Here is a 72,089-nt window from a genome sequence, read left to right on the forward strand (position 1 = left end):
TGCCTTAAATTGCATTCACACAGCTTCAATAAATACATTTTACCATCCTCCTCTGGACTAGTAGGGAATCACTGAAACTGGTGCAGTGGAAGTGTGTTTCACAAATGAGAATGGCACGGCTGTTCATAGGAGTTCTAACTGTCCAGGAAAGGCTCTTATGCTCATATCAGCATAGAGGGGAGGGCTGAATATTGAACATGAAAAGTTCCACAGCAGAATAGAAAGGAGAAAAGTGTGGGAATGGCAAGTTATCAAAAGGAATTGCTTTTAATGCCATACATGGCTCCTGCTTTTACCTGCTATTTTCTCTATGAAGGTTTGACTTTCCTTTATACTTTATTTAATACAACAAAATAAAAGTGGATATTTGTTTCCCTTTGTATGCGTGTGTGTCCTATAAACTGTGAAGTAAACAGAGTTGGCAGCTTTTTGCACCTAACCAAAAACAAAATTCCTGTAGTAAATATACAAGAGGAAAATAACAACTAACAGCTTCTCCTATTATATGATGATCCCTGCAGTGGCAGTCAAAACATTGGTGGTGAAAAGCACACTGTGTATCTAGTGGAGTGGCTAGGCAGAAACTCTCAAAAACACTATTACTTAGACAAAACTGTTCAGGTTTTCCTTGAGACTGCTGTCTATTGAAACAATTTCCTTTGTGTGGTTTGTGTGTTCGTTGGCTTTTCAGTTTTGTTTCACACAGTGGATAACTGCATTATCTTTACTGTCTCTTCATGCTGTCTCTGATAAGAAAGTCTAACCACTCCCACTCAGCAGTTAGATGAACTGCACTCTCTCTCTCTCTCTCTCTCTCTCTCTCTCTCTCTCTCTCTCTCTCTCTCTCTCTCTCTCTCTCTCTCTCTCTCTATCTCTCTCTCTCTCTCTCTCTCTCTCTCTCTCTCTCTCTCTCTCTCTCTCTAACAGAGAAAGTGACTCACCGCTGGCCCCTGTGGTTGGTATGAAAACTACCAGATTGGTAAAACACAAGCAGTAAATCAACTTGCACAGCTCAATTCAATTCACTGAACTTCCACTTTGTTTGTTTATAATAGTTCAAATGAGCAAATTACAACATTACACCAAGTTTACATAGTGGTTTACAGTATGTTGGTCTTATTAGAGAGGATTGATATGCTTGGGAAAGCGGTTGAAAAGGAGTTTTTTTTCTTTTAACTTACTTATCATTCAGTGGTTAGTGTTTAAATCACCTACATAAAATTGTATATTAAAAACACCTAACCGTGCTGTAAATTACTTTACTGTGGAGTTCTATCAGCAAGGAGTTGAAGCTGAATGATTAACTCCTGTCTGAACTTTAGTACTAATCTAATCTGATTGTACTTTGTATGTGTTTTCAGAGTAAATGTTTTTTTCAAGTTACTTCTAATCCCCAGTAACTAAAACACTCACTGGTACAATATACAGTATAGTGATACTTAAGAATTGTTTGGGCTGGAAGTCTTTCATTAAAATGCTGCAGAATGTATTCAGTTGACTTTCATTGGGGTTTATACAGTGGCTCATTAAGGATAGTGGGGAAAAAAATAATAAAAATGTGTCATGTCGAGATCACAAAATAAATGATCTCACGGTCTTGACGTTTTAAACCTCTATGTCCAGATCATGAGATACTTTATCTTGCCATCTTGACATGACACATTTTTTTCCCCCAGTAAGGGTTATAGGTTTATAAGCCTGACAGTGTTCTTCATTTGCTATATTGAGTAGTGTGAGGCTTCAATAGTAGTGTGTTGGGGAGATACTTTAAGTGCCATATCCACAATGTTTTTAATCATGAGTTGAGTTTTTTCAAAGGCTGTTTTAATAAATACACTAAATGTTCAATGAAACCAATTAATCTAGTAGAGTTTCATGAATATTTATTTATGTTAAAGCATGAGTAAGGCCCGGTGTTTCAAAATTTGCAGCCATTCAAAAGCATTTAGAAACATTGCTAAGGGTTTCACCAATATAGCAAATAATGAAGATGTTGAACCTGTAGTAAACACTGCATTTCTGTATGTCTGAATGCATTGTGCTGCCTGTTCAACTGCATTCTTTAACACCAAATTCTGGTTTCCTTTCATCCTCCACAAATGATTGATGTGCATGTGAGAGAAAGCCACCAATGACTGTGCTGCCTTTTGATATAACAGTGTCTTTCCATCTACATGCAAGCTTACAAGTCTCTTTTGTGTTAGTGAAGTGCATTGTGTTGGTAAATTGAATTACAAAGTTAAACATTTTCCCCAACATGAACCATGTGGCCACCTGCATTATGAGTTGTTTTATATTTATTTTAGCAAATGTATTTCATTTAATGGCTATGAAACCAAAAAGTTACATTTGTGATCAGCTATTTAGTAATGTATCATTTAAACAAGGGGTGTCCAATCCTGGTCTTGGAGGGCTGGTGTCTCTCCTGGGTTTTGTTCCAACTGAAACCTAAATTACTTAATTGGACCAATTAAGCTTCTAATAAGCACTTCATTGGTCAAATTAAGTAATTTAGGGTACAGTTGGAACAAAAACCAGGAGGGACACCAGCCCTCCAGGACTAGGATTGGAGACCCCTGATTTAAACATATTACGCAATCAAATATTGACTGTGTCTCATTTATTTGGTAAAATTAGCTAAATGTAAGTGTGGCAGGGCTGAGATTGTTATTTGTGTAACTTGAAAACAAGTTGGAATTTCGGTTTATCTTTTTATGTGTGTGTGGCAGGGTTGAGGCTCTTTATAAAGAAAATGTGTTTAATTTTACAAATATAGTTTGTGTTAGATATGGCAAGGCTAGAAGGTTACAATTCCCTCCCTGCCTAATTGAAATGTGGCCAGGTGTTGATTGACTAATTGATTATCAGTTAACCCTGGCCACATGCCTTTAAAAAGGGGCTGAAAAGCCAGTCCTTTCTTCTTCATCATCTGCCAGCTTGAAGCGCTTGACTGACTGACTGACTGACTGACAGGAAGAAAGAAAACCAAGGTGAGTCAACCAAATAAGCAGGAATGACCGTGTGTATACCGAGGGTCCACGGTTTAGTGCATGGGGTTAATTTAGGGGATTTTTAATCCCAGAAAGGCATAGTTTAGGTGTGTTAGGGAGAAGGTTCCTGTAGGGGTACCTCCCTTTTAGTGGGAGCCGCATTCAGCCGGTATTTAGCCAGCTTTTGTTTTGTTAGCTGCTTTATCCCACTGTGTTTTGTTTTGCATTTTGTGTATTAATGCACACCTGTGTGTATGTCCTCCCACACTAGGGCTACCATTGCTGGTACCCTAGTGACGGCCACCAACCACTGCACTGCCTGTAATTGTAAAATAAAACCTGGATGCCCGAGCGCCGTTTTGAATCTCAACCTCTGTGTCTCTCGTCTATCAGCGGATACCCACCACCCTAACAGAACACCACTGTTACCCATTACTGTTAGACATTTAGAATTTCTCTTGTTGAAGATGGTGTTTCGAACACAATGAAGTACAGTAAAACCCTGTTTTAAGCCTGCCTCGGTTTAAAAAAAAACACTTCAGGGCTCCCTAGTGGCACATCCAGTAAAAGCGCTCAGCGTGGAGTGCATGATGCGCCCTATAGCCTGGATGTCGCCGGTTCGAGTCCAGGCTCCACAGCCGACCGTGGATGGGAGCTCCCAGGGGGTGGCGCACAATTGTCCGAGCATCGCCTGGGGGTGGGGTTCAGGTCCGCCAGGGTGTCCTCGGCTCACCACGCACCAGCGACCCCTGTAGTCTGGCTGGGAGCCTGCGGGCTTGCCTGTGAGCTGCCCAAGAGCTGCGTTGTCCTCCGACGCTGTAGCTCTTGGGTGGCTGCATGGTTAGTCTGCAGTGTGAAAAAAAGCGGTCGGCTGGCGGCACACGCTTCGGAGGACAGCGTGTGTTTGTCTTCGCCCTCCCGAGTCAGTGCAGTGGTGGTAGCGGTGAGCTGAGCCTAAAAATAATTGGACATATCAAATTGGGAGAAAATAATAAAAAAATAATTGACAACGACTAAATTAAAAAACAAACAAACAAAAAAAACACTTCAAAATTAAGGCCACTTTAAAATGAAGGCAGCTTTTTTACAGTTTGCTCCTGTTAATAACACTAAAGTCAGATATTAAGGCCAACGGTAAAAAAAAAAAAAAACTTAGACATTTTGGGGGGGGGGTTATACTACCAAGAATCAACCTGTGCCATCTACAGAACGTCATGTCACGTATACATTAAAAAAAAAAAAAGAAAAAAAAAGAAAAAAAAGTTGTAGTTTAATCTAAATATATTCTATTAATTTGCTACAGTAATACCTACAAAGTCCACCCTTTGTTGATCCTGGTCTTAAAATCAAGGTTGCACTGCATAACAAAAGCACCATGTGAAAAAAAGACAAGCCATTTTTTATGGGTTGTCTCCTCATTTTGCAGGACTTGTAAACTTAATTTATAACCTCTTATTGTCACAGCTAATAGCAGAAGAGCATGCTTGTTTGGAATGAGTCACCTTTTTTGTATCATTCAGTCTTTAGCCTCTCTAAAGAAGAAACTGCCAATTGTGAACCCAATACATTTTAGCAATGATGAACAAACAGTAAGACTGCTGTATTGTGCCATATACAGCACTGTGACTGTAATTAAAAAAGAAAGGCCGTGGTCTTGCTATTTCTCTTTCTCTATATCAACGTGGGTCTCCTGACACTGAATGTTATTAATATATTTCAAGTCTCAGTATTCCAAGATAAAGGCATCGTAACTCACGAAAACTTTGTTCGTATACTGTGCACAGACCAGACGTTTTGACCGGCAGTCAAAATGTCCTTCTTGTTCAGTAGAATTGCGTAGAAAACTGTAAGATTTGAACAATACATTGTTGAAAAAGAGCTATGAGAAACATCAGCAAAGCACCAAAAGGGTTAATTGTGATTTGCAATTTAAAAAGCCATGAAGGTGAGATGATTGCAGTCAGGGTGATTTGATATGTGTGGGCGGCGCCACAAGTGTGTGGGACTGACAGCTTTGCAGTAATAAAAAAAAAAAAAAGATGATTATCAAACCAACCAGCTAACCTTTTACAAACACAGTGTTACTTACAAGAGATGACTCCTGCATGAAGCACATTGCAAAGGTGGTCTTTTTCAACAGTCATTCAAATATCTAATATGGTTCATTTTAATCTGCCAAGACAATTCTATCAAAACGATTTGGATATCAAAAATGGGAAATCCTCATTGTTTTCCAAGTCAGAACATATGGTGATCAATTTTATGACCAATTTAAAAATGGCATCAGCTTTAAAAAGCTACAATGCCTCTTAGCGATACCAGGAAATATACTTATGTGACTGATGCTGTGGAGATGCAGAGGGGCAGTGTGCTTTTACAATGTCACTGGTCTACTAAAAAGACGTCTGGGAGATCCTTTAACAAATTCCTCAAGAACAGCAGTTATGTTTTCTTGAAACATGGGAATTTGTTTATCCTCTATACCAGGGTTTCCCAGTCCTGGTCCTGGGGACCCACTGTGTCTGCTGGTTTACATTCCAGCTGAGCGCTCAGTTACTTAATTAAACCCTTAAATGAACTGATAATTTGCTTAATCATACCCTTTTACTTGTTTTCAGAGCTTAAACAGTTGCAGATTTCAAGTTAGCTAGAACGTTATAAGTAACTTGAACTAGGCAACTGTCTAAGTAAAAAGGTCTAATTTAAGCAAATTATTAGTTCAATTAGCAGACCAAAAGTCTAAGCTTCAAGGAACCGCTGAGTATAATTCCAGTTGCATTTTCCTTTCATGGAACTAAATTAATTAATTGTAACACATTCACATATAATTTAACTGTTAATTATTTAGTTTGCACACTTTGCGTGTGAAATAACTTTTAGTGAAACTTGATGACGTAACTATAAGTAATCTACCTCATTGTTATAAGAAGAATTTCATTAAAAGTAAACTTGCCATTTGCTTAATCTATGTACCATTGATAAGCTTAATGAGATATATTCTAAGATTGTCTGCATTATCTCAGATTTACTCTGTGCTTGTATGTGGGTGTGTGTTTGAGCGAGCGACTAGCTACGTCACAGCTTGCTCAAGCTGCAGCTTGTGTGTGAGGAGACAGGTGGTGTCATATTTCAATTGCTTGCTAGCCAGCATGAGTGCAGTGAGAATTTTTTAATTGTGTTTTGTGCTTAGAGACCAAGATTTACTTTCTGACTTTTCTGATTCCTGTTTATTTGTGTGCTTAATAAAATACTACTATTGATTGTGAACTTTCCTTGTGTCAATAAAATATTGTTAGTAAGAGAACTAATCAACCCATATAAACATTAAATTAAATTATTGAATTGTTCCTACAATTATAAACATGTCAATCTTCATATTTTAGTAATTTCACAAATATCAGACGGACAAAGTACAACGGCAAATCTTGTTGCGTCGGGCGATACAAATTGCACACCCCTGCTGTGTCTGTTGATAGCTTTCCTACAAGGTTTACAACCACTATATATATATATATATATATATATATATATATATATATATATATACACAATACAGTTTTCTACAGAAAGAAGAATTGCAGTAGCTACAGGACCTTTTGTGCTTATCACAATCACATGGTTTCTGGTAAGGGAGATACCTTGTTATTACAGGTTGTCACACAGAGGTTTCATTGTGCCTTTTTACTACTTTGTTTCAACAACATAAAATATTGCTACAGTGTGTAGCATTCCAGACTTCTCTGCTGTGGCAATCCAATCTCCAGACTTCCATTAATCAAACAAAAATACAGTGGGGAAAAGTTTCAGTGCAGTATTGTGTAATGGGCAGTGGAACAACAACCTGGTTAATAATTACGGATATAATCCTGCAACGGATAAATAAACTCTTACCATATTTTCTTATTTCAGATGACTTTTCATTATAACGTAGAAACCAAAGGCAAAAGTGATTCAGAAATCTATATACATTTGTTAAAGGCTTCTCTTTATATAACCCCCGCCCCCCATGGTAAAACATCTTACCCTTTGTATTTGGTAATATACCACCGACCTCATTATAAAACATGTAAATTTGCTGATTTTTGAATGCACTGCACTAGGCACACACAGTTTAAGAATATATTGCAGTTATACAGTAGTCTAGGAAAAGTGCTGCACCATTGGCCATTGATAACTCAAGACATCAGCTTCTGCATTAATAATTTAAATATGGTTGTCCATAGTAATTTAGATTGCACCGCATTTAAACTAGCAATCTTTTTTTTTTTTTTTTAGATCAGTTGACAGATAGAAAACCCAGGGTTTGAAATCCATATCCTTACATAATATTAGTATTAACAGAATTTAGCACAATTGAGAGTCAAGAGAGACCCAGGACTGAATAACAGGTTACTGAATAACAGGTTACTCAACCTTTTATTGGCATTAAAATCATGTTTGGTTTTTTTGCTTTTTTTCCAGGGGGTTATTGGATCTCAAAATGCACACAGGGAATAAGTACACACAAACCAGTGATTTCTCTTAAATAATTTTATTTTTTTGTGTACACTAAAAGTAATTTTACACACTAAAGTCGCAAAAGAACCTGGGCATGCGTATTAACCTTTTGACAGTGTATTGTTTTTCCATAGGAATTTTCCCATACATTTACAGTCCATAGTTTTACTGTACACAGTCTAAAACCACAGCGAACTATGATTACATCCATCTCTTCTTTACAATGTGCAAAATCCTCATTAAAATAAGTACAGTGGTAAAAGAAAACAGAAAAAAGCTGTAACATCTCAAATTTTAACCCAAGACTTTGAAGCTATTATTGGTCCCTCATTCTCTGTGATTGATTCAATTTGATTATCACTAGAAACTATTCACATTTGATTATTTTCTATATCAGTGGTTCAAACCATAAAATAAAAATGTATCCAATAAATGGATATATTGAATAATGTAGTTAGTAATTTTGGGAGACGGCAAGAAAGGCTGTCACTGCCTATAAATAATCTTTTAAACAAAACAAAAAAAGCACACAAAAAGATAAGACAGAACATGTTTTTGTAGTTAAAAAAACAAATTAACTTAAAACAAAAACCAACAAGGCAATTAACACAACAGGAAAACATTCACCTGGAAGTCGCAGGCAGCGAGTGAGGCTTTCAAGTTCTCGTTTGTTTTATTTTCATGCCTTCCATGAAGGACTCAACCAGTGTTATCTCACAAAGATGGAAATGTTTACACCCCCAGCACAGCAGAAAGAAACAAATGAATATAATTACCAGATCTTACAAAAAAAAAAAAAAAAACACACTTCACCCTGATTTACAGATTGATTCTTCTAATATAAACAGCACTTTTAGGACTTCAGGTATGTAAATAAATACACATTTTCTTATTGTATTTATACCTTTCCAGAGCTGCTAAACAACAATACCTCTGAACGTGTACGTTTCAAATTTAAAATTAATTAAAAAAAAAAAAAAAAAAAAAGATCGGTGCCGTTAGTCTGCATGTTCTTGTGAACATGTTAGAGGGGTCAATGTGGCAGGAAACATCAGCACCTTGGCTTGCATAAAGGACAGGTCAGGCAGGCTGGCGATCACCTTGGCAGCCTCTTCACTAAGGTTCTCGTCCTTTTTAGGTTTCCTGTGGGAGAAGAAACATGGAACAGCTTCATTTAAATTATGCTAAAAGGGGTGTGCAGTATTCCATTTCTCATGGATGAAACTGAACAACTCAGTTTAAAAAACATTTTGAAATATTATGAACTTCAGTAAATTGCAGTTTTTATCTGCTGTACATCCACTCTATTAAAACTGAAAATGGACAGGTTCCTAGTCTATACAATATACTAGAGTACAGTCCCTGATTCAACCAGTTATATACTACAGCTATGGCCAAAAGAATTTTAGGACTGAGACAAAAAAACAAACATAATTTCGATATTTTATTTAATATAATGTAATCAAAGAAACTACAAAATGATATCGCTAAAGTCTACCGGTAGTACAGTATTTCATGTTAGATTTCGAAATGTCACATTTTTCAATGTGTCCGCTTTTCGTTAAGTATATGGAACACTACAAAGCGGAATGTAATTCAATATGTTAATGTTGCATTATTCATCAGGTTTCATTCGACTTGAAGAAAAATGTGTTAATTCTATTAGCGGGGGATGCAAAACGTTTGGCCATAGCTGTACAATTAGATACTATACTAAAACGTATGGACCTTTGTTATGTATGTACACATAATCAAGGTTTCATTCTAATGCCAACAGTAATAGAGTCATCAGCTCCATCTACTGGTATTAAACTATAGCACTATTGAAGTCTTACATTTGTGTTTTACTAATATTAGTACCACACTTGAAAAATTACCCATTTGTCAAATTTAAAAATACTGTATTTTAGGATTGAGAAGTTCTGGTTACTTTTCACTGCATTTTGTTTATACAGTATACTTGACCACATTAACATTTATAAAATATACACCAATAATTTGTTAAGAAGCATGACTGCTTTGCTAGTTTTTATAACAAAGCCTTCCCCCTCATAAAAATATTGATCTAACTTTATACAAAGTTTCGGGAAAATGTGCTCACTTTTTAACAGGAACTTTGTCGGTAGTGCCGGACTTGACCCGCTTAACTTGAGATCCAGCTCCTTTTCAATAGGTTTCTGGATCTAACAAGTCTGTGGTTATGTTATAAAATTGTACTTATGTTATCATAATAACACTGTCAGTGGTAACAGATAAAGGACGAATGATATGGTGACTATATAGACACATACCCTTCAATTGAAATCAAAGCAACTGGTGAGTCTCAAAGGGTTACCTACCACAGATCTCTAGTCTACAGAATGATGCAATGATTGCACACTAGGCACACTGCTGCAGTACAGTTATCCCCTCCCAGACACCAATCTCTACCTTGCAGACGTGCTTGTCTTCTCCACTGTAGACATGAGTCTTGCAAATGCATCAGCCACACGGCTGGATGTGCTGGAGCTTTCCAGTTTAGAGGTTGTTAATGCATACAGCTCAGGGTCCACACCTTAACAATAGGATAGAGTCAGATGAAATATTACAAACCCAGAAAAAGTCAAGCAGCAGCTCTGCAAATTAACAAAACTGCTATGGTTTCTGTAAACATCTGAACAATGTTTAAGGGATTAGTTTGGGGATATTGAAGTAGTTTCAAATTACATTTACCTTGTTTTTGTTTTTACTGCTCCATTACCTTTTTTTTTTTTTTTTTTTGAACAATGATTTTTATTCATTTTCCAGTTTTTTTTCTCCGCTGCAACCCTTGAACTAACTCAGGCGAGACAAAGACGAGCACTCGCTTCCTCCGAAACGAGCGCCAACAGCATCAGAAAATTGAATGTGAAGCTTTAAGCAATCTTAGTGGATGAAGGCAAACCGATACAAGAATCAACATATTTGAATCAACCACTTTATAGCCCCTTTCACACTGGCACTCCTACCCGGATCCAGACCCAGGTTCTGGCTACCCGGGTCATAATCTCGTGCAGTGTGAAACCACGTACCTGGGTCGTACCCAGGTTAACCTGGGTCCCAGTGACCCACCTCAGGATGTGGGTCAACACGCTTTGACCTGGGTTGAGCGAGACAAAATGTACGACGACGGACAAAATAACAAACAGCCACGTCTGCGTAAAGGTTTCATTTCCGCAAGGAACGTTTTTTTTTTATTCCGTTTAGCCATATTTGTGTTACTTGAGACATACCATGAGCCAGATTGCAACAGGGATGAAGAAACGTTTGCTCTAATCAACATTTGGGCCGACTGTTCAATCCAGAGAATTTATATGTGACTTGCGTCTGTCACCCAGGTCAACCCTGCCTTATCAAAAGCAGTGTGAAATCGTGTAGCCTGACCCGCATGACATCGGGTCCTGACCCGGGTAGGTTCCGACCCGGGGACAGCATGCCAGTGTGAAAGGGGTTTATGTGGACTTTGGACATTGCAACCTGTTTCCTCAATGACATCACATTGCATGCAATTAAACCTGATTTCTGCTGATAGATCAGAAAGATACATGTGTAGTTAACCTCACTGTACAGTTAAGCTCAATGTTACAACAGTGTGTATTTCTAATAATAATTACAATGTAAGATGTACTTACATATTATAGTGAGGTTTTCCACCATGGATTTTGAGGTGAAATGGGCAAACTTTCAGACCACCGCAGAATATGACCCATTTGCTCCAGTGTATATATAACTTTTACAAAATGATCCATAAAATAAGGTGGTCACTAATTTGCAAGATGAAAACCAAGGCGATGTACAATAAAATTGCTGCTCTAAATTTGGAATAGAGTAATTTATATTATTTGAAGAGAGATCTGCTATTAAGAGTTTGTGTAGGCTTTCTAGTGGATTGTACCAAAATTACCCTTGCTAAAACAGAGAAATCAAAACCGATAACCCCAGTAAATAATGCATAGTATATATTCTTCACACCAATGTGAGGTATTCATTTGTTGGCAAGATTCAGTTCTGGAAAGCCCAAATAATTCCTCAACAGGTCAAAGAACATGCCAGCTTATTCCGTTTTAATATTTGCACAACTTAAACATGACAGATGTTTACAGAACAATATGCATGCAGTTCTAGGCGATTGCAAAAAAGGGGACATTAAAATACTAAACTGTTGATTAGTGTGGAGTTCCACATTTCAACCACTATAACTCATAAAAAAAGTATAAAATAGACCCCATTTATAGTGTTTTGATGTATTTTGTATACCAGCGTTACTAAAATACAAGTTGGAAAATACACTGAAGAAGTAAGTTCATTCTAAAATGCATCAGAATGCATCAGAATGCTTAATAAGGTGAACGAAAACATGTATGCTCTCATTCAGCCTTGCAGATGGATATAACAAGTAATATACAATAGGTCAATATCTTGATTGAGGTTTTTACTTGTGGAATTCAGGGACTACCTAGCTACCCCTACTCATCTCACACATAACATAATATGTAGTTATTTTTTGAGCTTTGAAATAATGAACAATCGCGGCAAGGTTTCTACAACTAAAAAAGCGATTTCTCAATTTAGAAAACAGGAAACTGGAAACTGAACCAAGGTGAAAGGTTGCATGTGTTTTTCTGGTAATCAAATTCGGTTTCTTGTGAAAAAAGTATTTTGTTATAGTTTCCAAACTGTGGCTAATGTGAATAAGGAATAGAGTTTTACAGGGGTTTAAGAAACATTTGGACATCCCACTATTTTGCCAGTTTTAGAAGATCTGTTTTTAAAACTGAATGATGAACTTAAAGAATCTGAAATGATGTCTATGTGGGAAAACAATTGCAGTCTAATCTAAACACCCAAGCAAAGTGTTGCAGAATAAATGAAGCACACAGCACAAGAACAGACAAGAAATGACTGAAGAAGGACATGGCGTATCTAAAAAAATAAACATCTTAACAAAAACCCTGTATAAGCTAAAGTCTCTTAAACTCCAGGGGTTTGTTTAAACCAAGTATTTACACCACTTTGAGTTTAGGTCTGCTGGGATGCAACACCAATTTACTGAGATTTGGGAACTCAGGACCTATACATTAAAATTAGCTGGTGGGCATTACATGTTGGTCAGTGCAGTGCCTCCTAGCAAAATGGCATGATGTATATATAGTATGCCCCTTAATAAGGGGTCAACATCACTTCCCCCACATCCCCTTAAAAGGTATCCCATCCAAGTACTAAACAGGCCAAGCCATGCTTCGCTTAAAAGAATCCAATATGACATTCTTATTTAAATTAATATTTAGGCCTGGGATCAAACAAAAAAATAGACTTAAGGGTCACAGTGTCAAACGCATGAAGTACATCTAAAAATGTAATTGCTTCTAAAAGCTGTTTTCAGAGTCTTTATCACAGTTTGTTTTTTTAGGTAAGCAGCCATGTGAACAGATCATGTGTTAGTAGTTTGTTAGCAGTTGAGAAAGTCTGTGGTTAAAACAAACACTCTGCTGACCTGGGATACTGGTGGTGCTGCTAGAACTAGTGTCATCCACGGGCCCAAAGAAATCAAGGTTCAGAAGAGTGGAACCTCCGCTAGCTTGAAATTCAGTGACCGTGTTGGTAGGCAGCCATACAGAAGATAAGCCACAGGAAAGAGGTTATGTGTAAAAAGTGTTAAGACACATACTTGAACATGCAGGTTATTAGTAGAGCATCAGCAATTAAAAAAATCTACTGTACATCGAGATCAAAGCTCAAGTTATTAGCGAGCTATGCTCCAGTAAATTACTAACAGGATAGCTCAACCTTTTTTAATGTACAAAGCTGTGATCTGACACTTATCATTAACTTGGTTTTAGAAGAAAGTAGATTTATTGCAATCAGGCATACAGTATTTCCATGAAAGGATTTAAGACAGTTTCTCTCATTAAAGGGAAACTTTAAAATATAAACATAAAAAGTACCTACACCGACATATTCTAATGCGATACAACATTATTCAAAGCTTTATACACTTTTGTGTGTGTCTATGCAACAATTTAATATTCATTAACTATGGATTCCCTTTAATCTCAAAAGTTAAAAAGCAGTATGTTAAAAGAGAAAACACAAAACATGTACTCAAGTAGTTATAAGACACAAGACAACAGCAAAAAGTGCATCCAGGCTTTCGCTCTTGACTTAGATCACCTTATTTTTACTAGGGTCCCCCCGTTTCAGTTTCAATGAGGAAACTGAAGACAATGATATCGACAATATGTTTTCGTATATACAGCTGAAAATGATGCCCTCTAGAACTTAAACAAGTATCTATATCCTGAAAAGTTCCAATTAACTAAATAACGTTAGTGAGATAAAGAACAGCTCTAAGTTAGTGCTCAAGCTTTTATTTCAGAACTTTGCTGTTGGATTAAATACTAAAAGTAAATAGGAAAAAAAGTCTTTCTGAAGTATTAGAAAAGGTATACTAGACAATAAAGAGAAATACAATAAACTAGTCTTATTGTTTACTGATATTAAACCACAGCTGCATGCATAGGTGTATATAAAAAAACACTTTTTACTCTAGGAATTCTAGTTCATCTTTGTAGTATTTATGTTAAATGGATTCAAACAGTGCCCTTTGTTAGTCATATGTAAAATGTATACTTTCTGCCAGTTTTAAACACTGACGTAACACCGGTACCACAAGTAAAAGTTTCCAGAGCTTTGCAAATAGTAATATAATAATACAGCAAAGATTTATAAGTAAATGCATCACTTGCAATTATTTTTATTTTAATACGTTTTTTTCAAAATAACTGCTGAGGCGAGAGTTTTGTCAGTCTATTCCACTGCTGTCAATCAGTTGTAATTCATAGTTCTGATCACAACTGTGAAATTAGAATTATTATTTATTTAGTCTGTAGTAAAGAGTTTGAATTTCAGTTCACAGCACGGTCCTAATGAGTTACCCCTAGGTCACACTTAACCAGAATAAACATATAATAATGTTTGTACTCGTTCAGTAAGTGCTAGTACAGAACAGGTTTGCCACTGTTTTGTTAAAATGTGACATCAGGCTTATAAGGTGTGAGAGGCATACTCGCCTAAGAAAAAAAGCCTGCATTTCCAAAGTAAAATAAAATGAAAAGACAGGAGAGAGAAGTCTGTTTCTTAACTCTAGCTGGTGCTAGAGGCTCTATGGAGAGACATACCATCTAGAGGGTTAGTAAGGCCACTGCTACTCCAGTCAAACTGGACAGGAGGGAGGTTTTCCTGAAAGGAAGATCGACAGTGTTACAATTTTTTTTTTTTTTAAAGCTGTGGGATCCTTTTATAACAGTTTTAATATACGAGTTACACAATGGATATGAGTTACACAGTGGAACTAGAATATTCTTTCAAACACTTCCATTTAAAAAAAAAACAAAATATGCACACATGTGGTTCTTTGTTAATCATAAATAAACAAAAATAACTAATATACAATATAGAGCATATAATGTTATCATACCCAAACCATAAACAAATAAACAAGTAGTAGATGTTTTTAGATTATCTACATATATTGAAGGTAGTGTTTCAGTTGAAAAAGTGATCAAGTGACTCATGACCTAAGCTGGATTTCAACCCAGAGACGAAATTATAGTGCATTAACCAGCCCCTGTTTTCTGTTAGATATCTGGTGTGTTCTTTACCTGGGTCTGATCTTGTGTACAAGTGCTCATTTCTGGGGACACAGGAGGGGCTTGTGCTATTGAAGCTATCTTCTCTGCAGCTGATACTGGTTTCACAGGCTCTTTGGTGGGCTCTAGCATACCCTGAAAACCAAGAATGAGACAACAAGTGAAAGTTGCAATACATATATATATATATATTTATATTTATTTATTTTTTTACACTGGACATGCTGTTTTGGACCTACCCTGGAAGGTACCAATTTAAGAAGGAAAATAACCACACTCCTTTGTACAAACCACAAAAAAAAACATTGATATTGGAAGAAAATGTTAGTAGATTATTATTTTAATTATAAATCTACAAATATAAAAACTGTGTACTTAAATAAATGGATATTTTCATTACAGTGGTGGGAATGTGTCTTTGACCTTTGAAGTGCACTTTGACCTTGGATCTGGCACTGCCATGAACTTAACCCCTTTACCTTTTGAAGGATTCCTGACCAAAACCTATAAAGTTCCTCTATATAGTTGTCACTATTTTAATAACTACACCCATTAAGAGGAACATTTTTTTTGCATGTTATACACCCATAAAGTAGGCATTTCCTTTGAGACCTGCAACATGCATTGCCATTCTAATTGTGTTTTAGGCTGAGGTTTTTGTAACTGTCGATAGTCAAGACTGTGCATGGTTTTTGCATTAAGCGCAGAACTTCTCTGCTCCCCTCAGGTCTGACTCACTGGATCTGCATGCGATTGAGCTCAGCTTCTCCCCCCTGCCCCACCCTGTGAGTGTTTACTGATGGGATTGGATATGTGCAGGAGTCTTCAAAGTAACAGAGCGAGTTAAGAGCATTGTGCTAGAATTACAAATGCTGTATCGAGTGAGCTACAAATACAATGCCTTCTGATGTCTGGCAATTATTTTCTAAAGTAAGACGGCAAGAAAGTAAAGTAAAGAAAGTAATGTTTGGGTGTGACAGAAAGAAAATGATTCTTGGTGGTAAATCTCCCTCCCGACCTGTGAGGGCGCTAAGTAATAGGAACAGAGAACCCTGGACTGTTTGACCTGACACTTCATTCCTAGGGTTAAAAGGAAGTCGGTCACTTAGAAAGGGGTCGGAGCTACAGTACATTAACTCATCGACCCGGAAGGGAAATTATGTGGCAGCCGCGGACTGGAGGAACGGCTGCAATCGTTTACCAAGGTGTCATATGTGACGGTATAAATAGGGGACGAAGCGAAGTAATCTGTTCCTTCGTTTTGGTTAGAGAACAACCTGGAAGGACCTGTGATTTGTGTAAACGTATCGTGAGTGTTTATTTGTTTGTCTCTAATTGTGTCTTGTTATTAGTAGATGGCTAACACATTCTGGAGCTGTCGCCAAGGGCCAGAACAAACCCGGAACAGCACTGCACTTGTATCACGAACAAACTGTATTTGCACCATGAGCACTAATTCACTTACTAACGGACTTGTGTATGTGTTTTGTGTTTCGTGTGGGTGTATAAAGAACGTGACTATTATTTCGGGACAAACCCGGGGATTACAATTTAAGTAATACATGCTGCTGTATTACTTAGCATCATTTATTGTTTACTGTTTGTTTTGCAGTCAGGCACTGGATATTCAAACTCATTAAACAACTTTGCACCTGGATTATAATTGTCTGCCTGTTCATTGATCACCTGCACACTGTTAACCACTTTGCCACATTGGGATACTCAGGTAACACAACTAATCTGCGTGACCATTTTATGAAATGGCATGCTACAAAACTTCAAATGAAATCTGCATTTATTCATCTGAACTACCCCGGAGTAAAAATGAAGAAAAACAACCAAGATCGTTCCAAAAGTTGTGTCTTTGGTCAGAAGTATTAAGCATCCCGGCAACGTCCGTCCCTAGCGAGCAGGTATTCAGTAATGCTGGGCAGATTGTAAGCAAGTACCAGCCATCGCTTAAATTAAAACAAAATGTTCCTTAACACAATTAAAATATAAGCCATGGACAGCACTCATATTACTAAACTGCTGTGGATAGTGATAGTTTTTTCCTCTTGATTGCTTGTTACTCTTACTTATTATTATTATTATTTATTTCTTAGCAGACGCCCTTATCCAGGGCGACTTACAATTGTTACAACATATCACATTATACATTATTTCACATTATACAGATATCACATTATTTTACATACAATTACCCATTTATACAGTTGGGTTTTTACTGGAGCAATCTAGGTAAAGTACCTTGCTCAAGGGTACAACAGCAGTGTCCCCCACTAGGGATTGAACCCACAACCCTCCGGTCAAGAGTCCAGAGCCCTAACTACTACTGCTTGTTATGGATTTTGCTTTGACTCCCAACTGATAAAAATCAACACGAATAAGGTTAAAAAAAAAAAAAAAAAGAATATATTTTTTAATTTTGTAATCAATTTAATATGCATAATAGTTTTGAAAGTGTTACTAGCAATGTTACACAGTAATCCACAGCTCCACATGTATTAGTTTACCCTGTCATAACGTCAATAAATCGATGCATCTGCTTAGTGCAAAATTAGGCATCGCCCAAGCCTTTATTGTGTTGCTTACCTCAATGCAGCATAATATACAAGTAACTAATAATAAGACCAAGCCATCCAAAGTAATTAGTGCCCCAATCAAGAGTTTCCCTCATGTCTGATCTGAAAGCGCTGTGGGCAAACATAATGGCATCACAATAGTGAAGAAGTGTATTAGGTTCTGGATGCAAGAAAAAAATAACTGGCAGGAATGTCCTCATCGAAATAATTACCTGAGCAATCATGAATATGATTATTCATAGAAATGTCTCATGGAAGTGCCGGTATTACTCCAAAAGCAGGCCAAACTTGTGAGTGTCCCCAACACATGAACACACTGTTAATATACATCACTATCTCTCGGAAACACATACTGATAATTGTTTGTTTAGCAGTCTATTCCCTGTATCAGCTAGCGGTAGCACCGAATCATCAGCTAGTTGAATAGTCGAACAGTACAGCCACAGTCGACCTCAGAAACTGGTAGTCCACTAATCACACATCATGTGAAGTAATTGAGAAGCAGTTTTAAAATATAGTGCATAAACAGAAAAGTGGTACGAAACAGTACATGACCAAAGAGAGTACATCACATTATGAAATACATGACTTATTTATTTCTTGTGGCAACTAGTTGACCTATATGACTATTTTTACCTCGACTATTTGACTCAAATTAGTAGTTCTACTATTTTTTACTGAAAACCAAAAGTAGGCCAATCAAGGCATTTAACTGGGTATCATGTATATAACACCCCCTGGCTGGAACTAAAGAGCATCCAGTTTACCAATAGATGCACTGATTAAGTGATTAATATACATTTACAATTGATATGCCTTTTAAAAACAGAAGACACAGATGTGAAAAGAAAATTGGATGACTCACCAGACTAGCTGCGTACATGGGTACTATAACAGGCTGCTTCTTCTGGCCTGTGAACAGCTGCAAAACAAAAAAAATATATAACCCTGAAAAAAAAACAAATCTTTCATCATACCATTTAAAACTGAAATTAAAAGAAAGTATACTGTGTTTTCCAAGTTAGCAAACAACAATTACAGACTGGCAGGCACCCTCCCTAACAAAAGCTTAAACGGCCACAATAAATAAAAAAATCTGCAAAATTACACATCTATAAAGCAATGCATATTACTAAACTTTAAGAGAATTTAAAAGTATGCTGTAGGAACACTTTTTTTGTTTTTGTTGGTGGGGGTAATAAAATGCACATGACTTACAATGTTCCTGATATCAATCCCCAGTGAGCAGAGCAGCTTTTTGTTGCTGTGGGAGCCACCCCACTGGTATCTGAGACCATAGGCATCATGGATATCTTGCAGCTCCGTCCACACTTCTAGCAGCTCCCTGCACAGCCCATCACGGAACACAGAACACATCATCAAAACAGAAAGGCATACGATCAAGCAAGCAAAACCACAACCCTCAGTGACTGAGCTACACTAAGCAGCACCATCAGGCTTTAGAATATCCAATCACTGCTGCCGCGGGGATTCAAAATTACTACAGTGGTTTACGCCAGGAGATTAATAGCTGGTCCCTGAGCCAGACTGACACAGTTCTATATGCCTCTAAGTGTGAGGAGCCTGGCTCTTTCTGTGGGTTTTCATTTCTTAAGGGCTCACTACACCACAAGTGACCCACACCTCATTAACATTTTCAGGGCTCCCGAGTGGCGCATCCAGTAAAGGCGCTCCGCGCGGAGTGCAGGATGTGCCCTATAGCCTGGAGATCGCAAGTTCAAATCCAGGCTATGTCACAGCCGACCGTGACCGGGAGTTCCTAAGGGGCGGCGCACAATTGGCCGAGCGCTGCCCGGGTAGGGAGGGCTTAGGTTGGCAGGGGAATCCACGGCTCACCGCGCATCAGCGACCCATGTGGCCCATAGGGCGCCTGTGGTTCTGCAGTGGAGCCGCCAGATCTGTGTTGTCCTCCGGCACTATAGGTCTGGTGGCATCGCTGTGGATCCGCAATGCGAAAAATGACGGCTTGGCAGGAGCACGTTTCGGAGGACGTGTGCTCCAGCCGCAGTTTCCCGAGTCGGCGGGGGGGTTGCAAGCGGTGAGCCGAGGATACAGATAATAATTGGGCATGCTAAATTGGGGAGAAAACAGGGGTAAAAAAATTGGCGACGACTAAATTTAAAAGAAAAAAAAAGAAAAAAACAAACAAAAAAACCCAACATTTTCAGATGATTTCAGCTGCCAAAGCAAAAAGGCTTTATTGTAGATCTGATTAGATCTATACATAGGGGAAAGTAACCATAAACAGTAGTTGCTTGAAAAGAGGTTCACCATCAGGAAAGGGTCAAATGTACTGAGAAGAGTTTAACAAGTTTATGTAATAAGAAGAAACACTTACGTACATGCAAGATAAAGGAATATCTTGTAGTCCAGTATTACAAATAATAAATCTTATTTATAATGTTTTGCTTATCTTTACAAGTGTACCTTTGCACACTGCAATTCCTTGATTCTAACCGCCAGACAGACCCGTGCAAATTGGTCCCAACAGAGCGTAATAGAGAGAGATCTTGCAGACAGGGATCTTAATTGAAAGCAGGTCACAGCAGTACTCTTTACTTCAGACTGCATGTTACCTCAATATTGAAACTTCAATTACATAAAAGCACATCATTATGAATATTTATTTAGAATCAAAGTGGGTGAGGGTATCCTTACCCATGCTGTGCCAAGGCTTGCGCTTTTTTCAACCGATGCTCTCCTGGCTCCAGAAATACCTTTAGGGACGAGATCTCTTCATCTGCACTGGGGACAGGAGCTGAAGGAAAGCAGGTCTGGAACACCAACTCCAGGCGACTCGCCAGAAACGCCTAAACAAAACAGACAAGGCCTTACTGTTTCTTTACTTCCTCCTAAGCTGTATTTGTTGAATATGCTTTTGAATCACGTGAGATAGCTGACTGCATGCCCTTGCATTGAACTCAGACCTCTGAGCAGCTTACAATGCAGGCTATTGATTTTAACAGATGTCAAATGCTGCAGGAAAATACATTGAAAAATCAAATGGTAAAACAAAAAAAGAAACTCTGCAAAAATCTTTAGAATGAAGTATTGATCAATACTGCAATACATATTATATATATATATATATATATATAAAAATATAAATCAGTGTTTCCATAACCAAAGTAAAACATTCACTTCTAGGAAGGTCAAAATATATATTTTTCTTTTTTTTGGACTCACTAGAAAAGTTCTGTGGAGCACTGTCCCTTCAAGGAGAACTGAAGGTAAAATATTAGGGCTTGCCAAGTTTAGAGGTCAAATCAGCAAGCAGTAAACAAAAGAACTAGAAACATTGAATGGAAAGGGGATACACAAATTAGGTGAAACAAACCTCTAGTTTCTAATAAAATATTGACAGATATGTATTTTGCTAAAACAATTTGAACCATGGAGGAATGAAAAAGCTGTCTGCACTTAAAGAAAACTTGCAAAACAGAGAAAAACAATGGACAGTGCTGGGCAGACAGTTTAAACGAATCTGCTGTTTAAATGCACTTTTAGAAACATCTCCAATCTAATTAGCCCATTAATTACCACATTACATAAGCTGTATTTATGTAATTTGATACATTACATTTAGACTAACTTTTGCAGTTACAGGGCTTCGCAGGATCGTGGAAATCGCGCATTTTCCAAGTGCCGGAGCCGTTAAATGAAAACAGAGCAGAATGCACAAACAATAGCAGGGAAGGGAAAGGCAAAAAAAGATACACTTCAGCCAAACTGGCTGAAGATTTACCCATGGCTGGAGTTTAATAACGGTGAAATGAGCTGTTCACAGTCTGCAGTCTCTATGCAACTTTAAAATTTACTAGCCGCTGTTACAAAACATCAGCAATGCAGAGTGATCTGTCTCCTGAAAACAGCTTATTTTATTGCACAAAATGACTTGTTCAGTTTTTGAAGCAGATGGAGTGCCCAGCCTTTCAACATTAAAGGTCAGAGCAAGGGAGCAGCTATGGCACATATATGAATGACAAAGGTTTGGCAGAAATGCATGAAGCCATTGCAAGCACTTTGGTGGAGGATCTTGATAATTCAGTGAGGCCCAGCCCTGTGATTGGTTTGATTTTAGACGAGTCAACAAACATCAGCAATAGTAAGAGGCTTATCACTTATGTCTGGTACATAGAGAACAATAAACCTTGTACAAAATTGTACAGTAATGTGGAAGTTATGGATGGAAAGGCAGAAACCATTTTTCAAGAAGTTAACAAGTTTCTTAGTGAGAAAGGCATAGATGGGAGAAAACTTGTAGCAGTGTGTACTGATGGAGCTGCAGTTATGACAGGATGCCTCCAGGGAGTAGTGCAATGTACAGCACACAGGCTTTCAACTGAGTGCCAGTGATGCAGCAAAGTCAGTAGTACAGGTTATATATTTAAAAAAATATTTTATATATATATATATATATATATATATATATATATATATATATATATATATATATATATATATATATATATATATATATATATATATATATATATATTTCAGCAAGAGAATTTTCTTTTTTTTTTAGTAGTTCGGCTGTAAGGACCAATAAGCTGAATGAGCTGCAAAGACAATTGGAGGAACCCACATTAAAGTTTACCCAGCCACATGCAGTGCGATGGCTGTCAGTTCACAGCGCTGTTTCAGTAGTGTGCAGAACACTGAAATCACTGAGAGATGTACTGGAACACATTGCTGCCTCCCACACTCAGGATTCAGACAAAGCCAAATGTCTGCTAAATTCATTCAGCAAGGCAGTTTAATTGTGTGGCCCTTTGTCATTTAATGATGGATGTATTGATGCACATTGTTCTTCTCTCCAAGCATTTTCAAAGGGATTTTTCCACTGTACAGTACTAATACTAAAGAAGCACAGTTAATCCTGGTGCCTCAGAGCAGGAATTCTTTAACTCCCTTGAAGCTAATAAGTTTAAAGGGCACAAGCTGTTTGATTGCCACACTCAAAAGCCAGCTTTTGATAATGTGAAGAGCAGATATGCGAGCTGCTTAATTAATGAAATTGAGCGACGTTTCCCTGCTGATACCATGAATCTTCTCACCTTGTGTTTTAGAGCCAAGGAGAGCACTGGCTGCAAAACAGTCAACTGAGTTTAGCCAGTATAGTCAGGAAGAGCTCGATAGTCTACTGAAACACTTCACCACTACTGTATGTGCAGAGGTAGCTGGAACACTGCTGAAACAGATTATGGTCTCAAATGACATTTACTCATTAATGTCTTTTCAACAGTTTGCAGAGACTGTGCTGAATGAACATAAGAGTCTTCCAAGAGATTGAGAAGCTCAAATAGCAACAGTCATTGAAAAGTTCAAATAGCAACGGTCATCTCTGTTTTAAGTGTCTCCTGTGAGCGTGGATTCAGTACTCAGAATAGAGTGAAATCTAAATTTCGAAATTTGCTGAACAATCATAACTTGACAAGCCTGATGATCATTTCAGAACTAGGCCCTTGCAGAGAGAACTTTGATTTCAGCAGGGCAGCTACAAAATGGAAACAAATGAAAAAGAGAAAAGAGGGCAAACAATGAAGCTGTAAAATAAATTGAAGAAATTAAGGATGTACATAGTTTTAGATGCTTACATTTCAGAGACTGTATATAGTTTTACTTGAAAGTTACAGTAGCAAAGGATCTACAGTTCTGCTCTGCTGGACACTCGATTCAGGAAAAAAGGTAGAATGCTTTTTGGAATATTTAATTTCATGCAATCAGATAAATATAATAGTAGATGCATGCAGAGGGTTTTGTTGAGCAGCTGTAAGTCATTCACATTAATAATTGTTATGCAATATATGCAATACAAATTACTTACCTGAACCAACACCAGTGTGAATAATGATGCAGTAAAATATATATTGTTTTTTATATGCCAAAGTGCCTTTTTTTGCCATTCCCCCCTAAAATTTTGAAATTTCATTCACTGCACCACTTACATCTGATGACAGTGGGTTATGGGGTGTTTTGAGAGAACAGTTTGGTTTAAAAAGGTGCAACTTTTTTGTTCTCACATCATTATGAAGTCATATGCAAATTTTCACATAAATTGAACAAGGCTTCAAAACGCGTAAAGCCTCACAAGCTTTCATACTAAATAAACATCCAAAGAAGAAACCAGCATGGGGTCACACATAATGAAGTGATAACCAGGCTTGCTACTTTTCAATATTAAATCGGGAAAGCTTGTTAAAGGTCGAATTCCCCAAAAATATGAGTTCGAATGAAAAAAATGTATAGATAAACGGCGGTAAAACCACTCGCTATTTTTTATTTTCTTACCAAAAATAATAATTTAGAAATCATCTCTAGTTTGTGTAGTTTTTATACTTCCTGTCTGTCCCATCTCAGTTCTGCTCTGAATGGCTAGGGTTCGCTGTCAGTCATCTCAGTGGTCCCTTAGTACTATAGTTTCAATGTCACTGTCATTTCACCCTGTTCTGACAGATCTTGTTGACTGAGGCAGCGCTAGAATGCTCTCATTCGTTTAAATGACCGTCAATCATCTCAACCTGCACTGACAGCGCACTTTCATTTGCCAGCCGTCTGCCTTACCTTCCAGTAACTCTGAGTCCAGCTGTGCTGAAGCAGGAGAGGGGGGAGGTCAGACTCCGAATAATAAGTACAAGTTAGTTCTGTTCAACTATCTAATGTTTTGTTCTGTGCATATTATTTTTACTTGTACATTTATGTTATAAAGGTCTGTGTAATACACTTTTATATGCTACGATTTATTTGAGACAATTTTTTAATTTGTATAGGATTTTTATCTTCAAGGTATAGCTCCGCTGCAACCAAAAGTTATCTCAATTAGAATGTTGGTGACCATGGTTTTGTTGCATGTTGAGTTTTCGCTAAATGAGGCATGTTGAGGTTTCGCTAAATGAGGCGTTTCTCAATGGCATAAAAAGTCTGTTTTTTAAAAAGCATAATTATTATTATTATTATTTATTTCTTAGCATACGCCCTTATCCAGAGCGACTTACAATTGTTACAAAATATCACATTATATATTATTTCACATTTTACAGATATCACATTATTTTTACATACAATTACCCATTTATACAGTTGGGTTATTACTGGAGCAATCTAGGTAAAGTACCTTGCTCAAGGGTACAACAGCAGTGTCCCCCACTGGGGATTGAACCCACAACCCACCGGTCAAGAGTCCAGAGCCCTAACCACTACTCCACACTGCTGCCCTAAAGGTCGATTTCACCCATTCTCTGAAAAATAAAGATTAAAAAAAAAAAAACGGTAAATTCTTTCTAAAATAAACGTTTGTATTAATTGTCGATTTGGCAAAAAAATTAAAATTGAATAGCAGTAGCAAGCTGAGTGATAACACTTACTTTGCTCATGCAATAATATGTCATTGAAATAAGCCCACTTTAAAAACACCAATATATTAAAACACATCTAATAAAAATTAGTAGGTCAATTAAAAAGGAGAAAACCAAAGTCAAGTAAAAATTTCTCTCTTTTGGAATGAGGAAATTCAATGGCTTTTTCTCATTCCTAGGTCAGCATTATCTTCAGTGTGTCAAAGACTATATTCTTACTATTTGAACCATAAATGTACACTTTTACATCCCTGTAACACTGTGGAGGAAATGTATAATTATTAATACGATTCCTTTTTCTTTAATATATGTGGGTCTGTTCTAAACTGCAGTCTGTGTGGGGGTTTGTGGTTTCAAAGCCCCTACCCCACCAGACTACAGACCCATTCTGAAGAGAATTACACTTAAAGAATTGACTTAATTAGATTACAATCTACTGGAGACCAGTTAACACAACAGACTTTTTGTCTGTACCACAGGAATTTCTATTCCAAACATATGGCTAGGACCCACACTGATGTGCAGCGCTTCAAACAGTATTCTTCACACTTGGAACAATAAAAGGATTGATTGCGATCAACCGATGGCCATTTAAATATATGCATCAGACTGCGGGTCTCCCAGTAATGTTTCTTTTTGAAAACTGTCCAATCTGGAGTATTTGTGCCGTCTTGTGGATAACGGAGGTAATGTCGAACTGAAATGAACTGCAGTAATGTATGAAGATCTCAATTTTAATAAAAAAATAGGAATATGCTTGTGACTACTTAAATTTACAAACATTGTCTAATTTGTACAATAAAATCATTAAAAAGAATCTCTGAAAAAGAAAGGAATTGAAATTAATAAAATGTTTAAAACTTAAAACATTAAATATAACTTGGCAAATGTTGAAAGAAACGTTTACTAAATGAAAGCCATTGTAACAGGGAAGAGCGTTGCCACTAGGAAAAATAAATCCAGCCCTCATTCTGAAGAGAATGCCCAAGTGGTAATTTACCAATCAAGGACCTAAAAAGTCAACCAAAGGATTGACAGTAACCTGGGGCCACGCCTATTTACCTGTCTATAAAAATTCAGACGCACGCCTTGAGAGCACCCCATTATTCTATCCCTACAGCATTCGACTGCAACTTGAAGAAACTGCTTCCACTTCTTGTAACAAGCCAGGACCACGAGGATGCTGTTAAATCCACTCTGTCAAACTGGGAAATGCCATGTTTTAAACAAACAAATAACGTTTATTTAATTGCACATCTGAATAAACTGCTTGTTATAAGTACAGGTAGGTTCAGATACCAACACTGAATGGACTTTGTGGGAAATCTACACTGCTTGAAAATCAACCCGGCATTAAGTGAACTCAACTGGCTTCTTTACAGCCAGTGCACACCAGGTGCAAACTGAGCGAAAAAAAAAATGAACATTATGATGTCTAGAAGAAAAATTAAACCTATTGATGTGTAAACAGCAGGGGAAGCGAATGCACAAAATTTCTATTCTGAAGATATGTTTAAATTTGTTTCCCCTGCTCAGTTCCTGTCCCGTGCGCATTGGACTCATCCATTTGAACTTCATAGGGAGGTCTCAGAAAGTACAGATTGGTATTATTTTTATTATGTTATATTATTTCAACTTTGAATTACAGAAATACCATATACAACACGCATCCTTTTAATCAATCGGGTCACATGAAACTTTTAAAAGGATTCATTTAAACTACATTCCATGAACTCTCCCCACAATATGTATAAACTTAGGGAGTTAGGATCTTCACACCATCTTTGTCAGTTATGAGCAGGGATCCTAGGAATCCATTTGCTGCGGAATAACGCGGAAAACACAGATTTTCTATGCTGTCAGAGAATTTTTAGTTTTACACTTGCAAAAAACATGCAAGGCTTTTTGTGGTTGTTTGATAACCAAATCAATACACTTATCATATATAATCATCAACACAGGCATTAAATTTAGTAAACATACTTGTTCAATAAAACTGCTTCTGGTGAACGAGGTGCACTGTCAGTGTCACTTTCATGCCAAAAACGATAAAAATCACTCCTAAACATCGGGTCAGTGAGTTTGGCAATAACTACCCAGGTGACAAAAGACTAACTCGAGATAAACTAATATAAATACTATGTTTTGGTTTTTATTATTAGTACACAGACATATTTGTAATGTTTAAAGTAAAATGGTTTATTTTCTTTATATTATTGATTGATGGCACTCTGGTGAGCTTGTAACCCTTCGAATTTGAAAGTATACCAATAAATACTTATTGTAAAAACTGTTATTCAATAGTATGGTTTGTGAATCTTATAATGTGACGCAGGGGGCACTCAGTTTTAGCCTTTTATTTTAATTGCGGAATAACGCAGATATTTTTTTTTCTTTAAAAATCGGCGAATTTAGTTTTTTTTTTTTTTTAATTTATTGCGGGAAAAACAGGATCCCTGCTTATGAGTTAGTCACTTCGCAATGGCTGTGAGCAACGAAAGTGAAAAAGTGCAAAGTGGCAAAGTTTGAACTTCATCTCATTCAAATGAGGGAGAGGAGCTGATACCTAAGAAAAAGTCATCTTCAGTAGTTTTTTTTTTTTTTTTTCGGATTCAAATCAACTGATACTGTAGTACTGTACTAGCTGGTTGCCATACAACAGCATATGCTTTCTGGTGACATTAATTAAAACTTAGCGAGATTACAGCTTTATATTTTTATATCAATTATTCCTTACATTTTTTATTTTTTTTTGGAAAACAGCATGAAAGGGAATAAGCACATTGACCGTGTCATTGGTGTGTGTAAGAGGCTGGTGAGCTCTTTCTCTTACAGCTGGAAGAAAAGAAAAGCACTGAATTTGGCACATGCTGAGCTCAATCTACCTCAGCACCAGCTGATAACAGAAACACCTAGTCGCTGGGGATCACGTCAGCAAATGATTCAAAGGGTGTCAGAACAGGAAAAAGCAATCACACAAGTCCTAGCTGCAGATAGAAAAGCCAAGCACTTAGTACCTACATGGCAGGACACTGATGTGCTTGATTAATTAAATAAGTCTTTGAGCCCATTGGTGGATTTCACAAACGTTCTGTCAGGTAAAAACTATGTCAGTGTCTCCTACCTCAAACCTGTTTGGCATCTGCTTAACAATAATATTTTGGCTGTTGAGGAAGATGAGACTGAACTCACAAAGTCAATCAAAGAGAAGATTCTGAGTTACTCTGACTCACACACCCAAGATCTACTTGATATTTCATCTTTTATCGACCCTAGATTCAAAGTGCAGTACATTAGTGAGGACAAGGTTGCATCAATCAAAACAAGAGTGGTGTCAGAGGTGGAATCTGTGCTACAGCAGGAAAAGAGCTTCACTGGCACAGTCAGTAACACTGAAACCGAATCTCAGGGAGTAGAAGCAGCAGCAAATAAAGGGGCACCTGCTAAAAAACTTAACACCTTGGGCAGCTTTTTCAAGTCAAGCATGTCAGGAGCTACTAATGTCGTCGTAGTTCTTGAAAAGGACAAAATACACCGTGTAACAATTTTTTTTTTTTTTTTTGGTTCCTGGGTAGTAAGTGTTATTTCCTAATTGCTTATGCCTCAAAAGTATAGAAAACTTTGCTTTTGTGACCAGGACAGTGATATTTTGACATTTACCTATTTTCCAGAACATTCCAGAAAGATTCAGTGCTGAGTAAACTTGGAGTAACTTTCCAGTAATATAAATAGTAGTATAAATAGAGGGGCCTTAAGCCCACCAGTTCAGTTTAGTTCCAGCTGCCTAAGTGGATACATATCTGCATTTTTCTGAGATGGCATCAAGGTCATAGGAGACTTCAAAATGGTGGCACTCCTGATGGGTCTCCAAGGCAGTTTTAACAAGTTTCCCTGCTATCTTTGCCTTTGGGCCAGCAGGGACACCAAGGTGCACTACCACAGGCGGGACTGGCCACAGCGGACCGAGTTCTCTGTGGGGAGGAACAACGTCAAGTGGGAGCCACTGGTGGACCCCCGGAAGGTGCTGATGCCACCACTGCACATCAAATTGGGCCTTATGAAACAATTTGTCAGAGCTCTAGATAAGGAGTCGGCAGCCTTCAAGTACCTTCAAGACTTCTTCCCTAAGCTGTCTGAGGCAAAGGTCAAAGCCGGTGTCTTCGTCTGACCACAGATAAAGAAGATCCTGGAGTGCAATGAATTCCCCAAGAAGCTCACTAGTAAGGAGAAAGCGGCTTGGAATAGCTTTGTCGCAGTGGTTCGGGGCTTCCTGGGCAATCACAAGGCCGAAAACTATGTGGAGCTGGTTGAGACTCTGGTGAAGAACTACGGCACAATGGGCTGTAGGATGTCCCTCAGAGTCCATATCCTTGATGCTCATCTTGATAAATTCAAGGTTAACATGGGAGCGTACTCAGAGGAGCAAGGCGAGAGCTTCCACCAGGATATACTGGACTTTGAACGCCTCTACCAAGGACAGTATAACGAGAACATGATGGGAGACTACATTTGGGGGCTGATTCGTGAAAGTGATTTACAGTATAATCGTAAATCTCGAAAAACTACTCACTTCTAAATCTTTTGTAGTCATTTTTGTATTACTTTAGTATAAATACATGTTAATTTGGATTCATATGTTGTTTTTTTCTGACTTTATGTGAACGAAAAGACACAAATTCGCCCGTTTTCTCATTGGAAATAGGTACATTTCAAAATATCACTGTCCTGGTCACAAAAGCAAAGTTTGTGGGGAATAGTAGCCATTTTCTATACTTTTGAGGCATAAGCAATTAGGAAATAACACTTACTACCCAGGAACAAAAACTGTGTTACATAATGATATTACTTAAAGTAAATCATTACATGCATACTGCTTTGGCTGACAGTGAATCAGATCCATTGATCTGGTGGAAAGCTCAACAGATTAACTTACCTAGACTCAGTAAACTTGCACAGAAGAATTTATGCATACCAGCAACAAGTTCTCCATCTGAGAGAGTGTTTCAGTACCTGTGGTAACATGGTTCTTAAAATGCAAAGCTCCATGGCAAGTATGACTCAGGGCTTGATAATTGAAGGTACAGTAATTATTAATTACCTGAGTCACATGTAATTGGGGAAGGGGCCAGGGTATTATTTAATACAAAAAAATCTGGTTTCAATTGTTTTGTGGGTGGAGTTTATTGTAAAGCACAGCACACAATAAAACTGCACAAGAAAAGTGCTTATAAATCCCAATCCTCACGTGTCATGCATGAGTTCTTGCCATCCTCTGCACCACCTACCCTGTTACAATAGTATGCACAAGTACCAAAAAATAAATAAAATAAACCTTGATCAAAATGTTAAATACATCGTGATACAATTATTGAACTTATTTAGATCATAATACATTCCATAATGGTTTTAAATAGCTATGAATAGAAATGATTGTGGATTTATTTGAATACTACTGATACTATGAACACTATTTTGAACTTTTTTTTTTAATAAACATTTTAGATAACCTTTTGCATTTCTTAATGGTCTAACTGTTTGGCAAATAAGTGGTTTTAAATTAAACTTTGATACTGAAGATTATTCTCATATTTTTGTAAACATTTTTAGAACCTTTTGCATTCCTTAAACAAATACAAAGTTTTCTATTTTTAATTTAGTCTGTCCTTTTTTGTCTCTATGTACTTGTCAAGTACAGTGCACTCCATTTATAAGAATCAACCGCATATAGTGATCAAAACCATTGGGACAAAATCATTCCTATACTAACCATGCTAAAATAAGAATAAGAATAAGAATCAAGCAATCCACTTATAAGCATCATTTCAGGGGGCAAACTGACTACATGTAATATGGTACTTGATCAAGTGCAATGACATGTACAGCCAATAAAAGCTGTTTTTCAATTTGAATTTGATCACATCTCTCGTGATTAGGCACGTACGCGGCGTGGATAGTGCAATGATGCAGGAAACACTGCATTGTTTGTAATCAAACGTGACTGCGCCACTGCATTGTGCAGATATGTTTTTTGTGTTCTCCATTAGTGAACATTTGTTTCAATAAAGTGAATACACATTCATTGAATACATACCGAGTACAGCAGTGTTACTGTGTGATATGCATGTAGAGGGAGTGGGATTGCGGTGCAGCGCGGTGAGGAGAAGGAGGAGGAGGGGGAGAGGGGGAGGGGGAGGGAGAGGATTGCAGAGCTTTGCATCTCCGCTTAATGAAAAACTGTGAGGGGGCTCCCGAGTGGCGCATCCAGTAACTGTGAGATTTGCATCGCAACAGAATAGAAGTAAGCGACAGATGCTTAAACGCAGTGGTAGTCCTGACGGTAAAATACTGTACTGTAATGTCATTTTAATTCAAAGGCCATTACATGTAAGACCACACAGCAGTTAAACTAGGCACCCTCACGAGATGATCGCTTCTGCAGCCTTGAGTAAACATAAATTGTGATCATATAACAAGCTGCTACCCACGAGAACTTGTTTTGATGTATTGTCCTCAGTGATTGAGCACCATTGACATCTATATACTGTATTTAAACTGCTGATGGCATGCTTTTGCTAATTGTAATGCGACTGAGTGGCTGATGACAGTGTAAATGATCAGGCTGGAGTCTTGATTACAGTTTTAAACCGCTGTTGGTTTTATTTTGCTTACACTGCTGTGGCAAAACAACCGCTAATAAAACAAACCAAATAAACCTAGCTCTCAGTTGGCGCACTAAGTAAACAATACTTTGTGTGGAACAAACACTAGATCTCTTACTCACGTTTTGGTTTCTTTTTCTTTCTTCTGCTTCCTTACTCCTCTATACTCCATCACAAAGCTGTCGGCTAAGCCCTTTTTATCGAGGTGCCATTAACTTTAACTAGCAGACAGTTAACCAATTGACCATTACCCTTAATTCGTTAAGGAAAAGTGTGGATTTTTCGTGGGCGTGCACATGCACTCATGACATCTAGTGGTCAACCCATTACACTGCAGCCAGGGAACAAGCTCTTATCATTCTCATACTAAATTTGATTCTGCACCACACAAATCACATCGGTCTGCTTTTAAGAATCAACCGCTTATAAGAATCAAATAATCCAGAACGGATGTGATTCTTTTAAATGGCATGCACTGTACTTTGAATAAACCCTGAAATTAGAAATACAATTGTATTTGTTGTATTTATATTAAGAACTTTGAATAGATCCGGAATGTAATTAAAATAGAGTTTTAGCATTTATGTTAAGAACTTTTGAATTCAGCTAATGTATTAAAGTATGATAATAAGACTTTATTTATTTATTTATTTTTGGATAAGATGACAAAGTTTTTTTTATGTTTTCTTCACAGTTAACAGTTCATTTCCTAGAAGTGCTTACTGTAGCTACATATTTATAATTTTATTTTTTTAAAAAAATTCAGTCCACAATCACATTTAAAAATAGATATCCTATTTATTCTGTTTTCTGATCTCTGTGTGCTGCTGATCAAGCTTGAACCGCACATTTTATTGTGTTGCTTGTATTTGTCATTTCTAAATTATTGCTCCTAGTAAATTTTGGTGACGGTCTCAATGGGTACATTTCCTGGCTAAATAAATAAAAACTATTTTATTTACAGTTAAGGATAATAATAATAATAATAATAATAATAATAAAATATCAGTAATAAAACAAATTGAAATTAGATGGATGTAGTAATTGTATCAATTTGTGCAAGCAGTTCTATTCTTTCTTCAGTTCAAAGCATGCATCACCCAACGTTTCACCGGGAGCCGCACTTGAACTGCCCGGGAGCTGCGGTTTGGCCACCTCTGCACTATGGGCTTTACAATGCTTTACTGTGGTAAACTTTTATAAGGGTTCATATAGAGAAAGTGAAAAAAATGGAGAATGAACAACAGTAAAGGTATGACGGCTAACAATAAAAATTAAGCAAGCTTGCAGAAGTAGAAAAGGCTGCTCTTTTTTAATTCTACAAACTCCAGCTGTTTTAGCAAGCCAACACTCCAGAGATGTGTGTGCAAATGAGGAATAATCCACTGAAGATGAACAACATTGACAAGTGCATTTCAGATAATCCTAGCAGTAAGCAGCAAAGATTACAAAAGCACAGCGGATTGTGTCTGCTCATACCAGCTCCTTCAGCTTTTTACCCCCCACTTCTCAAACTGTATGCACTCATTGCAGTCTGTTACCTCATCCCTGTTTCTAATCTCCCATAATTAATATTGAGCTTGTTAGACACAGTTGGTTTTATGCTTTCAGGAACCTTTTATGCTATAGTAGATCCGTCTGGTGCAGTAACAGAAACTGAAGGGCACTCATTACCAGGAAATCTAAATACATTCTGCCACACATTCTAGCAGGGTCCTGTCTGTATGGGTAACCAGCGATGGAAACCAGGGACACTGAACTTTCAGATTGCTTTAATTAGGATATGTACAGTAAGAGAATACAATTGATTACAAAATTATGTATATATTATTAATTTTGTCTGGCCAATCAGGGCTTGACTTTCATTTGTGTGTTGGGAGGATTTCCTCCCTATGCTGCAGCCAATGGGGGGGATTCCAAAATTTTAGGGAGGAATGGCAAAAAAAAAAGCACTTTTGCATATAAAAAACTATATATATTTTACTACTGGTGTTGCTTTAAAATAAGCTGCTTTCAGGAGACCTAACAGCTGTTCATTATTGTAAGACAGAGCACTCTCCATTGCTTTTGCCATTGCCTGACATGAAATTTTTGCATACAGCAGAAGAAAAAGGTGCTTTTGTTTTAAACCAGCGCTTCATTTCTTTTTTTTTAACTCTTTACACTCAGCCTTATTTCCGCCCGTTTTTCACTGTTTTAATTTATGTATGTTTAACTACTGGATAGTTTGTACTGTATGCATGTAACATATCAAATGAAAGGCCACAGAAATTCCCTTTCATATGTAAGTTGCAACAGGATCAGGCATACTATATGTGGTAGAGATGAGAATATATGTTTAAAAATAAAAAAAATTAAAAAATTAAAAAGTTTTTCAAAAAAATAATCATGTTTGGTCACTGCTATATATATATATATATATATATTGTAATCATAGATGGCTCAGAAAAAACAAAAAACACACTGCACCATTGAACCTCAATATAAAATGATCATGGGGGGGGGGCTGAGCTCCAAAGCTTTCCAACGATACCGCCCCTTTCAGTCTAGCTGCTACAATGACGGAGCAATAGACTCAAAACGAAACCTAAGCTGTGAAGTCTGTCACATGATGAGAGGCTTAACTTCAGGCGATCGTAGGTCTGGCTAGGAGTACCGCATACACAGGCTGAATAAGTCGTTGGAAAGCCCCAAGTCTGTAATTTTAAACAAGCCATTCCACGTAGGTGGCTTTTACGCTGCCTGAGTAACATGTGCGTAACCTTCGGTGCGCTGGCGCCCCAAAATGAATGGGGCTGAGTTTTAAGAGTTAAAGCGAAAGTCACAGCTTGCAAAACAACACCTAGATATCACACCTTAATATCGTCTTTTTTTCAAAACTGTTTACTTACTGCAGTGTACTGAGTTTCTATAATCCTTAAAGATAGCGGTCGAGAATCACAGGCTTGCACTAGTATTTGAACTTGATACCGGAGACATTCCACTGTCTGCAGGCTTTTTTTTTTTTTAATCTGATCAATACTGCAATTAACACTGCATTTTTCTGCAACACCTGCTCCCCTGTATGAAGTGTAAAACATACTGTACCAGATACTGCAGTCCACACTCTGGCTTGTTAAACTGTGAGTCAATTCTATACATTAGACTAGAATTCCTAAGTGCTTACTACTGTGCATTCTTCAAAGGTGTGCTGGTTTACATTCCTACAGTTTTACCCTTCACCCTTCCTTGAAACCTGTTTGCAACTATGCTATTCTCTATGAATGTAAATCTATTCCACTTGCTGTTTTTGAACAATAATTACAGGAAATACCTGCAGAGCAAGTCAAGTTATTATACAGCTTTTGTGGAACAGCAATTCTGGGGGAAACCATTACATGTATCATAATAGGACAACACTAACCTGTTGCAGAGCAGGCTGCGTTTCCAGATTTGAGCCGGCGTCTGCTGTACCCTGAAATGAAGCGAAAGCAGCATCTTCCTTCCGGCTGATCTGTGGGCTACCTGCAGAGGGTGCAGTGACCGCAGTGCTGGTCTGCCACACATCTCCTTCAATGGAGGCTGCAGTCTGTTCCTCCCCAAAAGCAGCCCAAGCTGTACTTTCGCTCTGACTCCCCTCTGACTCCCCAAAAGCGTTCCATTCTTGGCTCCCTGCAGCCGAGCTAAAGTCTGCAGAACTGTCGCTTCCGGGGAAGTCAGCAAACTCGCTTTCTTTTGATTTCGGGGCAGAATCAAAATCACCAAAGCCTTCTTCGCTGTCGTCTTTCAATTCCTTCTGGGGTGGAAAATCAGCAAACTCAATTTCGCTTTTAGAGTCGACGGGCTTGTCCAGTGAAGCAGTGTCCGCTTTGGGCTGGTTAAAATCAGCAAAACTCTGCTTTCTGGAATCCCTAACCTCACCAAAATCCCCAAAGTCTTCATCAGCGCTCGGCTCTTCAAACTTGGCAAAATGCTCCTCTGGATTGAAGCTCGAGGACGGCACATCTTCTGACACAGGCTGAGATGATGTGATGCTGGTTGTGCCAAAGTCCCCAAAGCCATCTTGGTCGTCTGGAGAGGCCGCTTGACAGAAAGAAGCAAAGTCTTCACCCACTGAAACACTGGTGTTTGGGGAGTTGGGAGACTCTGCCCCCCCTGTCTCCCCCACTTCATTGTCCACTGGCTGGTCCTGCTCGGCTTCTGTACTGCCCTCCACAGAGGGTAAAACACTGCTTTCGCAAACACCTGATTCTACAGCTCCTGATTGTTCTTGCCCATTCTGTGCTGCAGGCTGATCTGTAACTTCCTTGTCCGGATATGCAGTTGCAGTTTCTATTTGCTGCATTCTACAAGTAACTGGTTTAGGTTCCACCACTGTTTCCAAGTCCCTCTCCCCATTGCTAATGTCATCGACAACTTGGCCCGACCCGGTGCTGTCAGTGTCTATGACGCCTTCATTTTCCAAGCTTACCTCAGCAAGCTGTTTCTCTGGGATGCCCAGTTCATTAACACTGTTTGTCGCAAAGCTGCCCAAACAAGTCAGTGTTTTTCCTTCACTTGAGTGTTTCATTGTCTGAATGCAAGTATCAGAAGCATCAGCTTTTGGGAAGGCAGAGAAGTCAGCAAATTCATTTGAGGGGCTAGGAGTAGAATCTAAACTTAGCTCCTCGCTGATTGCTTTCTGTCCCTTTGAGTTAATTACACTGGCCTGCTTCCCTTTTCCCATTTCAGGGTCCGGCATATCAAATGCTGCAAACCCATTTGTTAGAACCTCTGCCCCTGGAACTATGGTGCCATTGCAGCTCTGAATTTGCGGTGACTGAATTTTAACATCAGTTCTACTGCTGACTGGTGCCATAGAAGAGTTTGAACTAGTGTCTGATTCCGTCTGGTCCACTGGCTTTTTAAATCCCTCCTTGCCAGCAGGACCATCAATGCTGAAGGAGGCAGGTTTAGATGTTGGAGAGATTTTAATGCTGGTGTGGGTTTCTACAAACTTAAGGGTTCCATCAGCCTGTTTAGAAATCTCTGCAATAAAGCCCCGGTCTTTGCTGACGCTAACCGAGTCCAAATCAGCAAAGCCATCAATGTTGCTGGAATAGTCTTTGTCAGGCATGAAGTGGTTCTGTGGCACAAAGTCCTCTCTCTGTGTGCTGAAGCCAGGCGTGTCGAACTCTGTCAAGCTGACACTGGAGGTGATCCCCGAGAAGCCCCCAAACTCTCCAAATTCATCGTCTTCCTCTTCAGCCCCATCATCCAGAGGGGGTGGGGAAGACGAGTACATCCGGATCACCTCTGGATCCATGGTCCTGTGGTCAAAGTCACGCCTAGGTAGCAAAAAAATCAGACGATTAATATCTAGGTTTGGAATGCTTATAGTAACAGTTGTTTAAACTCATCACAACTTCATAAAACAAATTGTCAGTCATATCCCACCCCATGGAACAATTTCTTGTGCTGTTAAGATACATGTCAAATTGTAAGTTACAAATGGTCAAACTGAAAGACACTCCCATATATCCCTAGACTATAACTTACCCTAAGAAACATTAACTGCAAGATTCATCACAAACTGATGAGTGGTTTTTCAGATATATGGAAAAATGTAAAGTGTGACATATGTACTTACGACCGACCGACCACTCTCCCCTTTGTTGGGGGATTTCATCCAGTGTGTGGGACAATATTAAAAGCAAATCTTTCATTTTCTCAGAAATACAAATGTGTGTTTCAAATTAGGACAGATTTAAATTCATCCCAAAGGCAATGTTATATTGTGCAGACCCAAGTGGAAACAATGAGCTTTTAGAAGAAGGGGGGCTTACTCTTTAAATAAAATGCCACCCTTAAGTTAACTATTGAATATGCTTACTAGCAGCCCTGCATACAGTACATTACAGACAGTCCTTTTCATACAATAAAACCTACTGGGTGCTGATACTTGAGCAAATAAGTGGGGTGGGGTGTTCCTAATAAAACGACCACACCCTGATGAAAATCCATTCTGGGTAACTCCCTGTGCACTGTTCTAGTTTATATACTTATTTACTATAAGCATTACATTTTTGGATAACAGTTACTTTAACTGTGTTTTTTGACCAACGGCTTTCAAATGTAATAATCCCCAATGATTTCCGAGGTCCATTTTCTGATATAGATGTTCCAAAAAGTTTTACATGGTTGTTCATGTGCGACATTTATTGAACTGAAGTTTGCATTTAACTTTTTATTTTATTTTTTATTAATTACTATTACAATTCCATATACTAAGAAATAACTAGGATTTCTACTATAAATAAATACCAATAATGTTTTCAGTCAGTAAATCACCAAAAATACTGCTTGCTGAATTTGCCACACTGGTTGTAAATGTCTTCTAGTCCCAATACTGGGAATCATGAAGTTCCTTGTAAAGGTCTTCAGCATTCTTTCAAAATCTTGAGTTTGTGACTTTGATTAGGTTGACTTAAAATTAAGTAACACAAACTAAAACTACAGTTTATTTAATGTTTTTTTTAAACGTTTCTCTGTGCAGTGGTTAAAGAAGCATGTGTTACTGCAACCAAATCAGCAGCATCACCACAAACTTCTGACTTCAACCCAGTCGGAATGAGTTATTTCCTTTTTATTTTACAGCTATTTACAAGAATACAAATAAAGGCATTCCCCTTTGTGTAGCTTTGACTACTCCCTCTCTAGCTAGCCTGTTTAACTGGAATAGAATACCCTGCATGTCAGGTGCAGAGCTAAAAGGGTTATTCCTGGGAATGGCTTTGTGTTATCCCAATCTCTCTATACTTGAGAGACTTGGGTGCTTAATGAAAGAGCCAAATCTCTGAAGAGGCACTACTACCAACAAACACAAATGAATTGCAGAATTTATTCAAAAAAGCATTTGCGAGCTGGACAGATATTTAAATAAATAATTATACAGCAAGTACCTTTGGTCTCTACGAGACGCTCAGAACCTTTGAAAATTTTAATCCCAATTTAATATGATTCCGAAGATATTGATAAAAGTGTTACATGCATATGTACGTGAGTAGAGACACAGAACTTACCACATTATGCAGGGTTCTCTCTAAGTATAAAACCGCTAAATGAAGTAACTGAGTGAATGATCATTCAGTACAGTGTGCGTGGTTAGCTTCCGAGGTTCTGTATTCATTTTTTGTGTTATTATTTTGCACATAGAAACAGACAAACTGTGTTGTGGCTGGATTATCATTAATAAATGCATTATCTGCCAAAAGCTAAAGCTAAAGCTAAAAAGGATAAGCACCACTGTGCCCAATGTTGTACCTCTCTTTTCCTGCATACAGTTGGCGCTGCATAATCGGGATACTGATAATCGGGATTGTTGCTTAAAAGGGATACAACACTGGGAGACGGTTCTTCTCAATGCGGTTTATGTTGTTAAATTGGGACGTCACTTCACTTAATTGAGATACAGTATTTTCAAATGATGAATGGAGATCGCTTTTCAGAGCAAGACAGGTTTGCGTAGCACAGTGCAGTGAGTACGTGATTATCCTGTGACTTGCGTAAACCAGGTTGAACTCTTGAAGGAGCTGGAGTCTCCTGTGGTTTCTCAGGCTGCTGTGGCAAAGAAAGTTGGCGTGTCAACATCGCAGGTGTGATTAATTTTGTTTAGGAATAAAAATAAAAAAAACATTGACTCATTTTAAATGTTGTATTTAACATTTAATCATAATGTGATGTGATCTCATTCTTTTTCTTTTCATTAAGAAAAAAAAGTTTGACTAAGGTCATCTCAACTGCCTCTCGTTTAATTGGGACAGCTGCTTATTCAGGATATTTTTCCTTCTCCCGAGGCGACCTGATATAGGATTTGTCCATAAAGAGATTCTGGGTTCCACATAATGTAATTAGGCAAGGACAATACAATACATACACGCAGACTACTATAATTAGGGCTGTATTTTCTTCACGGTAAAAAAATTGCTAATTACACAGTCTAAAAATAGGTATTTCAAGCAGAAAAAAATAGCGGTCACATTCAAAATTGATCATTTTCTCTAGTTATTATACGATAAATACAGTGCTCCCCCCTTATAAGGTGACCCTTTTATACTGCAGAACAGGTTATAAGGCAGTACAGTCATGGCTCCCATTTGTCCCATAATGCCATTACACTAACACTAGTACTAGTAGAAGGCAGAACACAAATAGCAGTCTCTTAACTATGGCTCCCGACTACAGCGTTATAAAGGGGGAGCACTGTATTTAAATGCTTATCTGAAAAACAGTAAAAGCTAAATTGTAGAATATTTCGTTTTTATGTCCACCTTTTCAAAGACATCAGTGAATTATCAAACAAAACAAAAACTGAAATAAATGTAAAAATAACAGACATGTGAAATGTCCCCTTCTTATACTGGACAGGGCGCTCTTTAGCAGAAATATTTCCAATCTTTGATGCTGCTGGTGTCTTTTTCGTTCAAGACATTTTAAAATAAATCTTGCAGCTCCGTGAAGTATGTTTAATCAGTTACCAGAAGCAAACTAAACCGGCTGCCAGGTTCCTAAATGCAGTGTAACAGGTAGTGCGTCAATAAGGCAATTGTTTGCTGTATTTATTTTTAAGTGATAAATTAAATTATTTTGTCCCCATAAGATTGTATATGGGTCATTACAGGTCAAACCCATACAGAATGACCCATATATATTCTCAGCTCTTTATATCAAAAACACCTTCCAATATTAAACCCCCAGACAGCAACATTTCACAAATAGGTCAATTTGGAGATATGGACAATAAAAAGAGTAATGCAACAACTTGCAATTTCATCTGTCAGAAGACATTTTGGACATGCTTGTCTTTAGTCTGTAAAAATGTTACTATTTTCATTCTTGGTTTGTTGTTTGGTACGCGTGTCATTATTTTTAGTTAATTCACTGTACTATTGGGAACCTAGGGAGCCTTTTTAACTAAAAAACGGAGAGCACTTGAGAACAACCATCCCCCGTCTGAAAAACAGCTTGTTATTTTAAAATGCACTTCCAAATGTCTCTATATCTACAAAACACGTGCAGTGGATCTCTCATACTTACCTTTTTGTATAAACAACAACCTAGAGTCAAAAAGGCAAGAGCTGGTACCAGTAATTTAATTTTGGGCAACTGTGAAAGCAAGGGAGATACTTTGCAGCAGCCTTACACAATACAAACTACTAGTGCAAAAAACTACAAGTGCTTACTTTAAAAAATGTAATCATTACAAAAAAAGGTGTGGATTGGAGACCCAGTTCATATACGGGACTTCACCTCAATAAAGAACTGCTCCCAATAGAGAGATACCCCTTGCTTACTAAATATATTTGAATTCCCCTCTGCAATGCAAAAGTTTGAATGAGCAAGCTATCCAACTATATTGTCCATGCAGAATGACATTGCTACATGTACTGTTCTTCAATTTCCATGGCATCAGTCAAGGCTGGTATGACAGGACATTCTGTACTTAGCAGGAGGTCTGAAACAGGAAACAACTGCACCACCCCTGCTTTAAAGTGAGCAGGGGGAATTTCAAGTCTCTCGCTGTCAGCTTTGAACATCAAACTTCATCATTTGCTGATGGAAAACATATACAAGTTACTTCAAAGCACTGCAATTCGTTTTAATTGGGAAGAACTTTGTTTGAAGCTCTAAAAGCTATATAAGCTCAGAGGACTGGAATAAAATACAAGAAACAAAACAAATATTTTAAATAAAATACATTCTTTATGGGTCGTGCAAGGTTTGCAGAGTCTGCACACTTTCTTTTTTACATGCCATTGTTCTATATTGCCCTATGTATCCGTCAAGTTTAAAGTTTCCTGTTTATCTTGTATGTTGTAAAGAGCTGAGTATTGAAGTTGGGCATGGCTTTGCAGCCAGAAGCGCTAGTTTGGTTTCCAGTTCCCTTAACAAAACTACATGATTTGATATCTCTCAAACAATAACAGACAACTTCTACACAATATATAAACCTATATTATATTACAGGCAGTGGTCTTGCAAATAGGGTAGTAGTAAGAATTAAAACAAAGCAATGAAGCACTGATATTTCCAGGAACCAACTAAAAACATGCTTTAATACATAGCACAAAGTGTACAGGTGAAAATGTGACTACCACAGCGTAGAAGTTTGAGACAACCGTGGATCTATTGTGAACTTAAGGTATGCTGAGGTACTCCACCTATTTGCAGTGTGCACACCTACTGTGCATGCATTCCCACACAAGACTGCTTTACAAACATTGATTCAATAAATGTGCAGTATTGAGCAGCTGCACCTTTAGCCAACACAGAAAGCCATGAAGGTTATGAACTCACAGTAAAACCTGGTACTATCCAGAGGAAGATATGTCCATGCCTGACAGAGAACATAATATAAAGTTAAATAAAATAAAACAAATCACCTCTACATTAAGTGCAGGTAACATCATTGGAGATGGATGGCCTACAAAGTGTAATCAACACTTCCCTGGTAACCAAGACTTATGAATGCTTAGTGGAACAGGAACACATTGGTTAACAGTTAGTGTTACTGTATACTGCCGTTACTATTTCCTTCAAAAGTCACATTGAAAAAAAAAAACCCAACATATTACAACTTGTGAAGCATAGCAAAAAGGTGCTTACAGCAAATGCAAGGCACTGCTGGTGCTATAGCCCTTCATGTTATGACCATTAAAATCAGATAAACGATCAATTTTAAGAAATAATCCACTTTCACTTAATTTTGTAACTATTAAAATCCACAGGCATTGGATTGTGGTTCCCTAAATTCTTTAAGGGACTCATCGTGCTTACATCATTAAATTAGCTGGTTAAATTACTTGAGACAAATCAATCACCATTATAAAGACATTTTAAAAGGCATGAATGAGAATAATTCATTGTGCACAATAGTAAATACTACTACAGTACTGTTTCTGGAAAATGATATAGCCTAAATTTCCTCCAACATGCTTTTAATTCATATTCACACTTAATATATATAATTTCAGCTTTAAAAAACATGCATATGAAGTTTCAAGTTATTTAAAAAAAGGTTCCTAGCCATAGAATACGTTTAAAATCATTGTGTTGTTTTTAACTATACTATAGATCGGTGGCTCGTATCAATTAAAATGCTTTTTTTGTAAAGCACCAATTATTGAGGTTTGAATTAGATGGGGTGGATGTCTTGTTTCCGAAACAAACCCGGGTGAGGCTGTAATGGATATAACCAGCTATAGCATATTCTGTGACAGAACAGGTTGCACCTTTGACAGCTGTCACATACCTGTGTTGTACGTTACGTTATTCAACAAACAGTCGCTTTCATTGCAGACGTAAATGATTATCGTGCTACATAATACAGACTCTCCAACAATTCGATATCGATGGGATTTTGAATGGGTCAATTATTTCCATTAACCAAGCTAATAAATAAACAACAATAGTGGAAGCTTCTCTCATCCAGCGAGTGACTCAGTTGCAGGCCCTAAACTAGACCTTTTAGGGGGGAAAAAACATTAACGCGTTACAAAAATAAAAATATGAAAAGGGGTTATAACAATGACTTAAAACGCACCAGATCCCCTTCTCCTGTATACACTTGTCATTCAAAACAGAAGAGCCAGGCTTTAATTTTTAACGAGATCTGCGGGTCAGTTTTCCATCCCTCTCTGATGTCCCTGTGTGTTTGCACAGTATCAGTACTACTCGAGCAGTAGCCCTCCATATCCTGGTTTGCTGTCAACACACAATTAGCGTACCTTCAAACTCTGGCCGTGAATTCTCATGGTTCAGATGCTGCAGGTCCTTTCCTGGACTGATCTCCAAACAGAAACTAGAATTTAGGATTCCTGCGCTTGTATTTCTTGTAAATGAAGGTTAGCAGTCGGCTTCCAGTCGCAGCTTTCCTATCTCTTCAGATCCCCTGTCTATCGCTCTGGTACAGTCTATAATTCCCAGCATGCAACTTGAGCGTTCAGCAGCTACTACTAGAAAAGCAGTCGGGGCTGAACCTTTGCGTCACTTCCGAGAGGATTGGGCGCCATGATTTGTTTACTTGTGAGTATATTATTATAACATGTAATTGTAATCAATAATAATAATACCTGTATGTATATATTTTATTCTATGTTATTGTATTTAGGTGGTTGGAATTTAATTTACTGTCATTGTGGTTATGTACTGTTAACCTTGTGCTGTTGACTTGATCGGGTCGTTCTTGAAAACTGGAACCTGCTCTAATTTGTGCTAAATAATGTGCTTTTCATCATAACAAGATACATTTCTCAAGCAATAAGTAAAATACAGACTATGCGTAAGGCTGATTTAGGTGGTTTTTGTCAAGCAAAAAAAAAAAGTTTAAATGCTCATGCTTATCCTCGTGTGGCTTTAAATTTCACCCCACACGAACGAATTGAATGCTCATGTTTGAACGACGGTTTTGGTTTGTTTTAACGGAATGATAAAATGTACATTTTAAAACAAGCGAAAAAATAAAATGGCTGTAACTATAAAACTAGCATGAATCAATCTTATAGTTGTATATCAATAAAAAAAAACGGAATTGCACGTTTTCACTGTGAATATTTTATTAAATGATTCTCTTCAAAATTGAGTCAATAGATTATGTCATTAGTAAGGAAATGCAAATAGCTCTACTTTCAAAATATTGACGTTTCTTGTTGGTGCCGATATGGTGTCACGCAAAAAATGTCAACTATTGAAGAAGGTTATGTATTTATTTTTCACGGGGGGACCAATTTTCATAGCATAAGCTATGAAAATCAGTCTAGCGTGAAATTGGTCCCCCGTGAAAAATAAGTACATAACCTACTTCAATATTTGACATAATTGTTATATTACCTTCATTTATCCCAGAAATACCCCACATGGATTTTTTTTTTTTCTGTAGAATTATATAGTACAATTGCTACTATAGTAAAAGTCCTATAGGATTTTTGACAGATTCTGTAGAATGCTATAGTACTTTTGTGGTACTTGTTCTTTTATACTTCTGTGGTACTGTAGTAATTTTCTAGTACTGCTTTATAATTCCTTTGCAATGCTGGTCCTACTGCAGAAGGTACTGGTTCTGTGGCTGTTTTGTATTTCTTAAAATTAATAATTTGTATTATGTATTCTTTCTAAAGAGTTGTTTTAATACTTGGCACTTTTCCTCTGAATTACTGCAGTAACCAAGCAGCAGACACAACAACATGGCTCATGGACATGAAGAACACAATTAAGCTGAAAACTTTTACAATGTATGTTTTACTCTGTAAGAAAATGTACTATTTCAGTTTTTAACAGTCGAACACCTACAAACTATAATAAAAAAATGACTTTGATAAGCAGTTTTTGCTATTGTTACCTCAAGAAGACACTAGACAAAATATTAAACAGAAGCCCTTTTTTATTAAGTGATACAATGTAACATTCACAAATACATATTGCATGTACAGTATGACAATTTTTTCTGTTGTAATCGCAGCCATTACCAACTTATAGACCTAATTTTTGTATTTGTATAAACTTTATACACGTACAGTTGCATAGTTTCCTGAGTATGTGTGCATTCATGCAACTAAATAAATAATCCCAGTGGTGTTCTTTCAATTATTTGTCCATAAAGTTTGTTATTAACAGTAGTAGAGCAAAAGCAATGGTAGTTGATTTGGTGGTGGCTGGGGAGGAGGAGGAGGCCGAAACAAATGAAGCGACATGGGAAAATAACACAGAGCCTTTAATGCACTTGCTGATGATGTGTTGGTTAGGGGCGGATTCTCCTTCCAGAGAAGCAAACAAGTTTACAATTCAGCACAGAGAATTCACAATGAATGAATGATTTATTGATTGCAATTGCAGATGATTTATGAACTGTGATGGGCGCTCAGGGCCCGATGACTGTGATGGGCGCTTAGGGCCCGAGTGAAAGATATATTTGAAGATTAGACTCGTCCATGAGTGCTCGATGGCTACCTGCATGAGGCCGGCTGGAAAAACATGAACAGTTGCATGCATCCCAGTGCCGCAGAGTGGCTATGGGCCACCTCCCCCCAAAAAGATGAGTCCGCCAAGCCATGAATGGAAATAACAATAAATGATTAACACACCCCAGTGGCGCACTGCCACCTACCTCCCACATATTTAAAAATTTATGAAAATGAGCAGCTGGGACACGGCCCGTCCCCCAGAGCATGAATGCACTGGGGGAAAGAGCTCAGTCATTCCAGCCCGACCACTCACCCCTCAGAACCAAATACAAACTGCTCAGCACTCAGGTAAGGAAAAAAACCCTACTCACATATTTGTAATTTTTGATGTAGGGGGAAACCTCAGGGAATCCGTGGCTGAGGGTAGTCCTTCCTCCAGGCTCTAAGCAGTCGACTCCCGTTTTGGCTTCCCAGCGCGTGACTGAGATGCCGAAAAACAAAAGAAGCGACGTGGGAGAATAAAACACAGAGCGTTTATGCGTTTGCTGATGACATGTTGGTTAGGGATGGATTCTCCTTCCAGAAAAGCAACCAAAGTTTATATTCTTAATTTTAATGTATGAAAATATGTCTGGGGGGACCATTTTTCATAGGACAATCTTTGAAAATTAGTCTGGGGGGACCAATTTCCATGGGGAACCAAATTCATCATGACAAAGCAAATTACAGTTTTAACCTCATTTCAGGATTTTGGACAGGTGCGATTGAAAGGTCGTAAAGATGGAGAAAAACTAAACAGACTACAGGAGATATGGAGAAACAAGAGAAGTAGAATAGAACTTTATAATAAAGCAAGTACATCATGACAGAGAGAAAAAAAAAGTAAAGTTAGAGCTCATTTAATGTAATTTTGTAAATGTTCTGTATTTATTAAATTATAGTTTCATGTACCTGTTTGCACTTATCATATAAAGCAATCCCTAGCAGCACATCAAGCTCCATCACCATTAGTATAGTCGAAGAGCCTCCACCCACATCAGACCCTTTTTATTTTAGCAAGGGGCCTGTTTGAATTAGGGTTCCATCTCCATTAGGACTCTTTGAAATAGGTGGAGCCACTTTAGACGGAAAATACTCACTCCGACCACATCAACACTTTTAATTTTTGCACAGGGGTATGTTGATTAGGTACCCACTTCGTTTGCATAACATTCCTCATACTGTCAGAAAGTTAAAACAACCCCACAAAAGCTCTCCCAGACGGTTGGAAAAGCTTTGATATTCAAGGCCATTAAGCCTTTTTTATTTTATTTTTTGCTTGGACCCACGAGATTTGTATTTCATTTAAGGCCTTGAAAGACAGTAGCAGACCATGTTCACACTCAGCTAACAATACAAGGTGTGCCAGCAACATCTCTCTCTCCCTTCAAATACAGTGGAGAATGGGTCATAGCACTGCAATTTGGAGGTAGGTTTACCACGCGATATGCTGTTTTCAAAGGTTTCCATCTGTATGCTTTTCAGTGTGATTCCAGCATGGCAGGATATGTTAAACAACTGATTGTTGCATCATCACTGCAAAGGCCCTGTGGAACTCTTAATTGCCAGGGATGCAGCAAGGCTTATTCATTCCAAAGTCAGGTCTGTGTTAATGATGAAAACAATATTTAACTCTGTTAAGCTGTGGCTTTCCCTTAGGGTGATTTATAGGCCCACTTATTAACATTACTATACACACGAAAAAACAGCTTTATACATTTTAGGGCAGAGGTATTAAAAACAGCTTTATACATTTCAGGGTAGTGGTATTAAAAGCAGCTTTTTTGGGCAATTTGTTTACCAACTCCTGGTGAGTTTAAAAGCGCCCACGTGTCCCCCTGCAACAGTATTTCCCTAGTATATGTAAGAAATACATCAGTAAGAAATACCACATACTGTATAACACATGTTGTATTTCTTACATTCGCTGGGGGCAGAGTGTTGCAGGAGGACATGTCAAATGGTGTACCAGTGGTACCAAGCGAGAAGACCAGGCCACGCAAAGAGACCTGGCGAAGGAGGCGTTTGTCCGCAGCCTGACCCATACTGCCCTGCGTCAACAAGTCCTACTTGCCGACCCCACCAACGCCAGCTCCGAGGGTTCCTGGGCCTTGCATCCTATTACTGGCGCATCATCCGGGACTTCGCTATGATCGCCACCCCCCTTCACCAGCTCCTGAAAAAGGGAGAGCCCGGGGACGGCACTTCGAGAGTGGACGGCACTTCAAGAGGAAGCGGGGCTGTTGCCCGAAGCTCGACAGCCACTGGCTTGGACCATGCCGGGTCCTGGAACACAACGGAGAGGTGGTGTACCGGGTCCAGCTACCACCCCGAGGACGCCGGGTAGTTCTCCTCAGGGATCGACTTACAGAGGACAGGATCCAGCACGGCCTGACCCAGCGGTACCTGACCCCTCCTTAGCTGACAGCCCCCTTTCACCGACCCCTGCCCCTGACTCTCCTTTGCCCGATGACCCCCTCCCTCAGCCCCCCGTTCCACAATCCCCATTGCCCGGGAGCCCGCCGCCGCTTGCCCCTGACAGCAGTCTGCCACCTGCAGTAGCTGAGAGCCCCGGACCATCAAGGAGACAGCGGCACCGACAACTGCACAAGCTCCCGGGTCATTTTCTAGACTTTGTCGGTCCCTCGAGGACGAGGAACTAAGGGAGGGGGGGAGGTGGGGCGGAGCTGTGTAACCACCCAGGCATTTGCGCTGCAAAAAGGACTTGCTGACTGTCCTGTTTGTTTGTCCTTTATGTTTGTTTCACATGTTGTACTGTTTTGCTGTGCCACGCCACGAGCTAACGAGGGGGGGGGGGGGGGGAGTGTTGGTTGCCTGTCTTTCCAGGCTCACCAGTCCTGGACATGCATTTGCAACCCCAGAATGCTGGCAGGAGATTGGGGTCCAAATGGCATGCCCGGTATTGGTGAGGGCGGACAGAGGGCACAGTTTGAAAGAGATAAATAGGAGTGCATTCCTGAGCGCGGAGAGGAGAGTTGGAAAGTGTGTGAGTGACAGACAGATAGACAGAGAGAGAGAGAGAGACAGAACCAGAGGTTGCCTGAGTGAGAGTGACAAGGAGATATATTTAATTATTTTATTTTACTTGGCATGGTTCACGGAAAACAGTCACAGAATTTGTATTGAATAGCATCTTTTCAAATGCAATAGCACAAAAGTGGGACCCACTGCCAATATTTTATGCCTCCCCAATTTTTGGGGCCACCAGCCAGTACTGCTCTGGACAATCATGCATTTAAATATTTACAAATCCAACATGAAACAATTTTTTTCTTGATGGCTTAGGTTTCAACTAATGTCATGTTATGATGTGTTTGTTGTATTATGATACGTGGAGGGTGAAGTGGGTAAACTTGTCCCACATCAACTCCTGAAACACAGGATAACTTTAAGGACTCAGGTCAGATCTCATTCAAATATGACATCAATCACTGAAACTACTTATAGATACATTGATAAAGTCATGTAGCTCACAAAGTTATATCATGAAGAAAAGACAAAATATTTTTCTAAAAAGGGCAAAATCACCCCAGTTCATAATATATTCAACTTCTATCTATTTTCATTTGATTTTTTTACAAGCTTTGAAAATGAAGCCTGCTGAAATTCAAATCACGGTTCAGATTTTGTTTAACTATAGACGAAAGAAGACTGATTACAGTATTGCAATGTGGATTGAGTTGTTTAAGAATGTGACAGAAGAAAAAGAAAATTTCAGAGCTTTAAAAAGCTCTTCCCACTGGTCTAGCCAACAGTTTTTGGAATCTGGATTTGTTTGCGACAAGAAACAAGGAAACTTTCTCTGATGGGGGGAAAGGACTATAGTTTGAACTAACATTCAACTAACAATAGGTCAGAATAACATGGTTCATACTAGTTTTACGCTGTTTGAATTGCACTAGATTCTTACAAGGTCCGTTAAATTAAAAAAAAAACATGTTTACATATTACAAATCCTGTTTTTTTTTTTTTCATAATTTGAAACAGTCAATGATAAAATCTGAATACAAGTAAAGAAAGAAGGTCCACTGTATTAGGGTTTGAAAAGAAAAGTCCCGGACAAAGTTTCTCGAGTACAAATCCCCTTTTTAACATCTTTGAATCAACATACAGAATAGAGGTGACCCTCCTTTTTAATCGTGCAAGTGATCCTTTAGCCAATATTTGTTCCTGCAAATCTCCAGGGCTCCTGCAATACAACTTGGTGTGAGGCCTTCTCCTGAGCCAGCTGCACGTAAAGTAGCTTCAAATGTACTAGCATTTGTCTTTTTATTGTTTCCAGGACACCCTTGTAAACAAGGCATTGGTTTCATTGGGTAAATCTCCTGGTTAAATAAACAAATAAATAATAAATTACATTTTAATTTTTTTTACATTGCCTTTACTATGTGATTATGTTTGTAATCAGCTGATTCTGCCTGCCCCACCTAATCTCCTATAATAATAATGAAGAGAAGGTGGGATTGGCAGAGTTGACCTTGTCTGTTCCTCTCAGAATGTAGGCTTACTCCAGAAGATAAGATCAAAGCAACTCGAAGTCAAGCAAAGGCATATTTAGAGAAAATGATAATTACTCAGCATTGCAGCAACGTAAGTACAAAATAGTAAATGAAACATAAAACATAATATTAAAACTACATTTGAAACATCACTCCCAGGATGTGACCCAGTTACCAAATGATCACCACAAAAAAGCAAATCCTGACAAAAAAAAATAAAAAAATTTGGCTAATAATTGCCTGTTTGTTACTTTAACACATTTTAAAGTTACATTCTGAATGGAATTGTAAAGGCATTTCAGATTTTATATATATATATATATATATATATATATATATATATATATATACACACATACAGTGCCTTGCAAAAGTATTCAGACCCCTGACCAATTCTCTCATATTACTGAATTACAAATGGTACATTGAAATTTCGTTCTGTTTGATATTTTATTTTAAAACACTGAAACTCAAAATCAGTTATTGTAAGGTGACATTGGTTTTATGTTGGGAAATATTTTTAAGAAAAATAAAAAAGTGAAATATCTTGCTTGCATAAGTATTCAACCCCTGTGCTGTGGAAGCTCCCAGTTTACACCGATGAAAGAAATTGCCAGTTGCCCTAACAAGGACACAATTACCTTACCATTGGCCTCCACCTGTGAACCATTAAAGTTGCTGTCACATTTTCTGGATAAAAACCCCACTGTTGAAGGATCATTCGTCAGGCTGTGAATCTGAAGGAAAATGAAGACCAAAGAGCATTCTACAGAAGTTAAAGATAAAGTAATACAAATGCATAGATTAGGGAAAGGGTACAAAATAATATCCAAGTGTTTGGATATCCCAGTGAGCACAGTTGGATCAATAATCAGGAAGTGGAAGCTGCATCACACCACCCAGGCACTGCCAAGAAAAGGCCATCCCTCAAAACTCAGCGCTCAAACAAGAAGGAGACTTGTGAGAGAAGCCACAGAGAGGCCAACAATCACTTTGAAGGAGCTACAGAGTTCAGTGGCTGGGAGTGGAGTAATGGTGCACCAGTCAACCATATCAAGAGCTCTGCATAACACTGGCCTGTATGGGAGGGTGGCAAGAAAGAAGCCGTTACTCAAAAAGTACCATCTGAACGCACGTCTGGAGTTTGCCAGAAAGCATGAGAGTGACCCAGCTGCGATGTGGGAAAAGGTTTTGTGGTCAGATGAGACCAAGATAGAGCTTTTTGGCCAAAACTCAAAGCGCTATATGTGGTGCAAACCTAACACTGCCCATGCCTCAAGACACACCATCCCTACAGTGAAGTATGGTGGTGGCAGCATCATGCTGTGGGGATGCTTCTCATCAGCAGGGACTGGGCATCTTGTTAAAATTGAAGGAAGAATGGATGGAGAAAAATACAGGGAAATACTGCAAGAGAACCTGCTTCAGTACGCTAAAAAACTGAAGCTTGGGAGGAAATTCACCTTTCAGCAGGACAATGATCCCAAGCACAAGGCCAAAGCAACATTGGAGTGGCTCAAGAACAAAAAGGTGAATGTCCTACAGTGGCCCAGTCAAAGTCCTGATCTCAATCCCATTGAGAATCTGTGGCACTATTTGAAAAAAAATTTTTCTTAAAAATATTTCCCAACATAAAACCAATGTCACCTTTCAATAATTGATTTTGAGTTTCATTATTTTAAAATAAAATATCAAGCAGAACGAAATTTCAATGTACCATTTGTAATTCAGTAATTTGAGAGAATTGGTCAGGGGTCTGAATACTTTTGCAAGGCACTGTATATATATATATATATATATATATATATATAATATACAGTACTGTGCATAAGTTTTAGGCAGGTGTGAAAAAATGCTGTAAAGTAAGAATGCTTTCAAAAATAGACATGTTAATAGTTTATATTTATCAATTAACTAAATGCAAAGTGAGTGAACAGAAGAAAAATCTAAATCAAATCCATATTTGGTGTGACCACACTTTGCCTTCAAAACAGCATCAATTCTTCTAGGTACACTTGCACAAAGTCAGGGATTTTGTAGGCATATATCAGGTGTATGATTAAACAAATATACCAAACAGGTGCTAATGATCATCAATTCAATATGTAGGTTGAAACACAATCATTAACTGAAACAGAAACAGCTGTGTAGGAGGAATAAAACTGGGTGAGGAACAGCCAAACTCAGCTAACAAGGTGAGGTTCCTGAAGACAGTTTACTGTCAAAAGTCATACACCATGGTAAGACTGAGCACAGCAACAAGACACAAGGTATTTATACTGCATCAGCAAGGTCTCTCCCAGGCAGAAATTTCAAGGCAGACAGGGGTTTCCAGATGTGCTGTCCAAGCTCTTTTGAAGAAGCACAAAGAAACGGGCAACGTTGAGGACCGTAGACGCAGTGGTCGGCCAAGGAAACTTACTGCAGCAGATGAAAGACACATCATGCTTACTTCCCTTCGCAATCGGAAGATGTCCAGCAGTGCCATCAGCTCAGAATTGGCAGAAAACAGTGGGACCCTGGTACACCCATCTACTGTCCGGAGAAGTCTGGTCAGAAGTGGCCTTCATGGAAGACTTGCGGCCAAAAAGCCATACCTCCGACGTGGAAACAAGGCCAAGCGACTCAACTATGCACGAAAACACAGGAACTGGGGTGCAAAAAAATGGCAGCAGGTGCTCTGGACTGATGAGTCAAAATTTGAAATATTTGGCTGTAGCAGAAGGCAGTTTGTTCGCCGAAGGGCTGGAGAGCGGTACACGAATGAGTGTCTGCAGGCAACAGTGAAGCATGGTGGAGGTTCCTTGCAAGTTTGGGGCTGCATTTCTGCAAATGGAGTTGGGGATTTGGTCAGAATTAATGGCCTCCTCAATGCTGAGAAGTACAGGCAGATACTTATCCATCATGCAATACCATCAGGGAGGCATCTGATTGGCCCCAAATTTATTCTGCAGCATGACAACGACCCCAAACATACAGCGAAAGTCATTAAGAACTATCTTCAGCGTAAAGAAGAACAAGGAGCCCTGGAAGTGATGGTATGGCCCCCACAGAGCCCTGATCTCAACATCATCGAGTCTGTCTGGGATTACATGAAGAGAGAGAAGCAACTGAGGCTGCCTAAATCCACAGAAGAACTGTGGTTAGTTCTCCAAGATGTTTGGGCCAACCTACCTGCTGAGTTCCTTCAAAAACTGTGTGCAAGTGTACCTAGAAGAATTGATGCTGTTTTGAAGGCAAAGGGTGGTCACACCAAATATTGATTTGATGTAGATTTTTCTTCTGTTCACTCACTTTGCATTTTGTTAATTGATAAATATAATCTATTAACATGTCTATTTTTGAAAGCATTCTTACTTTACAGCATTTTTTCACACCTGCCTAAAACTTTTGCACAGTACTGTATATATATAGGGATTATCAGAGGATAACAAAAGGCAGATTTCTGTTATTCATTTTGGGGATTTCATTTTTGTTTTAAAATGGCTTAGTGATACTAATTTTAAATGTTCTATTTTTAGTTTTTTTGTGTACAAGCTTGTAACGCACATACTCACCGCGCACCAGCGACCCCTGTAGTCTGGCCGGGCGCCTGCGGGCTTGCCTGTAAGCTGCCCGAGAGCTGCGTTGTCCTCCGACGCTGTAGCTCTTGGGTGGCTGCATGGTGAGTCCGCAGTGTGAAAAAAAGCGGTCGGCTGACGGCACATGCTTCGGAGGGCAGCGTGTGTTCATCTTCGCCCTCCCGAGTCAGCGCAGGGGTGGTAGCGGTGAGCTGAGCCTAAAAATAATTGGCCATTTCCAAATTGGGACGAAAATAATAAAATAAAATAATTGGCAATGACTAAATTTATTTAAACAAAAAAAAAAAAAAAAAAAAGCTTACCAAAGTAAAAGCATAGCAAAGTGTAATAAAGCATAGTATAAGCATTGTTAAGCACAGAGAGGTATTGTAAAGCACATTAATAAACATGGTAAACAAAGGTAGACTATGGCAAATGCACAGTATAACCAATCGGAAAGCCATGGTAAAACTGCAAAAATACTGTGGTCAAATTTTATTAGAGGGAATTAATGTGTTTTAGAAATTTCATAAATGTGTTTTAGACTTTGACACACACACACACACACACACACAAAAACATGTATAACATTGTGCACTTAAAAAAAAAAAAAAGACAGATGCAAGATATCATATTGACTGAGAAACTATAAGCTCTTTTGCTGGTCGACAAAGGCAGTACCATATTTTCATGGAGAGAAAGAAATCATCAGCACTAAATCAACAGGATGCACTTTTATAAGATTGCAAAAAAGACCAATGTAGCGAAACGTTAACTCTTGGAAACACACAAATACTGAAGAAAAAAAAACACCAGTACTTTTCACAACTCCAGTTTATTTGAAAAATACCTGCCATGAGATAACAAGGAAATTATTTACTGACAAAAACAAAAACAGAAGTAAACACAACACATTTAAAATACACTTTGTAAGCATGCCAACTTCAGACTGGCATCTGGTAGCTTTAGGCAGTATTTGACCTTGCATTAACACCAGTTGTGGAAAACAAATACCAGGAACTCATAGTGCATGTACAAAATTGTAATGGCAATGGAAGCACTAAAAGAATATTTATTTAAACTAAAGATGTTATAATACCAAGTACATGGGCTCTTGTTTCATACAGAAATTCTGACTTTCAAATAAGACAGTTGTTGACAATTTTTTTTGGTCTAAAAGAGTGTCATTCAATGACTGTTCTTTTTAGATAACAGCCTACTTATCCTGTGCATACATTAGACATATGAACACAGCACGAATGCCAAAACAGGCAGGGACTGCTTTTGAACTCTGATAACAGGTCTTCCTTCCACAGCCAGTAAAAACATGATTGTACATACAATACATTGCTTTGTGTTAGCAGATTAACACACTTTACACAGTTTCCTGTACTTTGTAAAACCATTACCTATGCTTGAGTAGTGCTAGTTTTGAGAAAAAAAATTGCAAGCTAAGAATAAGTCTATTTGGGATGTGTTTTCTTGTAATGCTGCCAGTTACAGGGCACAGGTAATTATATACTACAGTTAACTGTTTGTCAGCTACAGTTATAAAGGTCATTATACTTTTAATGATTGGGTAATTATTTTAGCATTCATGCCAGTGCTTTATTATTTATATATTGTTTATAAAAAGTACATGTTTGTGTTTATTTACTCTAACTACCCCCTTCAAAATGATCAATGAACTCACAATGTGGTAGAACAGTAATTCATTATGGGTATTACCATTGTTTATAGTATGTACTCTGTAAATTAGTAATGCTAAAATAATTACCTAATAGTTATCATTAATTACATTGCAGTTGCCAAATAATATATAATTGTCATCTACCTTAAAGTGTTACAGTTTTCTTTAAATGATGATACAAAAACATCATTTACTTCATTATTTTTGTGAACCAGACTCCTAGTATGGTATAAAATATACAGCAAGACTAATACATTAGCTAGTTATAATTAGTTTGACATTATCAAGTTTTCTAAGCTTTTTACTCCAGTTCACAATTACCACTTTTTTATTCCTGTTATTCGAAATTCTTCAGGTATTGTAAAATGGAATGGAATACCTAAGGTTGTTCTTAGTGGTTTCTGTAACTTTTCCAGTTCATTTACTTTCAGAGAATAAACAAATGGCAAAAATGTGCCCTGGAGCAAAAAGCTTTCAAAACCAAGCTGTAAGTTGCATTTATTTTAGTAGAAACACGTAGAAGCTAATGTGGATCCAGGTGGAAGGACTGGAGGTGGTAATTGTAACAGGCTTTATGATAATCTCAGTAATGCTGGTTGATACTGTACAAAGTTGATAGAACATGCATTTGCCAGGAGTACCAGGATTGGAAGAGCAACATTGATGAAAACAATATAGCCCTTTAAAAAAAGTGCAACACCAATTAGACTTCCGTCTCAAACCCATTACAGCCCATCCTGTTCCTGCATTGTGACATACACTTTTTTATTACGTGTTTGTTTTTGTGTGTCCTTCTTTCAGGAGATAGGCCTCTATCATTTGTATTTCAAAGGGACAGCTTTATGTTAATGATTAGCAGCACTGAAAAACTGTCCTGCCATACAAAGGAATATCTAGGCAAATGGTACTCGGTTGTGGCTCTTCTAATCCAGGACCTTCTTCCAACCAGGTCACTAATTACTGAATTGAGCACTCAAGGGCCTTTTTCCATTGAGGTCTTAAATTGTTTATTTAAACCTTGGTGTTCTACTAAGTAATTATAGATCTGGTTGGAACCAGAAGGTCCTGGTTTGGATCCACAACTGAGTACCACTGATCAAAGCATTAGGAAAAACATACAAAAAGTTGTTTCCCAAAATCCACCAAAACATTTAGGCACATCACAACCCATACCCACCCCCAGTTCTGGATCCACATAAGACTGAGGCATTTTTTACATGGTGCACATTTACAAAACCGTGAGGGTGTTACAAACTGATCATAACCCCTTTCCTATGCTATTTAAATAATTATTTACAAACATTTGATATAAGTAAACAAAGCTCTTAAAAAAACATTGAAACATAAAATTAACAATTAAATTACATCATTATGTCTATCCATACCATTGTAGCCTATACAGCCAGCTGCATCACATGACTTTCCCAACCATATCAGCCTGTATATTTCTAAAGCAAAAAGCACATTCATCTAGCACATCTAGTCAATTTTAAAGTACTTTCATTTGACCCCCCCCCCCCCCCCCCCCCCCCAATTATCAAACACAAATAAATTCTGGGAAATGATTATGACCCCTATTTTGGGGGGGGCTTATTGTTTACTGACTGCCAATTCTCAAGTACAAAAAAGCAGAACACAGATTATCAAGATTCATATTCAATGTTGGCATAAGAATTCCCTCTCAGGGACAATTAATTTTAGCTTACATATCTCATCTATAAAAAAACAATACCCTGTTGACCTCAAAAATATCCTGTTGCTTTTCTATCAAATAAGCTTCATAAAAAAACTCACAAAAATACATTTTAAATTGTGTTGTTTTTTGTTGTTTTTTTGCATTTAATTTTTCACTTTCTTGTTGATATGTGGTTAAACAGAATTTTGTGCAGTTTTGATTTGATATTTGGGCTAGTATTCATAATAACATTATTAGTCAGCCGGGAAATGCATACAACTGCAATATATAAATACAGGTATACTAATTATTTCTGAATTTGGCCCTGTGGGCTACACATTCTTCCAATCATCATGTATCTACATTCTGGGAGCTGAATTTAATGCTGCCTTAAAAGCATCAGGGTAAAACTCTTTTTCACACATACATCAGAACCCAGGTTCACATTAATGTTATCTACGGACTACATTCAATTAACATGTTTTCACCCCTTTTCATTGTATCTTTTAGTGAGGGGGGTGTACAAAATGGTAACTGAAAATGTACTCATAAAAATGTTAAAGCTTGTAATAAAGCCAGTGTTCAAAACACACTCCTAACATGAGGACTGGCCGCTGCGTTGGTGATATAGAGAATCCCATACACTGGCCGCAACAGGTCAACCTGTTTCTATACACACATACTTTCTCCAACCACATGATATTCCCCTTAGCAACAACAAATAAGCTAAACGACAAGCCTAAAACATAGAGAGGTGCAAAAAATCCAGACCCTGTGCTTGAAATCGACTCCCTTTTAAGGATTCAAATTGATTCTAATCTCATTGTTTTCAGTCAGCAAAGAGAAGCACCCAGTGGATAATTATAAATATCTATTGGTAAAGACAATTTCAATGTGGCCCTAAAAATGGAAAGTCAAATCTGAAATCTGAAATCTTTGCACCGCTCTACTAAAAAAATGTATACATTCAAAAAGTTCAGGTCTTGCTCCTATTAATATTACTATCACAGATTATTACAATAAAAAGTAAAGCACTTTTGCTGTGAGAGAGCGCATATACAGTATGTCATTCAAATGACAGACATACACTGTGCAATCAAAACATTTTCATTCTGGACATCCCCCTGGTTAGCATATATTATTCTTATTGTTGTGCGATTTTATTTCAGTGCATAAAAATACTGACAAAAAAAAACATGTCTGCAAAAAGAGAACACTTCATTTTGACATTATTAGCACTTGTTAACATTCTCACAAATTAGTGGATAAAAATAAGTTGCTATATTTTAATTAGAGACATCACAATATATTATAATTAATCGCACTGCAAATTCATTTTTATTAATTAGGCTAAGGATAATATAATTTATTTGTCATGCAAAACTACGCCCCGATTTCAAAACAGCTTGTCAGGTAGCAACTTACCATAATATTATTAAATACACTGTAGACAAATACATATCACTTCTTTTCCTGAGAGCCTATTTTCATGAATAGAAAAAATGTATTTTTTTATTTTAGAATTTAGTCATATCTGTCATCATAATATAATCATCTCTGTGATACGTATTTGCTGTTACTGCAAAAGTTATATTGTGACATCCCTATAAAAAGAAGGACTGTATTTTTTAGAGTCTTCCTTAAGACAGACCAAACAATAGTTTGTTTAAATCACCACCAAGAATCCACATGCTATTTAGTGGCAAATTGTCCTCTCACTATATTTGTTAAAGTCAAATAGCAGGTTCATTCACCTGACAAAGCTCACTGAAAAAAAAGACATTGTCAGTGTGTAAACAGACCCAGCTGTAAGACTGTAGTGTTTGAAGAACAACTCCCCCACTAGCATAGACCCCAAGAAGCCCCTCGTTGAGATGGCCAGCCTAGCCCAGTTTAGTTATCTGTAGGCTCCCGTTAATCTTTATTGTGTCAATGGCCGGTAGAGACTCAACACGGTGGAAAAAGTCAAAGAGCTGGTGTCCATCCACGAATATTCTGAAGCGCTGGTGCTCACAATGGATTTCAATCTACGAAATACAAATACACATGTTTTCAAAACCTACAAACAAGACTGTTATATTGTATGTTATGTTTTAACACAATAATATATGTTAAAGTATATAACCTGAAACGGTGTCTAGAACTGTAATGCATGCATCCTTTAAATTAAATCTTCTGTTAAATGTAGTTTAGCCATTCATAAAGTCTAATAAATGGGTGGGGCAGCTAGCTAATTCACTAGCTTCTCGTTGCTTTCACCTCTTAAGGCCTGAGTTTAAATCCAGCTTGGGCATAAAACCAACACACAACTGAGCACTTCATTTTGCAAAAGCTATAGCAATGAAAACAGTGCCCTGTGGGTAATAGCGGCAAAGTCCTCCTCAAAAATATCAGAAAGAAGTCTCATTGGTGAGTCTAACTGAGTTTAAGCTGAAAAAGAAAGAACAGGAAGCCATGCAGGTGTACCAGAAACCTGATTTAGTATGAGTAATCACTGACACTTGATCATTTTAGTGACACATTTCAACAGTTATAAAAACAGGTATGGTTGGCGGACAAGGGAATTTTCCACCACTGCATTCTGGGATTGCCGAAGAGTATGAAGTGCACACAATTGTGTTTCTCTCTCCTACTTATTCAATATACACAATATGGTATTAAAGGAGTTTATTTTGTAATTGTATTAGTTCTTATTAGCATTAGCAACCTTATCAATGGTCGCCCTTTCATTGTGGAAAATCTGTTGGTTTGTTGCTTGATCATAAAAAGCATTATATTGTTGCTGCCTGATTTCAGCTAGACCACTGGACAGAAATTTACAGACAGTGGGAGGAAAATGGTACCCAGAAGAAAGACATTTTAACTGTATAGCACTGTGTATACATATCCCCGTTGTCAAAAAACAAGCAAAGACCAACAGATACTCAATACAAGAAAAATGATACCACTTAAAATTGAGTTTATCATGCCTTGAAGTAGTAATAGCACAGTAACAACTGTTCTATAGTAATGTGTGGCTATGTGCCTTTCAACTGAAAGTAGGTTTCATTACACCTTATTTTAACAATAGCACCATTAGTTTCCACAAAAGTGCTTACAATGTAGATGCCATTACCATGCCATATAGACCCTGTAACTGAAAGCTCTACTGATTCAATACTATAGTCCTATAATTTGTTATACATTTCATGAATATACATTTTAATTTTTAAGCCTATTGCTATCTCTGCTTACAGGTTACAAGCACGTAGAGCAACACATACTTTACTTACCAACAAAAGCCTAATCCTTAAGTTGTACATAGCATGGAACAGATGCTAAATATGGGGGTAAATGTTGGCACTTTCCACTACCCGTGTCAGTATTCGCATTGTTGCTTAATACGTGGTATATATATTTTTATTAAAGTATAATCTACTAAATTCTGTTTTCCACTGTTTATTGTTTAATTTTGTTTCATTTTGTTTCATGTTGCAATGTCTCTGTGCATGTCTATCTCACAGAACCCATTATTAAGTATCTTCTTTGTTTTTTTTTTTGTTTTTTTTAAGGAATGTTATTATGTTGCAAACACAATTATTGTCACATTGTGAGGGAGCCCTTTTAAACTAAACCCACTTGCTACTTGAGTTTTACAGTATTTCTTGGTAATTACCCTAAATGGCTGGTCCTGAATGAACGGGAAGTAAGGGATTGGCGTTTCTTCCGCACTCCATTCTCCCGACACACACGCCTTTCTGAGGAATTGCTTGTCAGGGAACCTGGCACTCAGCTCGATAGCAACATCAGCACGAGAATCATCGGTGTCACCGCAGGTGAGGCTGATGTCAAAACTTTACAAAACAAAGGATGCATTCAAATATTATAAACCAATTCACAACGCGTCGTTTTTATTATCAATTTGAATTCTTTACATTTTAAACATTGTCCAATGAACTTGCTTCAGCAATATAATTGAAGTGACATTTGGAGGCTGTGTGGTCCAGCGGTTAAAGAAAAGGGCTTGTAACCAGGAGGTCCACGGTTCAAATCCCACCTCAACCACTGACTCATTGTGTGACCCTGAGCAAGTCACTTAACCTCCTTGTGCTCCGTCTTTCAGGTGAGACGTAATTGTAAGTGACTCTGCAGCTGATGCATAGTTCACACACCCTAGTCTCTGTAAGTCGCCTTGGATAAAGGCATCTGCTAAAATAAACAAAACATTTAGTTTTTGGGATAATCGATTAAATGTGATGTTACCCAATTGCCTACTAGTATTTGCTGCAATTATGTGGTATAAAGTATACAATTGTCACCCTCACCCCCATTATAAAAATGTTACCAAACCCCTCGTTTGGCAAAAAAACTCTGATAAAGTCATCTCTGTACACGTATTGCTTCCTTTTAGCTTCAATACTGTCTCTACTCAACCTTGCGCCAGGTTAACCAGTGCACAAAGAGTAAAGCAAGGAGTGGCATACTTTTTTCTGTTTTGTAAATATTACCAGAACTATAGGCATGATGCCATTGAATGGTTTGTGTTATGTATATCCAAAATCAAATGTATTATTAGCATATACAAAATAATAAATGATAATAATTTACCTTTCAGGCTCAGGGTCCACAATCCCCATCACGATAATTTTTTTGCCTGGTCTCATGCCTCCCTTTATTCGGCCACTAAAAGGCACAGTCTAGTCAAAGAAAGCGAGAGGTGTGTTGCCGTTTAAGTTTTGCGTTATTGTTTTAAAAACGATCAAATAAAGCCTTTATTGCAACATATTATATTTAATAGCCATAATACTTATATTACCAACAGGCGTGTGAAGTCTTCACGGTCTGGAGACCCTAGTCCAGATGACCCGAATGAGTTGTTCAGGAATCCATCAATATTCTAAAAATGAATAATAATAATAATAATAATAATAATAATAATAATAATAATAATAATAATAATTAAACAAAAAAGTAGATGTATGCATTTTCATTATTACAGTAACCGTAAAATAAATACACAATGCCGGTTGCAAACTCAACAAAATTTAGGCATCTAATTTCTATTCTGAACTGTTAAAAATAATCTGAGAATGGCTTTAATGTTCTGGGACGAATCTCATCATGCAGAAATAGCTGACCTGCGAGCACCGGCCTATTGAAACACCTGTCATCTTTTCAAACACAGACAGACTCAAATTCAAACATTTCCAAATAACTATGCATCGTCAAAATGACAGTACGTTAATGAAGAATTGACATGTATCTAGGGCCTTTCTCCAGGCGTACACCACATTAAAACCACTTTGATATTTTATACCAGTACAGTCAGTAGCATTCAAATCAACCGGGTCGAGTATTTGCATGAACTACACCGGTCGCCGCATTGCATCTCAGAGAGGGGAAGGCACCAAACCGAATAACGTTAAACCGGTTACATAAATAAATGAAAGAAAAAAGCCTCTGGAATATTGATATCGTTCAGTTTGCACTTACTATTCCGTCCCTTTCTGTGCCCGATACCGCCATCTTGTACAGTGTACCATAGGAGAAGTGGATTGATCAGATGAGCAGGGAGGCAGGTCAAATCCAGACTGTGTGTCAATGGAAAAAAAACGCTGTGTGTATGAGGGCTAAGGTGTATAGCAGAAAGCAACCTGCCGTACCCTTAATGAGAGAAGGGCAAACGGTGACGTGTTACAGACAAAACCTTAATCCCTGTCTCGACACGCAAAAATACTAATCATCATCGCCCTTTTTGCAGTGAAAAAGCGCGATCAGCACTACAAACAACAGCAGATGTGTAAAACAAATGTAAGGGATTGTTTAAATACCTCAGTGTTACATGCAGAACATTCAGAACAATGCAGGTTTCAGTTAATATATTGGAGTATATATATTTTTGAATGATAACAATGAGAAATGCACACATATATACTGGTAAACATAAATATAACGTGTATTCATATATCTTCTTATAAAAACAACTGTGTTCCAAATTAAATGCGTAATCAATGCAAATCATAGGGAATGCAATGCTATTCGTTTGTTTGGGTTACATAAAGCCATGTCATAGACAAATAAAAAGAGTCTCATTCATTACTTACTAATTGTGAGGAGTCGTTAGAATAGTTTAAACCTAATCCAGCCGTCCATCTGTTCAAGTAAAGTAAGTATGTTTGTAACCAATATAATTTAGACAAAAAGATAGCAAAACAACATTTTTGTTGGTGGTGGTGGTGGTGGTGTTGTTTTTTTTTTTGTTTTGTTTTTGTTTGTTTGTTTTTTTTTATGGCCAGGCCTGCCAAGTTTGTTAAGCGTTTTGCTTTAAATGTTCAAATTAAATAAATGTCATGGTTATTAGTTCACTGAAATCCTCTTTTAATATATACAAGCATATCTAAAATATTTACATGTAACCAATATTTGTATTTTGCCATTATTTGGATAAAACGAATGTGCAGTTATATTTAAATAAAAATGTAAATACATACAACTAGCAAACAGTACTGCTTTGCTGCATTCATTTATAAGAGAGCTTGAGCTGGAATACTTTTTGACAGTTTATATTTACTTAAAAATGACAATTTCATGTACAAACTTAAATAGACCCATAAGCAAATATATGCAGGGGAAAATAGGTAGGGGACTGAACCTTTTTCAGAAATGAACTGCCCTCCCATCGCATGGAAATGCCTGTCAATGCAACACAACCTTTGTCTTCTTGTGTAGCATTTTGTTGCTACCCTCAAAGTTCCTAGTAGAATCATATGTTACATCAAGCCTCTTACCAGATAATAATTGTTTTTTTTTTCTTTGGGAATATGATTTGTGTCTAGTTACAGCTAGTAAATACAGTTCAGTAGCACTGCAAGTGATGGAAAAAAACCATTCACCATAGAGCAATTAGACTCACCAGGAGGAGACACCAAAATAATGGGCAACGTAACACTCACCACTGGTCATAAAGGGCTTGTACAGGAACACCTATAAAAAAACAATAGCATTAACTACTTAATATGTGAAACCATTTACCTCAGAGATAATAGGTTTCATTAGAAGAAATAAATATTTTCACTGGTGCCACCCAACAACACCCACACTTTGTAATCAATATGTATGTTATTGAGATAAATGTATTTTGTGGTTCTTATATGACATTTGAAAAGTGACCAAATACCCCCCAGAAAATGTATGTGATTGTTCTTTTGGGAAAAGTGGAATTTGCAATGAATGGGTTAAGATACTGCTCTGCAGGTTTAATAAACACTAATCTTCACACAGGAACTGCGCTTATTGTACCTTGTTCTCTTAGTTGTGTAATACAGTTATATGAGCATTCTCATAACTTATTTATTAGTTTCAGTTTCTTGTAGTGGCAAAAAATGTATATGAGTACAGATATATATTACAGTATGTTAGACCCATCTTTACTGGTCTGCTGTTTTGAATAGGCTTATCTTTACTGTACTACCAGAGCTAAAGGAGCCAATTTGTCAAGAACTTTGGGGGTACTTCTTGAACTTTCTTTATCCCTAGCGTATAAATTAATATAACATACCAAAATGAAGGTCAACTTCAAAACTGTTACAATCTTTAGCATTCCTGGAACTGTACAGGTCTGCAGTTTTAAAACCAATAGAGCCCTCTGCTGGTGATGTTGCCTGGGACAAGTAACAGCCTCGTTCACATTCAGCTCAGTTGTGCTAACTGAGCCCTCTGCTGGTGAGTGATGATATTGCATGTGAGCAAGTAACAGCCTAGTTCAGTGAATTTTAACCCTTACAGAAATGTTCTGCTCTGCATCATGGTAAAAGCATAGAAAAGCATAGAAGAGCACTGGAAAGGAATAGTGAAAACATTATGAATCACCGGCAGGCAAGGTTCGTTACAGATTAGAATGGTAAAGCATGGTACAAACCCAAATCCTGTGGTGGTTCGCTGGGACCCGGGTATGACCCAGGTACATGGTTTCACACTAGGCAGGATTGTGACCCGGGTAGCCAGAACCTAAAAGGGGCTTTAAAGTCACACAAATAGTGAAAGAGCGTTTCTATTACAATTTCAGCATCAACATTGCTTTAGAAATTCAGATTGATTGATAACATGTGTTCTTATACAGCAATAGTGTGGTCATTTAAAATAGAAAACAGTATGTTAACTCTACTTGTAGACAATCCATTAAGTATTAACTAAAGTGTAAAGCTTCCCCATGTTTTGTTTGTTTTTTGAAAGAAAAAAATAATACAGAACTAAAAAAAAAAAAAAAAGTCTTAAACAATCTGATTATTTTAATTTTTGCAACCTTAATTGTTTTCCTTTGGTTTTAGAAAAAATAATTTCAAAAAACATTCATTTGAGAGAATTATTTGTAAATCTAATATAAACTGTATTTGTAGCCTAATGAACTGGAATCTAATCTGAAAAAAAGAATGTCCTGTCATAGGAGAACCTTTTAAACCAGGCAACAACCACTCTCTATAGCAGCGGTTCTCAAACTTCGCGGTACTGCAACCCCCTTCTACCAATACTAATTACTTTGCGTCACCACTGCCCTGTGTTACTGTAGAATAGTTAGTACTGATAAGTAAAACACGTATTACAAGGCAATATCAACTATTATAGTAATTGCTTATTTTTACAGCCAACAGTATAAAAAAATAATACATTTTTTTAAAAATTACATTACGTACCTAATGGGGGGGTGAGCTTGCATGGATGAACACAGATGCTTCAATTTGGGACATGATAAGAAGTTTACAAAAAGTAGATTTTATTTCATAAAACAAAATTACTTATCTCTCCTATAGTGTGTGACTGATATCTATGTTAAGATTCCCAGAGTGATACACGAAGGCTGTGGGATCTTGCTATATTATCTTCTGTGTGTTCTGAAATTATATATAAATTTAAATAATGCTTTATTTGGTACTGGGTCTGCACGCCACAGGTGTAGATTGCTTAACTTTAAAAGCTTTACAGAAAATGCTCCCGTAATAAACTGACTTTTAAGTTTTTATCTGCATGTGGCAAAGTGGTTTGCAATGCGCAGGAGTAGAGGTCATGTGATTAGAAACAGAAGACAGACAGCAAAGTTCCTGATCCAGACACATTTATTTTTATAATCCCGGTCTGGCGACTGCAAAGAATAATCCCAGGCAATACACAATGTTCCAAATGAAGGGTTTACAGTCACAAAATAATAAACACAGTAGAACACACACAAAGACACACACACGATCTCAAGTCCAGAGTGAGTGCTAACATGCAAGTGGTGAAATACAATTTATTCATGTACAGTTGTGAAGTGTTGTCTGGGTTGGTGCTGGCCTTAAGCGACAGCTCCCGGTACATGTTAGCCGTCTAATAAACAAACAAGTATATAATTAGACACGACAAAACAAACAAACACTCACGGTACAATTACAGTTCTCTCTTAACCATAACAATGGAACAGATCACCTAGCCATATCCCCTTTTGTACCGTCAGTCAGGGCACCTTGTTTAGTGAGTGCAATCGTTTCTCCTCCAATCCGTGGTTGCCACATCGCTTCCCTTTTGGGGCGATGGCTTGGTGTACCGTAGCTCCGCCCCCTTTCTAGATAGCCAACTTTCACCTTTCCCTTGGAATGAATTGTCAGACCATCCAGTCCGGGGCACTCTGTTCCCTTTAGACAACACCCTCACAGGTCTGCCACACTGCAAAAAAACAAGATCTTTCAGGAACCTAGCCACTTAGGCCCCTGGACCACTGCTTAAAGGTCCCCCCCCCCCCCGTCCCCCCCCACTGAAATCTGAAATAGCGCCCCTGGCAGAGACGTTGATGGAGTTGTTGTATTGTTATAGTATCAATTAGTAGGAATGGGTTATATTGCATTCTGAGTACTGTCCTGTTCTTACACTACAATGAACATTTTATAGTTAAATATACTGTCTGCATTTACAATTATTTAGCCTGACACGTACTGGCAAAAACATTGTAGGCATCAAACAATTTTATATCCTGATAACATTTACACTAACTAAGCAGTTAGTAAAACACAAGCGCATACCTGCCAACTTCTGAAAATTCAAAATGGGGGGGGGGGGGGGGGGGGGGGGCAGTGAATTATGATATTTTCATACCTTTTTGGTGATGGTGCTGAATTAAGATATAGGCCTATACATAACTTTTTGTAGTGTTTCCCGCTTGTTTTACAAACTTCACTTTAGGTAATAATACATTACAACTGGCAATCTACATTATCAGGAGTTTCTTGAGTCTCACCAGGAGACAGGAGATCAAGCCTCTATATCGGGAGTCTCCCACCAAAATTGGGATATTTGGCAGGTATGCAAGCGGACACTGTGCTGGGATCCAACAACTAACTAGCTTCTTTATTGAGTTTGTCAGAATGACCTGAGAAACTGCGCACGCTGTGTGATCTATGCAAATACTACCAGTAGGTGCCAGTAGTCAACTAATGTTAATACTAAACCACATACTGTACATAACACTGAGGATATGTTGGGGTAGGTTTCATATAATGCTTTAAAAGGCTTACCCTACTTCATTAATAAATGTAAAAGCTTTACACTAAAATATGAGTAAAACTAAAGAAACTTCTTGTCGCTTAATAAATGTTTGACAAAAAGTGTATTTTTCAATGTCTAATTTTACTGGTACAATAGGTTATCACAGTACATTCAGTGCATTCTACATTTGAGTGAGGAGAGAGCTGTGTGTGTCTCCATTCAAGCAGACTCTCTGATATCTACTGTAGCAATGTGATAGTCCAGTGTAATTTATTAATCTGGTTGTTAAAGGCTTACCAGCTACAGACACCTGAGAACGCCGTGTATCCTTCCTTTCAGTGAAAGACATTCCAGGGAGCTGCGTGGTAGACAGTGGGAAGTAAAAAGCTATTTAAACCATTACAAAGAATAGTCCCCCGTTTCCGATGATACTGTACTTAAAATATAAGTTTACTATTAAGATGAGTGCTAAAATATTACTTATTCACTAAATCAATATTGCTCTGAAAAAAGAAATGCTAATAAGAGGTTAGAAAATGTATTTTTAGAGTGAATCTCTCACCCTAGGCTCAACCCGTTTGTTCTTTTCTAGCTGACACACTGAATTTTGGTACTTGCAGAGAACGTGTGGAAAAATATTGCCTATAAGGAGCACTGTTAAAATCCATTTATCACATGGCTAGTTAAAAGAAGCTATAGGCTTCCAGTTCATTCCTTTAACATAGTATTATGATGATGTTCACACTTAAAGTTCATTTACCATGTGATATGGGCTTCAACTGCATGCCCTATAGGCATTTTGTATTGCACTAAATATATATGTTCTCACTAAATATAATTGTTGACCCTTATAAAAACATTTAACACCATATTTGTGAAGGGTGTTTTTCAGTTTTACCATGCTGTTCTCATGCTTATACTCTGCATTTACCTTAGTTTACCCTGCTTTACCTTGCCTTGCTGGTCTTTACAATGCTTACCTATGCTTTACCATGCTTTCACTATACTTTATTACACTTTGCTATGCTTTTACTATAGGAATCTTTTATAAGGGGAGTGAATAGGCATTTCCTGAAAGCTAATGCCAAAAATAAACAATAGTTCTTGAACATTTTGGCTTCTGTTCTCATATTCTTGTAAAATGTGTTATGATGAATAGTTTTAAAAGAAAGTAACATTGTAATGTAGTTACAAAGAGAAGATAATTCACTGTAACATTTTTCTGCGAGGAATTACATCACATTGTAATATGTTGCAAACATTTCCAAAGAACAAATCAAGGGCAGTAACCATTTTAAGGTCTAAAAAATGGTGTGCGCCTGTCTGTCACACATGGTGGACATGATAACTGCCTTGATTTTGCACCAATTTTCATCAAACTTTTATCCTACACTCCCAGCCTCCTGTAGACGACTATGATTGATATTTTGCTGTAACCCGATGAATTCTCAATTTTAAACAAATATTTGTAATCTTTCAGGTACAGTACTGTGTGGTTATAATGCGATTATGAGTAGCTGTGTGTGCTTACCGCTGGTTCATTTTGACTGCTTCATTGCTTCTCTTTCAGTCCATTCCAAACCAGGACCTGTTCCAACTAAATCTAAAATGGCTTGATTGAACATATAGATTCAAATAAACAATTAAAAACCTGAATGGAAAACCTCTAGGCTGCTCAATATAATAATAAGGACATGGTTGGAAAAGGGTCCTGGATTAGAATGGATTGAAAGAGCCACACGTTTATGTTTTACTATTCTCAGGTTTATAGACATAAAGGATTTGCATTGGTTTCAGAAGAACACTTGTTGGACTAGATTTAGTAAAATGTATGTATTTTTATTTTCTTTTTGTATTTTTTTCTTTTTAAAGGAAACCACTTTTAACGTATCTCCAATACTGTACTTAAGGCTCGGTGGTCCAGTGGTTAAAGAAAAGGACTTGATACCAGGAGGTTCCTGGTTCAATGGCCCTGAGCAAGTGACTTAACCTCCTTGTGCTCCTTGAGGTCCTACTGTAAGTGATTCTGCAGCAGCAGTTGTTGATGAATAGTTCACCCCCCTAGTCTCTGTAAGTCGCTTTGGATAAAAGCATCTCCTAAATTGCTAAATCTCTTGGTATCTCTAATAAAATCATACCTTCTGTTTACATCAAGGGAGCAAAATGCATGTCCTCGAATTCAAGAGCATTCCTGGTCTTTGAACCCTGAATTACCCCCGAGCTTGAGGACTGGATTTGTGCACTCCTGGTTTATGTCATCCAATGGAAGAATTATCTGTTAGACTTTTTTTTTTACTGCCCCTTACTTTTTTGTGTGTGGTTCTTATTGCAGTTAATCATACTGAGTTAAGATGCCTTCCATTTACATAAGTAATGTAGGCTAGCTCAGCAAAAGTTTATTTAAATCAATCAGCACCATTACCACCAATACCATTCTCGTGCCAGCCAAACAAAAGGAATCTTGATCCTAAGTGCTATTTTCAATTTTTTTTATTACTTGTGGAGGTAGAAAAGGAGAATGGGAGGAAAGAGGATGGGAGGAAGGAGGAAAAGCTGCCAGAAGCAGCAGCAGGAGAGAGGTGAGACGAGATGGTGGTCACGGGACCCCACCCAACTGGGACCCCCATACTGAGACTCAGAACAGGAGCAGTTCAGGGCTGAAGGGTCCCCCCTCTGTGTCATCTGAAGGGAGTTTGGGCATGGCCAGGAGGACTGCCCCTATGAAGACCCCTGTTTCTGGAAGGCCTACTCAATGGGGAGGGTGTCCTGTGCATCTGGGTGGATTAGAATGGATTGAAAGAGCTGGAGCAGCAGACCCCATCACCTCCACAGGCCAAGAGAGAGCAGAAGGTGAGGAGAAGGAGGCAGAGAGGGAACACAGACCTGGAGTGGGAGGAGCGTGAACGTCCTGCGCCTGAGTGGGAGGAGTCGCTGCGTCCACAGTCCAAGAGGGGGGAGTCGGTGCATCCACAGCCCAAGAGGGGGGAGTCGGTGCGTCCACAGCCCAAGAGGGGGGAGTCGGTGCGTCTACAGCCCACATCTCCGCCAGCAGAGGGAGAGTTCCTGCTGGTTCCGCCTCCACCTCCGTAGGAGGACTGTGTGTCGCTCCCACCTCCGCCAGCAGAGGGAGCATACCTGCTGGTGCCACCTCCACCGCCATGGGAGGACTGTGTGTCGCTCCCACCTCCACCAGCAGAGGGAGAGTACCTGTTGGTGCGACCTCCACCGCCGTGGGAGGACTGTTGGTCGCTCCCACCTCCACCAGCAGAGGGAGAGTATCTGCTGGTCCCACCACCACCCGAGAGAGAGGAGCAGGAGCTGCCTCTCTCATCAGGACAGGACGGATCGGGACAAGATCCAGAGGGTCCGTTGCCGCCCTGTCGTGCATCGCCCGGGGATGCCAGTTCGCCATCGCCCGGGGATGCCTGCCTCGCACCGCCCAGGGATGCCTGCCTCGCACCGCCCAGGGATGCCTGCCTCGCACCGCCCGAGGATGCCTGCCTCGCACCGCCGAAGGCTGCCTCCCTGGCATCGCCTGGGGCTGCCTGCTGCTCCTCATCGCCTGGGGCTGCCTGTTGCTCCGCACAGGGTACAGGGTACGAGGGAGAAGTGGAGCTGCTGCCTCCATGGCCAGGGGCTCCCCTCCCGAGTTCGCCTCCCAAGGGTCCGCTGCTGCTGCCGTCGCCTCCCGAGGGTCCGCTGCTGCTGCTGTCGCATCCCGAGGGTCTGCTGCTGCTGCCGTCGCCTCCCGAGGGTCCGCTGCTGCTGCCGTCGCCTGGGGTCGTCGAGGGTTCTGCTTCGCCCGGGATTCGCTACTTGTCCTGCCATGCGGCAGGAAATAATGTGGCTGGAGCCCCATGAAGGGGAGCTGCTGGCCACGAAGAAGGGGGGGTAGGTCAGGAGACCAGCTCCTCCTGCAGCAGTTTCGCTGCTGGAAATTGGGTGGCTGGAGCCCCACGGAGGAGAACTGCCGGCCATGAAGAAGTGGGGGGAGGTCTGGAGACCACCCCCAAAATTTCCTAGGCCGGAGCAGTTGGCCTGTGCGCAGTCCACCGGGACGCTACAGTTCTTTGGGTGGGAAGAGGACATCCCGCCGTGGCCGCCCCCGGAGACACCTTGCTTCCCCTGTTCCTGGGCCGGGACTGCCAACCGGGACTTTGGGACTAAGGGGGGAGGTGGCCGTTGGGCCATGTGTGCTGCGCACAAGGGGGGGTGGTATGTAGCCCTGCTGCTTTAAATGTATTTGTTTATTTTTAGAACAGGGTTTCCCCCTCCGCCCCTGTGCAGATTATTGTTTTGTATTTGTTTTGTTTTATGGCTTATTGTAGTTGTATTTATTGACGGCGAAGCGTTGTGTGTTTTGTTTTTGTTTTAAAAACAACTTGTGGGAAAGCACGACTGTCAGCTAGTTATTATTGAAT

General features: G+C 38.4%; 2 protein-coding genes across 4 annotated transcripts; both read right to left on the bottom strand.

Moving 5' to 3' along the window:
- Nucleotides 1-7,505: 7,505 nt before the first annotated feature.
- LOC117402996 (aftiphilin) lies at nucleotides 7,506-43,779 on the bottom strand. 3 transcript variants are annotated; one of them, XM_034004791.3, is made up of 10 exons: nucleotides 43,522-43,777; nucleotides 35,181-37,083; nucleotides 20,419-20,570; nucleotides 18,958-19,084; nucleotides 18,605-18,661; nucleotides 15,167-15,289; nucleotides 14,684-14,744; nucleotides 13,000-13,083; nucleotides 9,918-10,041; nucleotides 7,506-8,630 (listed from the first exon to the last, which is right to left on the bottom strand). In XM_034004791.3, exons 2-10 carry the CDS (start codon nucleotides 37,059-37,061, stop codon nucleotides 8,486-8,488), a joined length of 2,754 nt encoding a protein of 917 aa, XP_033860682.2. In that variant the 5' UTR covers nucleotides 37,062-37,083; nucleotides 43,522-43,777; the 3' UTR covers nucleotides 7,506-8,485. The 3 variants fall into 3 exon arrangements, with proteins under 3 accessions (XP_033860682.2, XP_033860684.2, XP_058880414.1); XM_034004793.3 differs by lacking the exon at nucleotides 13,000-13,083 and having other exon boundaries at nucleotides 43,522-43,776; XM_059024431.1 differs by lacking the exons at nucleotides 7,506-8,630; nucleotides 9,918-10,041; nucleotides 13,000-13,083; nucleotides 14,684-14,744 and having other exon boundaries at nucleotides 18,605-18,687; nucleotides 43,522-43,779.
- A 10,849-nt stretch (nucleotides 43,780-54,628) lies between these two features.
- LOC117402444 (galectin-related protein-like) lies at nucleotides 54,629-62,879 on the bottom strand. The gene is made up of 5 exons (XM_034003579.3): nucleotides 62,650-62,879; nucleotides 61,973-62,053; nucleotides 61,765-61,853; nucleotides 60,833-61,010; nucleotides 54,629-59,204 (listed from the first exon to the last, which is right to left on the bottom strand). The coding sequence occupies exons 1-5, from the start codon at nucleotides 62,680-62,682 to the stop codon at nucleotides 59,061-59,063; spliced, it is 525 nt and encodes a 174-aa protein (XP_033859470.1). The 5' UTR covers nucleotides 62,683-62,879; the 3' UTR covers nucleotides 54,629-59,060.
- Nucleotides 62,880-72,089: the final 9,210 nt, after the last annotated feature.

The sequence above is a fragment of the Acipenser ruthenus genome, chromosome 5 (genome assembly GCF_902713425.1).
Source record: "Acipenser ruthenus chromosome 5, fAciRut3.2 maternal haplotype, whole genome shotgun sequence".
Lineage (NCBI taxonomy): Eukaryota > Metazoa > Chordata > Actinopteri > Acipenseriformes > Acipenseridae > Acipenser > Acipenser ruthenus.

Coding starts and splice junctions, on each gene's coding strand:
- LOC117402444 (XM_034003579.3), bottom strand. CDS start 62,682: ATGGCGGTATCGGGCACAGAAAGGGACGGAATA. Junction 62,054..62,649: donor GCACAGAAAGGGACGGAATA/GTAAGTGCAAAC, acceptor ATTCATTTTTAG/AATATTGATGGATTCCTGAA. Junction 59,205..60,832: donor TTCAGGACCAGCCATTTAGG/GTAATTACCAAG, acceptor TGTATTTCGTAG/ATTGAAATCCATTGTGAGCA.
- LOC117402996 (XM_034004791.3), bottom strand. CDS start 37,061: ATGGATCCAGAGGTGATCCGGATGTACTCGTCTTCCCCACCCCCTCTG. Junction 18,662..18,957: donor GGATTGATATCAGGAACATT/GTAAGTCATGTG, acceptor TTTGTTTTGCAG/CTGTTCACAGGCCAGAAGAA. Junction 15,290..18,604: donor CCATGTACGCAGCTAGTCTG/GTGAGTCATCCA, acceptor CTTGGTTTTCAG/GGTATGCTAGAGCCCACCAA.